This window comes from Schistocerca nitens, chromosome 1 (assembly GCF_023898315.1).
Source record: "Schistocerca nitens isolate TAMUIC-IGC-003100 chromosome 1, iqSchNite1.1, whole genome shotgun sequence".
Taxonomy (NCBI): domain Eukaryota; kingdom Metazoa; phylum Arthropoda; class Insecta; order Orthoptera; family Acrididae; genus Schistocerca; species Schistocerca nitens.
Genome location: NC_064614.1, coordinates 960,468,023 through 960,540,111, shown reverse-complemented (window position 1 = coordinate 960,540,111; position 72,089 = coordinate 960,468,023). Strand labels below are relative to the sequence as shown.

The window sequence follows — 72,089 nt, the reverse complement described above, 5'->3', positions numbered from 1 at the left end:
GGCAGGGTGTGGGCATGGCGAATGCCTGGTGAACGTCATCTGCCAGCGTGTGTAGTACCAACAGTAAAATTCGGAGGCGGTGGTGTTATGGTGTGGTCGTGTTTTTCATGGAGAGGACTTGCACCCCTTGTCGTTTTGCGTGGCACTATCACAGCACAGGCCTACATTGATGTTTTAAGCTCCTTCTAGCTTCCCACTGTTGAAGAGCAATTCGGGGATGGCGATTGCATCTTTCAACACGATCGAGCACCTGTTCATAATGCACGGCCTGCGGCAGAGTGATTACACGACAATAATATAGCCATAATGGACTGGCCTGCACAGAGTCAAGACCTGGATCCTATAGAACACATTCAAGATGTTTTGGAACGCCGACTCCGCGCCATTCCCCAAGAAACCTTCCAGCAACTGATTGAGTGGAAGCTGTCATCAAGGCTAAGGGTGGGCCAACACCATATTGAATTCCAGCATTACCGTTAGAAGACGCCACGAACTTGTAAGTCATTTTCAGCCAGATGTCCGGATACTTTTGATCACATAGTGTACCTGGTTATTGCAGGATAGATCTCTTGCGTAATCTTCAGTGACTGAAAAATATTTAGAAGAAATAATTTCATTAGTTATTTTGGGTCACTGACTATCGGCTGCTCCCTCCCTCCCCTCTCCTCCCCCCCCCCCCTCATAAGATGTATTAATCTTCACAAGTTGCTGGTGACAACTATGAAGTAAATCCTTGTGTGGATTATCAAACCTTGCTATATGGTCAGCCAAAAAACAATAATACTCTGCAATTAGTTCTAAACACATCAGAAAATTTCCATATTTTACATAGCCAAACACCTATCAGAAATAACTCTTTTTAGCACATTACTTCAATGAGCACATTTCTGCGATGTGTAACTTCATGTTCATCCTGAATGGGCAACAATTCTTTAGTTCTAATCATCTCCTTTCCTCTGTTATTCAATTCTGAGAAGCATTCTCTATTGGAGATAGAATTTTCATGTCCAGCTATTCGTATTCCATCATGGCTACAATCGTTGAAACCAAATGTTACAAACTGTGATGCACCACCGAATACTTTACAACATGCAAAGAGCAACGATCTTTGGGTAGGGGAAGATACAAGATTTGACGGTGTACCATTTTCCCATTCACCAAAGCCCTCTGAAACAGCTTTCTGCTGCAAAATCACTGATATCCGTCAGCGTATCTCCACGAGGGCATAGAAAAATCGACTTTTTTTTACCCGTTGATGTGGATCATTACTGAGAACAGGAAAATCCTCTGGTTTGGAGCATGTAGATTCTCTATAACCTTCTGGAACTCCTGAAGTCAGAACTTTTGCATGACGTTTACCGTTTATAGCTCTAATTTCGCTTCCACTTCCAGACATTTACTGTTCATTGTTACTGTTTTGATCCGTAACTTCACCTGAATGTTCAGAGCAACAGAGTTCACTTTTGCTTTTACCATGAAACTTTGATTCCATTTGCAGTACTTAAGTTAACTATGCCTCTAGCTTTTTTCTTCACCTTTATTTTGATATGCAGCACCACTTAACCTATATCATCCAATCATACCACCACAGCGATGTCGAGTCTTGGAAACTGAACGTACTTTGATCATATAAAATACAACGAACCAACTTCACTGAGACCAGTTATTATTCGAATAACATACCTTAATTTTAAGTTGAGAACCACATGGAACGATATTATGTTGTGTGCCCGCATCTCGTGGTCGTGCGGTAGCGTTCTCGCTTCCCACGCCCGGGTTCCCGGGTTCGATTCCCGGCGGGGTCAGGGATTTTCTCTGCCTCGTGATGGCTGGGTGTTGTGTGCTGTCCTTCGGTTAGTTAGGTTTAAGTAGTTCTAAGTTCTAGGTGACTTATGACCACAGCAGTTGAGTCCCATAGTGCTCAGAGCCATTTGAACCATTGTGTTGTGTATGACATCACCATAACCATAGATATATGAACTGAACAACATGCTATACGTGAGGTCTCGTAGGCTACAGGATTACGTGGAGAGCTATCTCGTAGCGTAGCCTACGAGATTAATGCACTCTTTCAAGGAAGTTTTACAGATGGACTAGCAATAAAATACGAGTTTAATGACGGGTAAAAATATTTGTCAACACGTTTCCAAAAAATTATTGAATGACTTAACGCTAATGCTATCCACATTAAAATATACATAAAAAATAATTTTTCGATGGCAACATTTTCCCGCCCCCAAACTTTTGCCACCGGGTGCAGTTGCACATGTTGCAGATGCCTAAATACGGCCCTGCTTATATCAATGGAGACACAGAAGTAAGTATGCTATGTTTGATGGAAGATCATTCGAAAGATATCGAAAAGACGAATACAGTGATATAGCAGTGATTAATGTTGGCACTGAAATTTTTCGCCAGAGTATTCGGGAAATGTGCTATAATTGGCAGGCAAGGCGGCGGGACCTGTCAGAGACAGAAAAGGGCTTGGAAGAGCAATTGGACGGAATGGACAGTGTCTTGAAAAGATGTTATAAGAAGAGCATCGACAAAAGTAAAAATAAGAGTAATGGGAAGAAGCAGAATTAAATCAGACGATGATGAGGAAATTAGACTACGAAACGTGGCACTGAAAGTAGTAGATAATTTTTTCCATTTGAGCAGCAAAATAACTGACGATGGTCGGAGTAGAGAGGATATAAATTGCAAACTGGCTATAGCAAGAAAAGATATCTGAAAACGAGGAATTTGTTGACAACGAATACAAATTTAAATGCTAGGAATTATTTCCTGATTGAATATAAATTTAAATGTTACGAATTCATTTCTGAAGGTGTTTGTCTGGAGTGGAGCCTTGTGCGGAACTGGAACGTGTACGGTAAGTATTTCAGAGAAACAGATTAAAGAAGCTTCCGAAATGTGATGCTATAGAAAGTTGCTGAAGATTAGATGAGTCGAGAGCGTAAATAATAAGGGGATACTGATTCGAATTGCGGATAAAATAAATATGTGACACAATTTGATTATAAGAAGGGATAGATTGATAGGAAACAGTCTAAAGCATGAAGGACTTGTCAGTTTGATACTGGATGGAAGTGTGGAGAGTAAAAATTGTACAGGGAAGCCAAGGTATGAACTCAGTAAGGAGGTTCAAGTGAATTTAGGTTGCAGTAGTTATTCGGAAATTTAAAAGCCTGTGCAGGGTAGACTAGCGCGGAAAGCTGAAGCAGACCAGTCTTCAGACTGAAGACCACAACTACATGCTACGTTGCCAGCTATGAATGTTATAAATGAAAGTGTATGCTAACTACTAGCTCGTCAGAAATGGTTGAGGAAAACTATTTCACAAAAATTGTTCAAATGGCTCTGATCACTATGGGACTTAACATCTGAGGTCATCAGTCCCCTAGAACTTAGAACTACTTAAACCTAACTAACCTAAGGACATCACACACAGCCATGCCCGAGGCAGGATTCGAACCTGCGACCGTAGCAGTCGCGCGGTTCCGGACTGAAGCGCCTAGAACCGCCCGGCCACCGCGACTGGCGAAAACTATTTCAACTGTGTGCACTCTGTCAGGTTTAAATGAACAGCTTTTTGCGGTAACAAGTAAGCAATCGGAAGGCCGGCATGCCTTTCAATTTTAGCACTTTATTCAGAATTTTTTAACAAAATGTTTCAACCGCATCATTTACATCATGTTATATCATTGTACTAGTCTTCTTAACAAGCCTCGAACATCGTTAAAAAAGCTCATTATTCCGTTTAAAAAGGTATACTTTTTCAATATCTGAGTTGAAACAAGAATTGCTAATGTGTCAAATTGATATTCCCCACTGCCTACTATCGTTTGCCAAAAACCTCGTTTGCATATCTCCAAGGTTGTAATTTTTAGATATAGTCCAGCCTATAATGCGCTGCCCAGTATATTAAAAGTCTGCATTCAGAATTCGGGACGTATTTCTTGTACGTACAGTTTGATTGACAAGGTTGTGTTAAAATTTTATAATTGTTCAGCGAACAATGGAGATACACATGTTGGGATTTACTGGGCAAGACAGGAAAATTTGTAGATGTATATATCGATTATCCAACAAAAAGCGTCTGAAGATGAAGTTTTAGAGATTAGAAATCGACCGCAAAAAAGCGATGAAATAATTTTTATTTTCCGTGATAAAACGTTTAGCAATTGTCGTCCCCAATTCTCCCAACACTATGGAATGAATAAGAAAACAGCCTGTCGATTTATGAAGTAAAAATTAATTATAGAGCCGAAATAAGTATGGTAATCTCCGTCGTTGTCTTGTAATAAATTGTTGGCTGTAGTGGTGTGTATACCAAAGCCAATTTAAAAAAAAAATCTGTCTACACATTGCGCCCGCGCCATAATTTTTCGTGAAAACGTCGGGACAGAATCATAACCAGTGTTTCGTGTTAATTATCCATTTCTTTAAAACAGTGGTTACACATAGTAGTATAATGGTTACAGAATAGACGTATCAGAAGTTTGGGACTGTCACAGGCCGCTGTAAGCCAGTTGGGCCAGCTAAGTCATCGCTTCGCGCCATTTCTTCATTTTCTTTGCGACGCTGCCGTTGCACTCGCCGTCGCTCTGCTCTGTACTTTTTGGCCTTTTTATATACCTTTCGACGATATCTTTCCTCTGACTTGCGTAGTCTATAATTCCGAGCATATTAACGTGTCATATGAGATGACAGCTTTAATTATTTTGTTCAAATGGTTCAAATGGCCTCGCCCCCTCTGACGCAGGTGTGTATTCTAGCATGAAAACGATCATAAAGCTGCCGAATGGCTTCCTGCGATAGAGTCCCCAGGCATCTAGATCTAACACCTTTCGTTGCAATTCCGCAATGGTTCTTTCAGGCGCTGGACAACGAGTTAAGTTCTCACCTCATCGTGTCCCATACGTGCTGAGTTACCGAAAGATATGGTGATCTTGGTGCCCAGGACAGTTGTTAGTTACATGTTCCATTGATCATTTGAACGATTATTATTTTTGGTCCTAATCACCTAACTACATTTTTTAGTGGCTACCAGTGTTTTAAGTATAAATTCGTCAACGGAATAGGAATGAGCTGCCCAGGAGAAATGATTTTATATTAGATTTGAAACTTTCCTCCCTACTTGTCAGACAGCTTATTTTGCTGCCTATTGAACTTCTCTCTGAGCCACTGACAGCTTTAACAAAGGGTAATAAGGGTCATTTTTCACTCTAGTGTTGAAGGTAAGCTCTTCTCAAATTGTGATGGATTATTTATGACGATTCGCAAATATACGTATTGTGAAGACGCAAATAAAACACCTGGCTCCTTCAATAGGTACATACATGACGTCCGTGAGTGAACCACAACATATTATTCTCAATACTCGGTTTTGTGCAATCAATATTTTCTTTCTAAATGATAATTAATCCCAGAAAATTATTCCATACGATATAACAAAGTGAAAATATGCAAAATATGCCAGGAGGTTGATACATTTGTTTCCAAGATCATCACTTGTACAAAGAGCAAAAGCAGCTGAACTTAATTGTTCGAACACTTGCTAATTGTTGAACCCTGTGCGACTCCCTTTCTGGTTTTTTCCCCAGTCACTAAAATTTTCTACATTTATGTCCCTGTATGAATTATTCAGCACAACATTTTGCATTCTGTTCGTACGATATAACAAAGTGAAAATATGCAAAATATGCCAGGAGGTTGATACATTTGTTTCCAAGATCAGCAATTATACAAAGAGCACAAGCAGCTGAACTTAATTGTTCGAAAAGCTCAGTCATATGCTTCTTCCAGTTCAAGTTTTCATCAATATGTACTCTCAAAAATTTGGATCATTCTACCCTGCTTACAAACTCCTGCTCATGTGCTACATCTGTTGTTGGTATGCCTCTGTTTGTTGTACGGAGCTGAAAGTAGTGTGTTTTGCTGGTTTGTTTTTGTTTTTTAAATTTAGGGAGAGACCATTTTCAGAGAACCACTTGATAATTCTCTGGAAAATATCATTTACCGACCCTTCTGTTACTTTCTCTCTAATGCATTTCATTATAGCATTAGTATCGTCAGCAAAAAGTACCAACTTTGCTCGTTGAATGTTAAATGGAAGGTCATTTACATATACAAGGGCCGGCCGGAGTAGCCGAGCGGTTCTAGGCGCTACAGTCCGGAGCCGCGCGACCGCTACGGTCGCAGGTTCGAATCCTGCTTCGGCCATGGATGTGTGTGATGTCCTTAGGTTAGTTAGGTTTAAATAGTTGTAGGGGACTGATGACCTCAGAAGTTAAGTCCCATGGTGCTCAGAGCCATTTGAACATATACAAGGAATAGGTGTGGACCCAAAGTTGAACCCTGTGCGACTCCCTTTCTGGTTTTTTTCCCCAGTCACTAAAATTTTCTACATTTATGTCCTTGTATGAATTATTAAGCACGACATTTTGCATTCTGTTCGTTAAGTATGATTCAGACCGGCTGTGTGTAAAGCCACCAGTTCCATAAAACTTTAGTTTTTTAAGAGAGTGTCATGCTCTGTGGAATCAAACGCCTTGAAAAGATGACAGAAATTACCTTCTGGCGATGTGTTACTGTTTGATGAGTGAATGTATAAATAGCATTCTGAGTCGAGCAAGCTTTCTGAAATCCATTGTTTCCCCTTAAATGTGCGACTACCCTTGAATACATTACTTTTTCGAATATTTGGAAAAAGATGTCAGTAAGGAAACTGGACAATAACTACTTAAGTTTGCCTTATCACCTTCCTTACGAAGTGGTTTAATAATTGAGAATTTTAACCAGCCCAGAAAAATTCCATGTGCCAGTGACGCATTGTATATATCACTAAGGAGATTCCTTAGTAAGCTGGAAAAACTGTTCACAATTCTTTCAGATGATAGAGCATAGTAATCAGTCGTCCTTTTCTTGCTGGTTTTATTCGGCTAGTGTATAGCCATTATCAATGCTAAAAAATACAAGAAGCACAAAGTCAGGCGATAGCATAAAAAATTACAACTCGTGGCATAACCTATATGCTTATACATTAGATTACATACCAACATTACATCGTATCAATGCATATACTAGTACGTCAGTAGCCTGTTGTTCGGGCTTCTGTCACTTTTCTTTCAAGACTACAGTATAATGAGGGTAGGCTTTGCGGAGAACACATCGACTGGCTGTATGGCGCCCTCTGTATGAACTACGCAATATATAACACTCAAAGGAAAGAAGCTATGGCCTCTAATGAAAAGCTTCAAATTTGTAAAGGAAGAACGCAAAATAAAATAAAGTAAAATTATTTAGATTGCTGTCCGATTTATTTCCACATTTAACAGTAAACTTAAACAATATAAAAAATTCCAGGTTCACTGCTTGTGAGTCAGTTGTTTCGTTATTCTTTAAAACACATATGTAAAGTCAAATTGGTAAAACTTTTTTTAAAAAAGTTTTCAAAACACAAGGAGGCATATGCTATATGCTTCAACTATTAGAAATAATTTGATTTGATTTTTATTTAATTTTTTCTCAATTCTGTCTGAAATTTCATCAATCCCACAAGAGCTTTTCTTTTTCAGAATTTTTAGAAGTCTATTAATTTCAGTGAACGATGTTTGTGCGACTTCTAGTTACTTAAAGTTTTGAAATGACGTTTTTAATATATTCTCTTATTTTTGCATTTGAACCATTTAATCCTATATTTGCAGCCACACTTAGAAAGTTATTGTTAAAGTTACTACAACTTGTGGATTATCAGTAGATTGCTGAATTTTAGGTCGAAAAAATGCATTTTAGGCGCCTAAAATAGACGCTTTCAGTACCTCATTTAGACTATATAAAACCTAAAATAAGTTCTAAAAAGTATTGTGCAGAGAAACAAAACATAATGTAAACTACACGGAAAATGAAAATATTTACAACTGCACAACAAAGAAAACATTATACCACTGTACCACTGTAATATTCAAACTGATCGCAAATGTTCATAGTTTTTCCAATAAAAAATACGGTATTAAGCAATACGTGTAGTATGCAATATAATGAGTGCCTGGCATACCAGTGGTTTCAAACATTCCGACCATAGTTAGCTTTACAGTAAATAACTAAGATCTGTGTTAGGTTTTCCAGAGAAAAACTATGGCACTCATCAGTCAGTATTAATTTAAATGCTGAAAACGAACGTTCTGCATCAACGGACGTGCCAGAGGCGTTCTTCACTTTCGGGACATGTTGGACAGAAATACTGCAACGAGGAGAGCTGCGTCCAAGTTCTTTAGCCCGGTGATTTTCTCCAAAACCTTTTGCATTTTTGCCCACACATTCTCTCCCATTACACCAGGCGCTTCATTGATTTCCTCTTAAACTTCCTTCACTAAAGAAATGTTCTCGTAGATAGGGCTCCCTTGGCCTTCTAGTTCGGAAACAATTCTTGCCGAGATGTCGAAGTCCCACTGGATTGAAGGATGCTGGGAGATGCTTACTGTAGTATTCAGCTGTTACTGACCATGTACCCCAGCATGTAACAACAGGTTCAGGTGGCAAAGGGACATCTGGGAGATGTTATTTGAATACCTGTCTCCTTGATGGTGCGTTAACAAAAACTTTCTTTACCGTCGAGATTGATTTATTTGCCTTAGGGAATTCTAACCTTACTTGCTCTTTTGTATGGTTGATACCAGGTGCTACGCAAATTACATGCATCATCAAAGGATAGAATACTCAATGTAACTGAAACACTGCAGCCATTTATGCAGCGGCTTGTGTGAAGTCCAGAAGCACCGTTTTGATGTAGCATCCTCGGCATGTTGTTGACAAAGTATGCAATTGTTTGCTGATTAGTCTTTGGAAATTATTTGAACAAATCAAATAAGCCCTGGATGGCGCATCGGGGTCCAACTTGCCAACAATCAGATTTGCCGTGTGCCGGCCAAGACACGTGAGTCGTTTCATCAAGACAAGACCATGTATAAGACTTCCTAGTATCTCCTCGGATTCTGGGCAATGCGTCAGGGTAAGTTGAATCCAAATAATTTTGATGCAGTTTTGACTGTGCAGGAACAGACTAATGGAGGCAATTCTCACGATAAACTTTGAAAACAAGAATTTTCTGTTTTTCGGAAATGGATGTTTGCTGCCGTAATAGGACGACGCAAGTCACTGCGGAACTGGCTCTATTCGGTGGGTTCATCAGATGCCTTAGTTAAAAGCGTTTGCTTCGATTTTGATTTGCGTTCAACATTTGCTATATGTGTTACATGATGTCCAGAGGGGCACAGAACATCTATCACTTCAGGATTTTCCCCATCTTCTAGGCGTACTGTAAGCTCACCTACATTGCATTTCAACCCCTTAATATTCTGATGAAACAAATTAATTTTATTTTGCTGGAAGCTGTTACATGTATTATGGTCTTGCACTGCACTAATTTCTTTCAGTACTCTCTGTCGTAATCTGACTCTAACCTAAAAAATGTGCCCCTTCGACTCCAGTAATCACAGGGATTTTTTCATGTGTGCTTGTGGCCCCTCTTGCACTTTCTGCAAGGTGCTCAGCTAATGCTTCCTTCCGCCTCCCCTTCAGGTGCAGGCAATGATTACTGTTGTACCCCACGATGAGAATGTCGCAGCCTTATAAGGACGTATATTGCCCTGCTGAAAAGCTCGCTACCTTCCTGTCGAATAAGGGGAGGTAGCAGAGGGGTAACAAGCTTTGGAATGTAGCAGGCATTGATTAGCTTGTCCGCTCACGAGGTCCACGGTACATGCACGTCCATCACCCGCGTACGGATACAACCTACACTTATCACTGAAGACAACAGAGCACCTTTCCACTCCCGGCTGACTCTTTCACGACACCAGAATAGCCGGAGCCGCGGCTTCGTAGTGTCTGTGGTAGCCTAGCCAGAGGCACACGTGATCTTCGCCCTGCTGTAGGCAGGTGGCCTAATGGACTCTGATGAAATAGCAGGTGTCACATGAGCCAGGATTTCGTCCGTGCATTATGTCCGGTCAGTCACCGCCACTCGCACAGAGTGTCGATCTCGTTGAGCTTCTGTACTATGCAGACGTCCAGATCCTGATCTTCAGATGCAGAAATGTTCCACAATATACATAAATGACCTTGTGGATGACGTCGGAAGTTCACTGAGGCTTTTTGCGGAAGATGCTGTTGTATATCGAGAGGTTGTAACAATAGAAAATTGTACTGAAATGCAGGAGGATCTGCAGCGAATAGACGCATGATGCAGGGAATGTCAATTGAATCTCAATGTAGACAAGTGTAATGTGCTGCGAATACATAGAAAGAAATATCCCTTATCATTTAGCTACCATATAGCAGATGAGCAACTGGAAGCAGTTAATTCCATAAATTATCTGGGAGTACGCATTAGGAGTGATTTAAAATGAAATGATCATATAAAGTTGATCGTCGGTAAAGCAGATGCCAGACTGAGATTCATTGGAAGAATCCTAAGGAAATGCAATCCGAAAACAAAGGAAGTAGGATACAGTACACTTGTTCACCCACTGCTTGAATACTGCTCAGCAGTGTGGGATCCATACCAGATAGGGTTGATAGAAGAGATAGAGAATATCCAACGGAGAGCAGCGCGCTTCGTTACAGGATCATTTAGTAATCGCGAAAGCGTTAGGGATATGATAGATAGGCTCCAGTGGAAGACTCTGCAGGAGAGACGCTCAGTAGCTCGGTACGGTCTTTTGTTCAAATTTCGAGAACATACCTTCACCGAGGAGTCAAGCAGTATATTGCTCCCTCCTACGTATATCTCGCGAAGAGACCATGAGGATAAAATCAGAGAGATTAGAGCCCACACAGAGGCATACCGACAATCCTTCTTTCCACGAACAATACGAGACTGGAATAGAAGGGAGAACCGATAGAGGTACTCAAGGTTCCCTCCGCCACACACCGTCAGGTGGCTTGCGGAGTATAGATGTAGATGTAGATGTAGACCACTGCTGAAAGCAGCGGCACACCATCGATACAATGTTTCTAACATGTTCAATAATCCATTATGTCCACCAGGCTTCTGTCCGCCCCTGGTAGCTGAGTGGTGAGTGGGACGGAATGTCATACATAACGGCACGGTTTCGATTCCTGGCTGGGTCGGAGATTTTCTCCGCCCCGGTACTAGGTGTTGTGTTGCCATTAACATCATCATTTCATCCCCATCGACACGCAAGTAGCCAAAGTGGCGTCAACTCGAAAGACTTGCACCAGGCGAACGGTCTACCCGACGGGCGGCTCTAGCCACACGGCATTTACATTTTACCAGGCTTTTCGCAGGCCCAGAATGAGAATCACACTGTTGTTCACCTCTAAACTCAGTACAGTTCCTACCTGCAGAGTCAACACAGTGGGTGCTCGGACAGGCTACCTGAGCGTCATCTGATCGTCGATGGCTGTAAAAAATGAATCACTAATGCTATAACCCCTCAGTATGCACATATTATCTCTAGGTGCCACTGAACACAGCCCTTCAAGGCGTTGCTTTTTTCCGATAGTGTATAATTTTACACGTGGCTGACTGTTAACTATCACGCACATGAACCTACACTGGTACAATGACGCCACAGGCAAAACAAATATTGGGCGACAAACACATACAGACACGTACGAATGCAGTGTTCCACGGCGAAATGTGCTGAGCCAGCCGGAGTGGCCGAGCGGTTCTAGGCGCTTCAGTCCGGAACCGCGCAACCACTACGGTTGCAGGTTCGAATCCTGCCTCGGGCATGGATGTGTGTGATGTCCTTAGGTTAGTTAGGTTTAAGTAGTTCTAAGTTCTAGGGGACTGATGACTTCAGCTGTTAAGTCCCATGGTGCTCAGAGCCAATTGAACCTTTTGGTATGTGCTGATAAAATGCTCCCGAGTTTACAGCAGCATCAAGTGGTTTAAAATCCACGAGCTTTGGTCCTAGTACTCCTCGGCCATTGTCAAGTCGTTTGGTTGCTGCTACCGTCCTTATATAGCCGCGCTGCCTTCTGTGACGTCACTTGTGCTCGCTCCAACTCCATTTAAGGTAATTACGTTGCGCGTTCTCCGCCCCGCTTCAGCCTTCCGATAGCCGGGTCCCAAGCCGTGGCCTAGCTAAAGACCGCTGTCTTTATTGAGAGTGTTGTCACAACTTTTTTTTCTCGGTCTCTTCTTTTAAGAATCTACTCCAGAAACTATTAGTCCACGTAATAACATATGCCTCTTCGAATGCCTGCGAGGCTCCTCCAAAGTCTAGTTGCTTTTGCCCGTTACGTGGACGACACTTTCGTCGTCTGGTGTCATAGACATGAAAAGTGGAGAGAATTCTTGGACCACATCAGCCGTATCCATGACAACATCAAGTTTGAGATGGAAGCAGAGACAGATGCTGCTTTGCCCTCCCTTGACGTCTTCGTCTGCTATAAAGAATACGAGTATCAACCACAGTGTTTACCGAAAACCCACCCACACACACCGGTATCTGCTCCCTAACATCTATCACCATTCGTCGCAGAAACGTTCTGTTCTGAGGACCTTGGTGCATCGAGCGGAAACCGTCTCAGACGCTGAAAACCTGCCGAAGGGACTGAGCCACTTACGGAAAGTATTGAACGAAACGAGCTACAACAACCGCCAGATTTCACAATCCATCTTTCCCAAAACAAGGAAGGAGAAGGACCCCGAGGAGAAGTCGCAGAAGCTTGCGTTTTTGCGTTCTGTGGCTCAGTAACAGAAAAGTTAGCCGGCTTCTAAAGAGGCATAAAATCGATTCTGTCTTCAGGGCTCCAACAAAAATTCGGCATCTCATCAGGACTGTGAAAGACGAAGTAAGCCTCAGAACGTCAGAGTATGTAAAATGCCGTGTGGGTGTGGACAGTTCTGTGACGGCCAGACTGTGCGTACTAGGAAACAGCGCTGTGTTTAACACGAGAGACGATTTCGCCTTCGGTACCCTGAGAAATCATCTGTAGCAGGGCATTCTCCTGAAAACGGACATCGTATTGCATTTGACGAGACGTCTTTTACTACAAAAACTAATAGTTTCTGGGATAGCGCCATAAAAGAAGCTATGGAGGAAAAAATTTGTGACAATACCCTGAACTAAGACGGCAGCCTGCAGCTAAATCTAGTCAACGAAGGAAAATTAAGGGGAAAATTTGTCTAGTCACAAATTTTTGTACAATGGTAGGGAGAATGTTATGAACAACATAATAAAAATCCCCGCCTGTGGGTGTGAGCATTGGAGGAGAGGGACTTTTAAAGGTCACTTTCTTATGTTTTTCCTGAATAACCGCGGCTTCCAGCAAAAACGTTTCCCAGTAAAAAATTAAGCTACATTAAATTTACCACAAAAGGTCCTATTCATTTTTTCTCAAGAACTCATAGTTTCCGCGTCGCAGAGATGAAAATTCGCAAGTTATTAAAAATAGTGTTTTAATGGCGTGAAATTCATGTTTAATACCCGTTGAACCCAGAAATAACAGAAAATGTACATTAGTTATTATAAATAACATCTTGTCTTGAATGGGCACATTTTAAAATCAGTAGTTGTATCATCATCGTCATTGCCTTGCGGATCGTGTAATGCTACACGATTCGTACATATACGACTGCATAGAAATGGAGCCACTTACCACACACCCACATCATACCTGGCATGATTGGTGTTAATATGTCAGATGGAACCCAGCTAATCATGTAAGTCAGGGACAACAATACGCCGTAATGCACTGTGTGTCTGATGTTCAAATACCTGAAATTCCGTAACACCTAGGTGGCCTACTTCTGTGGCAGAGGGAGCCGATTTAAGCTGCTGTATTTCTTCAGATGGTGGAAGAGCTGACGCTGGGGTGCTGCGTTGGATGCCCTCTTTGCTGTGAAAAGTATTCCAGCCGTCCACAGTGCAACATCGAAATCGACATTGTCGAATATATGTTGACAAAATGTTCCACTTGGGGCAGGCTCTTCAGTGTGGTAGACAGCAGGTAACTCCAGCTATTGTGCTTCGTATTATGTTCCACTGAAACCTAAACCAGCAAGCAGACGAGTCAGATTTTTTCGTCCAAGGTTCTTGTGAATGAAGAGAGCGACAGCATGTAGTCTAGATGATATGAATAATCGTGGGCGAATGGCAGCAATGAAGGCGTGGGATATAGATGTAAGCTTCCTTTCAATTTTCTGTTTTGCCCTTTTCTTCACTGAAATGCAGTCAATAAAGGCACGGAGTGTATGAGGTATCGTTTCCTCAGCCCCACCACAGAATTTGTCACAAATTGAAAAAACGGAACTACCATACGCCATTGACTCAATATCTTCAATGATTATAGTGGCAGCTGCTTTTACAATTCTTTCCCTTTCTGCTCGCTTGTCTTTGCACTTCGAAGAATATCATTTTTTTTTCACCTGAACTGCGAAAGTACACAAAAGTTTTTCTGGTGCGGATTGTGCTGAAAACAACAGGGTACTCCTATTTTCCACTCATTCTGTCCTTGACTGTCTTTATAGGAGGTAACACTCCCGAAACTTCCTCCAGCAACTCTTCTGAGGTGAACTGGCAGTCGTCATTTCCCTTTATGCAGTGGAATATTTCCTCCATTGACACAGTAATTTCTTCAGTCTCAGGGCGTCCACTTCTTCTAGGTTTAGGTGCTGAGCCCATAAAGAATTTTTTTTCAGTAATCCTCGTGATATCTTGCATCTGCAGCGTGTTGATCCTCAAAAGATCATATAGTCTTCAGATAGTGTCTCTCCACCCATCCTTCCTCTCCTCTGCACGAACCCTGCTTGTGTTATCGCCACTGAAGGATCGAATACTGTAATCCTTTCGCCGCCATTTTTGGGTTGTTGACTTCTGTTCATCAAAAAATCCATCATCAGTATCTTCTGCACAAAACAGATAGCTAGCGTTAAAATCAAATTTCGCTTCAACTGAAAGCAAACGTTGAAAGCTGTTCATCTGAAACAGCCTCTCCTAGAAACCTTTTAATTGATTTATTGTGGTATACTCTTTTCTTCAAGATACAAGAATGACACCGTATTTTTTTATTCCTGATACTCTCAGCTTTCCAGTCTTTTCTCAAATAACTGGCATTTACCAATCCACGAATTCCTTTCTCACCGATATTGCATCGGCCATTGACAACATCATTCTCACAGATTAGAGTTCTCGTCCACTATTTTAAGTAACATATTTTGCATGAAAATATCACAGAAACCACAGAAATAAATTCTTGCTTAATAATAACTACTCACTTAATAAACTAAAAATCACTCTACTATTTAAAAGCGAGCACAGAGAAGTTGTTTTGTTTACTGACATATGAAACTGGACAGGAAATGCTAGAGAGGGTAGAGTTGATTATTCTGTGTGTAACTTAATAAACTAAAAATCACTCTACTATTTAAAAGCGAGCACAGAGAAGTTGTTTTGTTTACTGACATATGAAACTGGACAGGAAATGCTAGAGAGGGTAGAGTTGATTATTCTGTGTGTAAACCTAAGTGTGAGCAGTTATGTAGAATGACTAAGAATCAATTTCCCTACAAAGTGATGTGCAGAGATTTACGTAGATTCTCTTCGTGTGTATAGTTTTATTAGTAACTAATATCTGTATTCCATTTAGTTTAACGCATTTTGTGGAAAATGAACACTCTCCTGGTGCATCTGTGAGCAGCGTCATCAGTGGTTTACAACGCGTTCTGCGAAAGGGTCAGTATTATTGTGAAACAGCGTGTAGTTGTCTCCTGCGACGTAGTGGTGTAGAGAATGGGGGCTCACTTGCTCGCTCTTCATTTTACAGACGCACAAATGAGGGAAGTAAGTGATGTCATTCTGGCGACCTGGCCTCCCTCACAGTTCTGCCCTCCACCCCCGCTTCCTCCCACTGCCGCCAGTCACATCGCCAGAACACAATGTGTCTCTCAATACTGCTCTACTGTACTTAGATATGGCACAGTCATTTATATTTAGTCTTAACCCACTTCATTTAACAATAACATTAATTTTATACCATTAAAACAGTATTTTAATACATCTACATCTACATCTACATGGATACTCTGCAAATCACATTTAAGTGCCTGGCAGACGGTTCATCGAACCACCTTCACAATTCTCTATTATTCCAATCTCGTATAGCGCGCGGAAAGAATGAACACCTATATCTTTCCGTACGAACTCTGATTTTCCTTATTTTATCTTGGTGATCGTTCCTTCCTATGTAAGTCGGTGACAACAAAATATTTTCGCATTCGGAGGAGAAAGCTGGTGATTGGAATTTCGTGAGAAGATTCAGTCGCAAAGAAAAACGCCTTTCTTTTAATAATGTCCATCCCAAATCCTGTATCATTTCTGTGACACTCTCCCACATTTCGCGATAGTACAAAACGTGCTGCCTTTCTTTGAACTTTTTCGTTATACTCAGTCAGTCCTATCTGGTAAGGATCCCACACCGGGCAGCAGTATTCTAAAAGAGGACGGACAAACGTAGTGTAGGCAGTCTCCTTAGTAGGTCTGTTACATTTTCTAAGTGTCCTGCCAATAAAACGCAGTCTTTGGTTAGCTTTCCACAAAACATTTTCTGTCTTTTCCTTCCAATTTAAATTGTTCGTAAATTGTAATACCTAGGTATTTGGTTGAATTTACGTCTTTTAGATTAGACTGATTTATCGTGTAACCGAAGTTTAACGCGTTCCTTTTAGCACTCATGTGGATGACCTCATACTTTTCGTTATTTAAGGTCAACTGACACTTTTCGCACCATTTCTATATTTCTTCTAAATCGTTTTGCACTTTGTTTTGATCTTCTGATGACTTTATTAGTCGATAAAAGACAGCGTCAACTGCAAACAACCGAAGACGGCTGCTCAGATTGTCTCCCAAATCGTTTATATAGATAATGAACAGCAAAGGGCCTATAACACTACCTTTTTGCTCTTTTTCGGTACCCTGCAACGCAGGAAATTTTAATTCTAGAGAAAAAAATGAATAGGAACCTTTTTGTAGCAAATTTAATGTAGTTTAATTTTGTACTGGGAAGCGTTTTCGCTGAATGCTGCGGTTGCGAGTTATTCAATAAAAACGTAAAAATGTGACCTTTAAACGCCTCCCCTCCCAAAGCTCACACCCCAAAGGTGAGGATTTTTAGTGTTTTGTTCATGACACTCCCCATAACATTGTACAAAAATTTGCGATTACATGAATTTTTCTTTTACTCGTCATTTTCTGGTCTTCGTCGAATGGGCTACTAAGCACGGCTTGGGACCCGGCCATTGGAAGGTTGAAGCAGTTGCGGTGGGCGCGCAACGAAAACGTTACCTTATATGGCGCCGGAGCGAGCACCAGTGACGTCACAGTAGGCAGCGCGGCTGTAGAAAGTCGACAGCAGCAACCAAAAGACAGTCACCACTTGACAGTGGCAGAGGAGTACTCGGCCGAAAGCTCGTGGATTCCAAATTGACGTGGCTGGAAGCTAGGTAGAATTGTATAGGTATGTACAGATTTGATCTGTCCGTTGTAGACTCAACCACTGCTTAAGCATTGTTAGTGCCACAGTTATTAGCGGTTCAAACCTGACGGTAGTTTGTCACACAAGGAAGTTAGAGCGACGAGTAATTAGACGTTTTCGCGTCGAAAGGTAAACGAGAAGGAGGAAACGGAGCGAGAAGCAGGTGTAGCGGGCTGGCTGCCCCCCAGGCGCAGGCCGCGCCAGTATCGACGCGCGGTGCCCGTCGGCCGGCGCCCGCCGCATCTGGGCCGGCAGAGGAGCGCGCAGTCGGCCGCCGCGCCGCGGCCAACCGCCACTTTTTCCGCCTTTTGTTTCCGCTGTTTTCCCGACGGAATAGGCCGGAGATGAGCTGGCTTGGCGGCTGGATCGATAGCCGCTGGAGGCTGGCGCGGCCGCGAGCAGTGCTCCAGCACAGTCCGGCGCCAGGGTCTCCGGTAGCAGCACGCCGCGCCGCCCCCACCGCCAGCCCCAGAGCCGTGGACGCCACGGCCCGCCTGCCATGAGGTTACCGCCTGTTCCTTGTCGTAGCGTAGTGGCCACCTGCACTCCTTTGCACTACAGCAGTTGACGCCGACACTTGTCTGTCGCCGTGCACTCCATTCTCAATGCCCAATTTAATGCTCCTTTTACAAGATCGACTTTCTTGTCCCAACTTACTACTCGAGACAAGTGAGTCTAATGCAGCGCCCCTGGCGATTTATTCGTGTACTGAGTGTCGCCTCTCTCTCGAGTGTCGTTTTCGTTTACACGTCGGCACCATAACTCCGTGTGTTGTGAGAGCTATCTATCGTGTAGTTTGGCGCTTGAACGGTGAAAGTGAGGTTATGAGGGACTACCCTTTTTAAGAAAATGTCGAAATATAGTAACAGAATGCAGGAAGAAGTAATGATAATTAACGACCAAAGCAAAATTCACAGTCGATGTTCTTATCACACGTCGTTTGGTAAATTCTCTATACTACTGAGAACTAAAAAAATAGGAAAAGTGTCGTCTAAACTTTTCAAAACATAAATATCTATTTACTCGAGAAAATATATACTTGCAGACACATCAAACAATATCTAGAACGCAGTAAATAGCGCCCTTTTACTTTATCAAAAAAATGGTTCAAATGGGGACTTAACATCGGAGGTCATCAGTCCCCTAGAACTTAGAACTGCTTAAACCTAACTAACCTAAGGCCATCACACACATCCATGCCCGAGGCAGGATTCGAACCTGCAACCGTAGCAGTCGAGCGGTTCCGGACTGCAGCGCCAAGGACCGCTCGGCCACCGCGGCCGGCTACATTTTTTTAGTCAATCTTTCACCATTTTTTTGCATTTTGTTCGTTGTTGATCGTTGTGTTTGGTCGTTGCGGACGTCACATGACATCCGTTCAAGTTCGTTTGTTGATCCCTCCACTCGGTTTTATTATTACAGAGACCAATCTGACCGAACACGCTGACCTATCGTGCCAGAAGAACCGCTCGGCCACCGCGGCCGGCCTTTACTTTATCCTTTGTATCTTTTTTCATTGCTAAATACCAAATAACATCCAAAATTATTTTTCACGTTAGGCAGTTCTGACTTCTTCACTGTTACAGTAACTTTGATAAAAACGTGTTTATCTGCTTATGTTAGTATTTAAGCTTAGAGTAGGTTTCTCTCTGTAAAACTTACACTCAAGAGATGGTGAAAGGAAAACGAGACGGATAGGAAACAAGTAAGTTAACTGTTTATTATTTCAAAAGTGTTCGGCATAACCCTTGACACATTTGTCCCACTGGGAAAAGAGGCGGTCAGCGCCTTCATGGAAAAATGTTTGCGGTTGGCTACAAAACTACGATTGTACCAAGGCAGTATGTACCTCTTCGTCCGGGGCCAATCGATGGCCACGAATGTTTTCCTTCAAAAATGTGGAAATCGCAGGGGGAGAGATCTGAACTGTATGGAGGATGTGTTGGGACTTCTGCATCGTAGTCGAAATAACGTGCCAACTAAATGCCAGCTCACATGTTACAAGGTCGTTTAGACTACGCTGCAGAAGTTCCGCTGGGAAGTCGTTACACATCCTCCATACAGTACCGATCTCTCCCCGTGCGATTGCCACATTTTTGGAGCTATGAAGAAAGACATTCGTGGCCGTCGATTTTCTTTGAACGAAGAGATGCACACCTGCCCCATAGGCAACCGCAATCCCTTTTCCATGAAGGCATCGACCGTCTTGTCTCACAGTGGGATAAATGTATTAACAGCTATTGCGATTACTTTGATATAATAGTTTCCTTGTTTTTTCTATTAGTCTCGTTTCCATTTGTCTACCCATTCCACCTTTTCGCTTTTAGATATTTCGTCTTTTATGTGGCGGAACACTAGTAACAAAAATACCAGCACCTCGTGCAACATTTCCAGTGTGTCACAAAAACAAATGAAGTCACACAATAAAGATTAATAAGACACGAAAGTACAACATCCATTTCTATAATAGACTGAACTGGACAAGAATATGTTAAATTCTGATGTTAGCAATGCCGTCACGGCCTCTTGTTTCTGTACATGCGCAATGTACAGCACATTGGAAAACTTAGAACTCCAAACTCGGCACAATCCATAGGTCACTGACGTCACAGACACACTCGCGACATGATTGGCTGCTGCTTTACGTGTAGACACGTAAGGTGCACGCACTTCGACTACTCGATTTTGACCAGGAAGTCGGTCGTGAAAAATGGGCGTAAGATGACACTGCCATTCACTTATCAGTTTGCACCGACAGCATGCGACGAAGTGTCGCTACCTCGCTTTCTATTATGTATGTCTGGCGGGCCGCGACCTAATAGGTCATTTTCATCCGAGAGCGCCAGTACATCGGTCACTTCATGCTATCCCGAATCTCTTCCCTATTTCTCATTGGCGCCTCTCCTCTTTCGTAGCATCAGAACCAGCTGACAAGCATGCTCCTAGTTGACATGTCATTTTCAATGCAGACTCCACCGATCAAACCACCACCAACTCAACCACCCCCTGTTTTCTGTTCCTGTCTTCTTCTCTCTCGGCATGATAATCAAGTGGTTCAAATGGCTCTGAGCACTATGGGACTTAACTACTGAGGTCATCAGTCCCCTAGAACTTAGAACTACTTAAACCTAACTATTACGTCTTACTTGCATAGACCCACTCGTCTGTTTTACTTTAGAAACAGCAAAATTTATTTACCACTTCAAAGGTCTCTTATCCAAGTTTAACATTAATCGTCCTGCAGCCTCTGCGTTCACCATTACCTTTATTTCTTTTTTGTTTGTGTGTATATTATATCCATCAGTTATCACACGTTCCATTTATTCAGCACCCGACACAATTCCTGATTACTGTCGACGACCGCTGCTATGTCATCAACGAACCGCATCATACTGATTTTCTGTCGGTGACAAACAATTCCCACAATGAAATATACCTTCATTTCCTTCACTGCCTCTTCAGTTCATACACCTTATTTCAGTGGTGACAATACGCCACCCGTCCTCACCCCAATCCTGATTGTGGCCTCTTGTTCCATTACGTTAATGGTGACTACTCCAGGCTGTTCCTTATAAAGGTACCGAGGTGCCTTGTATCCCTGTAGGGAATGCGACAAAGTCTAAAGCCGGTAGCATCTTATTCTATTTTACACTATCAAAAACCTTCTCCAAATTTACAATGTATGTTTCCTTACTTTTCCTAAATATGATCTCTCTCTTGACAATTGCAATGTTAAAATTCTTCTCGAGTGCCGTTACTGTTCCTCTCTCAGTCCGCTTTCAGTTTTCTCTTCCATTCCTCGATAAAGAACCATTTGTGAGTATTTTTGATGCCTGTGATGATGGTATGATTATGTGGTAATTTTCACCTGTATCCGCTCTTGTGTTCTTCAAAAGCGTAATAAATATATTCCGTCAAAATCTTATGGTACATACTACTATATTCAATGTACTCGATAATTTGTTTTACCTATTACAGGACTTGCTCTTTCAGTTTTATTAATCTAACTTCATGAGTGGCCAAAACTGACGAGGTATAGTTTGCAGTAGATCCGACTGGATTTTTGCATTTATCTCCTTCGTGAATGATTCACACTTGTCTAGAATTCTTCCAATTAATCTCAGCCTAGCGTTTGCCTTCCATACAATTTATATGACCGTTCCAACTCTTGTCGCTCTGGACGGATGTGACTCTTTTCAGTGATTGCTCTACGAAGGTGTGAATAAACAATATCGAATAATTGTTTTATGCGGGTTATATTTGGTTACGTTGAGAATCATCTGCCAGTCTGTGCACCAAACGCTAAGCACTTACAGGTCTTGTTGCATTTCTAATGGCCGGCCGTGGTGGTCTAGCGGTTCTAGGCGCTCAGTCAGGAACCGCGCGACTGCTACGGTCGCAGGTTCGTATCCTGCCTCGAGCATGGATGTGTGTGATGTCCTTAGGTTAGTTAGGTTTAAGTAGTTCTAAGTTCTAGGGGACTTATGACCACAGATGTTGAATCCCATAGTGCTCAGAACCATTTGAACCATTTTTGCATTTCTAATTTTTTAATGGCATGATCACCCTCAAAACAAATGCGTCATTCTGAAACAGCTTTAAACAGCTTTACACAGCTTTCGACGTTAAATAACATATCTTGCCTACTGTGCGTTCAACTATCTCTTTAATTATTGTCGGTTGCTTCACTAACATGAAGCTTCTTATGGTAACACTTATTTTTTATCCTTTTCGTTTACACTTTGCGTTCTTATTCTTCCTTAGTTCTTGTTCTAGTGTGACCAGATACTATTCTTGTCACCTCACGGACAGTTTACTTGAAGATGATAGAGCATCTCGTGTACTGCACTTAATACGAAGGCATCGCGTGTTCATTATCTGACTGTGAAATGTGTAAATTTTTTCATTTGTGCGTTCGTGTTTTAAATGTTTATGTGCAACACTTTTCAGGTGACGGTGGACATGAGTTCCGTATTTGTCTAAACAGGTGCTTGGAAAAACCACCCAGAAATCACTATCATTTATATCATGAACCAATGATTGTTAAACCTGTGAGATCATTCAATTATTTAGCTCCTTTTTCAACAAGATAGAGCGCTACATGTAATGTTTACTAGCAGGTGCTTCCGACTTGACTCGCCCACTAAATTTATTGTTAACATTCCACTGTAGCTCCGTTTGAAATGCTACCAATTTATTATTTTCTTGTTTGCAGATGGTCGACGAAAACCATACCAGTGTGGAACAATCCTAACAGTTTACATGTCTCCGTACAGAGGCCCTTCCTCGTTTATGTGCTGGATTTGACTGTAATTTCTTCCAGAGCAAAGCATGGTAAACACTGCATCAGTGGCATTTCGACGACAATTTTTTACCCGAGTACATGCATATAAGTAGTCACAAGGTTTTACTAAGAACATGACATGTTACTTATATGATTGTGTTGTGGATTGGTGTGATCTGTGCTTGTTATTATGTTACCTTGGTCACCTCGTGACTGATTAGTTACACGCTGTTGAGCTATGACATGGTACGTCACTTTCAACACAAAACGTTTGATGTCTGTAAACTAATGCGACCTTCTTTCCCTTGCTAACCCAAGTGGGTAGGTCAGGTCGTTGTAGAACTGTCGATAATTTTCAGCCAAATCCCAGGGAGCACGAAGAGTGGGAGGGGGGATTTCGAATTACGAATATCTGAAACGAAAACTCTAGCCTCACAGAAATAAAAAGAAAAAAAAAGAGACTGAAAACGTTTGCCGGCCGAAGGGGCGCAATAGTTAAGACACTGATTCGCATTCAGGAACGTTGGGTTTAAAGCCCATCCAGTCATACAGAATTACGTTTTCTGTGAATGAGGCGAATCGCAGGACTGTCACTTTGAAAAGACTGCAGCCAAATTCTTTTCTCATCCTCCCTTAAGTCTTCCTCCTATTTTTAATAACGTCATTGTCGACGGGACGTTAAGCCCCAACCTTTCTGTGTTTCCCTCCGAGAACCTTGTTCGTAGACGGGGGATTACGCCCGATTTTCCTTATATTTCGTACAGTACGGTCACATTCAAAACTGCGTGAGTCTCCTTATTTGATAGCGCATGTGTGGTGACAGTGAAGACGTGACATGCTCGACGTATAGCACGGCATGGAAGGGGGGTGCGAAGGCATGCGACGCGCACACGAACCCATTCGCCCAGAGCAGGAAGATCCACGGTATCGGCTGATGGTGAATCCACCACAAACTCTGCAATACGGAGGAGGGGTTCACTATATAGAATCTCGGCGATCGATGTGTTCAAGTCTTTTTTATGGGCCGAGCAAACGCCGAGCAGGACACCGGGAGGGCTTCGGACCATAAGGCACCATGGCACATAAGCGCGGCCTTGAGAGCGCGTTGCCGCCGTTCGACGAGGCCAATCGCCTGCGGGTGGTAAGCCGTGGTGTGGAATTTGGCAACACCGCAGAGTCGTGCAAAGAGGACGGACTAGGACTGTCATCGCTGATCAGTCATGAGAGACAGGGTGCAGCCAAAACAAGCAACCCACGCTGAGACGAAAGGACGAGTGATGGTCTAGGCCATTATGTCAATAAGAGGGACCGCCCGACCCAGCGGGTCATGAAGTCGATGATCGATAAGACGTCTCTGTAACACTCGGAAGGGGGGACGGGGCCAACGACATCGATGTGGACATGCTGAAGGCGGCCCTTTGGGATGCCAAAGTTGCCCAATGGTGGTTGAGCTTGCCTGCCGACTTAGCTTCGTTGACACGGGATGCATGCATGGGTCCAAGTATGGCAGTCGTGCTTCACACTAGGTCAGACAAAGTGCTCAGTAACCAGGCGCGTCATTTCTTGCATTCCAGAGTGGGCCAAGCCATATGAAGCAGTAAAGACCCCATGACGAAGTGCGATAGAGACCAGGGGACGGAGAGTTCCCATAGAGGTGTCACGAAGGACAGGGATCGTCGACCTGTGTAGGGTTTGGGGTTGGACAGAGAGCAATGACTTGCTGTCTGATATATGATATTATTTGCTGTATATCATTGTCTTCCACCTGAAGTCGGACGAACCCTTCAAAATTTAGCGATGCAGTTAGCACACGGATGTGGGAAATGTAGTCTGCCACAACATGCTCCACACCACGGATATAGCACGTGTCAGAAGAGTGCTGACAGATGTAGTCCATATGGCGGAAACGGCTCGGCGGAAGGTCCTTAGCTGGGTTACGAATAGCGTCCACGAGTGGCTTGTGATCTATGTAGATCGTGAAAGGTCGCCCCTCGAGGTCACTACAGAAATGTTTAATTACCTCGTTCACAGCGAGGAGATCATGATCGAAAGCCAACCACTTACACTGGCTCTTAGTCAGTTTCTTGGAAAAGAATAAGAGGGGTGGAGTCGGCGGTGTGCTGTTGTAAAACAGCGCCCACAACTGAGTCACTGGCATCAGCCGTGATCGAAACACGGGCCTCATGGTCAGGGTGGGCGAGTGTGACGGCTTTGGTGACGGCAGTTTTAAGGTTACCAAAGGTTGGTCCACTCCAACTTCCGTTTCCCGTGGCGTTTTCGCAGGAGAGAGCGTCAGTGAGGGCCATTTGGACAGAGGCAGCTTGAGGAATATGGCAGCAGTAAAAGTTTGCCATACCGAGAAAATGACGAAGCTGAGCATAATCCTCAGGGAGAGGAAGATGAAGTATGGTTTCGACAAGAGAACTCATCAGTCGGAGGCCGTAGGCAGAAACAGTATGGCCAAGGAGGGTAACTGATGTGGAACACAGTTGAGACTTATCATAGTTGAGAACCACACCGTTAGCAGCGACGGCCGAATGGGCTGCATCGAGGTGAGCTCGATGCTCCTCAGTGGAGGACGAAAAGATTAGTATATCATCTAAGTAAGCATAAGCAAATGGCAGAGGGAGCAAAATGGTATCAATGAACCGCTGCGATGTCTGTGCAGCATTTTTCAATCCATAAGGCACATAACAGTATTGAAGGTACATAACAGTATTGAAGTAGGCTGAAGGGTGTGATGATGGGCACCTTCAGAATATCCGTTGGATGCACAGGGATTTGATGGTACGCCTTGGAAGAATCTAAAACAGAGATAAAACTTAGAACCATGTAATAATTGCATGAAATGCTGGATATGAGGAAGGGGTAGTTATCAATAATGGTGCGAGCGTTAAGGGACCTGTAGTCCCTGCACATAAGGTGCCATCCTTTTTAGGAACAAGGTGAACAGGTGAAGACCAGTTGCTATCGGAGGGGCTGAGGATGCCCAAAGGCAACAGATCCTGAACGACCTCCTTCGCACGGAGAAGTTTGGAAGCGTTAAGGCACCTGGCCTTATAACGAACAGTTGGGCCATTGGTGGTGCAAATCCTATGAAAAGTGCCACTAGTGATGGCTGATATTCGTATAGGAGGCTCGGCAATAGGGGTCAAGAAGCTATCTGCAGGCAACATCGGTTCAATGACCTTGGTGAACTGCGGCAGCATAGACAGGGCATCGGCTTAAGTTGGTGATGGGAGATGCAGTGTAGGAGCGGAGCATGCAGATGCATCTTGCAGATTAGTCTGCGGTGGTGAGAAAACAACAGCAGGCAGTGGAATACTCGGCACAGGAGTAGGTTGGTGGGAAGACACTGTAGAGGTGTGTGATGGACCACCTCGTTGCGGGTCTACAGATAGACGGAGGCTGAGGTGATGCAGATGCGTAAGGCATTGTTCTGGGTGCAGAGTTCGTCAATTGTGAGTGTATGTGCAACAGGTCAGAGAGCCGTGTAGTGACGTGCTCAACCAGGGACACACATGTGGAAAGTGTAGCCAAGGAGGTAGAGAGCGGAGTCATGTCGAAGTGTGAGCATAGAACGATTGAGTCAGACATGTGGTGGAGTGTGGCGGCCTGCAGGTGTGGTGAAAGTTCATAATGGTGTGGAAAATCCAACCCAGTCACAGGTTCATCCACGTTGGAAATGTGGAAGGTCCAAGGGTAGGTGTGAACTGGAGATAAGTGAAGCGACATCTTGATGGAGCCATGGATCACAATAGGAGAAAGATTGGCAGTGATCAAGGTGAGGGTAGAAGGTGATAGTGCGTCAGCAGTATGCTTGGCTGGGATTACGCTAATGTCGGCGCCGGTTTTCACAAGAAAGTGGGTGCCCGTTGATATGTCTGTGGCATAGAGGCATTGCGGTGCTCAAGCGAGTGGTACAGCATCGGACGATAGGTGCTATGAAGGAATGTGGTGGAACACGGCACCTAAACATGGCTTGTCAGTCAAAATGCACAGCAGTTGCAGGTGCATCCCCGTAGGTAGAATGGAACCAGCACAGCAGGTAGGCTGTTTGGCGGATTGGTGCGGTGTGGAAGGGGGCCGGGCAGCAAAACAAATGCTGTCTTCGGAAATGCCGTGAATGTCAAGGAGCTGATCCGCTAAGGGGAACCAAGTCTTTGGGTTATCTTTTTGCAAAGCAGGTAGCCTAGAAAACCTGCCGGGTAACACAAGTTGAGGCAGCACAAGCAGACGGAGATTGGTACGACCAGAGCAGAACGCTTCTGACACCGGAAGTGTGGTAGCGGTGGACAGTGCGTCACCCAAGGTCTGTGTGAGGGGGCGGGGGGGGGGGGGGGGGCGCATGCAGCACATGGTGTGGAGTGTGCGAGTGCAGATGTTGGTACTGTGTGTCCAAACTGCGTGCCCGCCAAAGAACACGTTGGCCCAGTGACTGGCGCGGGCAGAATGGCCAGTGCCATTAGGAAAGCAGGCACAAGGCGGTCATGGTGCAACCACAATATGACAGTTGCAGTTCTGGAACTGTCCTGAAGGTAATAATTTACATGAAGGATAAACCACATAGTCCTTAAGTGGAAGGTCAATGACGTTGTCATCAGACGGCATGCACTGTCCATGTGTGGCTGTCGTGCTGCGATGCTAGGCGGTGACCTTGTTGTGCCGGGTAAGATTAGGTGGCCATCGACGTGGCCGGGCATAAATACTTGTTTACTTTTAACCAAATTCGGAGTAGGTATAGTTGTCCACTCTTGATCTCAAGCAAAGTTAATGAGGTCCGTTACACTTGCACTGAAAGACACTGTTAGATCCATTGTGACGGAAACAATGTGGGCTGGCATACGAAGTTTGTAAATGATGAAAATAAGCACAAAATAACTCGCGATCACACGACGACAATGTCGGGGTTTTCACTGTGGTTATCATGTATGGTTGGTTGGTAACAACACACACTAAGTATCGTATATACATTTATTGAACATTGAGACAGAATGGACAAACATGGCAAAACACATGTTGCATACTGAGAGAAGACATAGAACAAAAGCAGTTCAAAGAAATAAGAATCAAAGATAGGGTGCTGTGCACCAGAGATGTCACAGTTACATTCTCTGATATTTCAAGATCTACAGATCATGTTCCCATGGTTAAGTATTCTGTCTTCTTGAAGTTCAACTTCAGTCCCCAATTGCTGTATTCTTCTATTAATTTTCTCACCATATGGGAGATATTTTCTTCATTAGTCATGATCACCATATGGTCACCTGTGAATAAAAGGATATATGCGCAGTAGTCTTCTAACAGAAATCCCATTTTACTGCATTTATTTTTCCAGTTCTATGAAGCGATTTGTAGATATATTTTGTACAATGTTGGAGACAAACAACAGCCTTGTTCCAATCTTTTAATTATTTTAAGCAATTTAGAGATGATAGATCCTACCCTTATTCTTCAATGCACATCTTTATATACTTCTTATGAATAATGGAGCCAGTGCTTGGCTAGTGGGATATTTTCATAAGCTTTTTGGAGATCAATGATCACTAAATGTGTTTCCTAATTTCTTTCAGGTCTTTTCTGCAACAACTGGCATAGGGAGTGTATATTATCAATACATGATATGGTTATAATAGAGGGAAACATTCCACGTAGGAAAAATATATCTAAAACCAAAGATGATGTGACTTACCAAATGAAAGTGCTGGCAGGTCGACAGACACACAAACAAACACAAACAGCCACATAAAATTCAAGCTTTCGCAACAAACTGTTGCCTCATCAGGAAAGAGGGAAGGAGAGGGAAAGACGAAAGGATGTGGGTTTTAAGGGAGAGGGTAAGGAGTCATTCCAATCCCGGGAGCGGAAAGACTTACCTTAGGGGGAAAAAAGAACGGGTATACACTCGCACACACACACATATCCATCCACACATATACAACACAAGCAGACGTCTGCTTGTGTCTGTATATGTGTGGATGGATATGTGTGTGTGTGCGAGTGTATACCCGTCCTTTTTTCCCCCTAAGGTAAGTCTTTCCGCTCCCGGGATTGGAATGACTCCTTACCCTCTCCCTTAAAACCCACATCCTTTCGTCTTTCCCTCTCCTTCCCTCTTTCCTGATGAGGCAACAGTTTGTTGCGAAAGCTTGAATTTTGTGTGTATGTTTGTGTTTGTTTGTGTGTCTGTCGACCTGCCAGCACTTTCATTTGGTAAGTCACATCATCTTTGTTTTTAGATATATTTATTAATACATGACCTGCATATTCCAAATGCTCTCTTTTTATTTGATGTCTGCAATAATACTTTGATATGTTTGCTCAGATTTAACCATACAACCTTCCTATTAGCCTGTTGGGCTGTTTATACTGATGCTTCTATAACTGTCATAATCTTGTCTGTTTTCTTTTTTGTAAATGAAACTTATTACAGAAATATTAAAATCCTCTGGTAGCTCTTCACCATTCATCATCAGTTTATTGAAGAAGCATGCCAGTATTTCCCATAAAATTGGTCCATATTTAACTTAATTAATAGGTATGTATCTGAATCTTAAGTATTTGTTTCATCCATCTGGCAGTATTTGTGTACTTCATTCTGCATCACTGTTCCCCCATCCAAATTACCTGCATCTTCCAGTTGATAGACTACCTGTTTGTACTCATTTCTGCTCTTGCTCAATAACTTTTTGTAATGCTCCTCTGACTCTTGAAAACGAATTATTGTGACATTAGCTTTTCCTATTTTATCTGCAGTAAGGCATGTTATTGTTTCCTACACATTTCTTACTTTGGTACCTCCCATATATGTATTGATCTCCTTGTAATTTTTATCTGGCATTAGCTGTTTTGCTCTTGCAGTTCCTTTTTTAATGTCTGCTGCATCTTACATAGAATGTACTGTTAAATGTAGCAGAAAAAAAATTATGTTATTAATGACATTAAATCAGAGCTGTCTGTGACTGTAACTTTAGGTCAGGGATTATTAATTGACAACATTTCATCACCAGTCACAAATTTTATTCCTAATTGCTGTCGAATGTATTTTGGAGCTAGAACTCCATTTTCAAGGACTGTATGGATGTATATATGGTGTGTTATATTCTCATTTACTGTGTTACAATACTACTGTAATAAACATGTTAAATAGTTTCAAAATGTAAGTGCAAATATGGAAGTTTTTCATCAGTGCAGAAGATGTTAAAGTCTTGTGGTCAAATGGAGGTGAAAAACTGAAGTGCCTATAAAAGATGTATAGTGAAAGAAAACACCATGCAGACATTAGATTTAAAGACGATCTGTTCATCAGACAGATTTTAATCCTCACACTATATTGGACAAACTACATTTTGCAGCATTGGGCTTTGAAAATGAACTGTTCACCTGGTCATTAAAACAATAAATCTAGTGCTCATATGGTGTGTTTCATTGCCTCAACAATGGTCTTTGTTTTCACAAGATTGCTCCAGCTACATTATCTGGTTGTTTGCTTAGCCACAGATCACTTTACAAACAATAAAACATAATTTAAAATTCATATAGTTATTGATAGGTCTATTTCCAAATCCAGTATTACACTATTTATTCACAGTTACTGCACACATTACAGTCACTTCACACACATCCTTTCATTTGATGTCATTTTCCATTGATATGTATTGTGTTCAGTAAATTTGTTTATTTATTTATTTGTCTATGAGACCTTTTTGGTACATAGAATGTACATTAGATGTTGGATATCATTTAACACAATGTTGTTTTATCATTTTAACATCATTAATATCTTAAAGTTACACTACTTATGATCGGTACGTTATTTGTATTTGTTCAATGGTTACAATGATACTATGGTTTTAGTGGATAAGCCTGGTATATTATTTGGTTAAGACTGGTACATTATTAGTCATACTGGCACATTATTATTTATTAAAATATTCTTTCAGACTGTGGAAGCAGTGATCAATTAGATAAGCCTTTGCTGCAGCTTTGAACCCTGTTGTGTTGTTTACTGATTATAAATTACTTGGTAGTTTCCTGAGTATCTTTTGCAAGATGCAGAACTCTATTTTGGCAGAGTTTAGTTTTTGTATGGTGCGTATGGAGATACATTTTCTGCCTTGTGTTATGAGTGTGTATACATCTTCAGTTTTGAGAAATGTATGAATACTATGGTTTCATATATGTGAAGGCATGGAAGAGGAAGGATTTGCAGTTTTCTGAAAAGTGGCTTGCAAGATTTTCTGTGTTTGGCACCTTCTATGATTCTTATGATTCTTTTTTGGATTCTAAATGGCTTGATGTTGTTGGTGAAGCTATCTGGAAAATGACACCATACTTTAGGATTGATTGGACACTTTCGTAGCACACCCTTTTTAGGCAGTCTGTGCTACAGCAGTTTTAAGGATCCTCATCAAATAACAGGATGTGTTCAACTTTTAGCTGAGATTGTCAATATGAATTCCCCACCTGACATTACCCTGGATCCAGAGCTCAAGAAACTTTGTCAGGTCAACTCTATTTACAGCTTTGTTTGACAACTGCATAATTAATAGTGTGTGAAACGTCTTCCTTGACATTATGGAAGCTGATTACTGCAGTTTTTCCTTCATTAATGATTACCATACTGTATGTGAACCATTCTACTATGCTATCCATTGTATTTGTTGTGTTTTCTTGTAGTAGGTTTTCTGATTTTGCAATAATGACTAAGTCTGCCCCTGGTAGCTGGATGGTCAGTGTGACGAATTGTCAGTCCTCTGGGCCCGGGTTCAATTCCCGGCTGGGTCAGGGAATTTTCTCTGCCCAGGGACTGGGTGTTGTGCTGTCCTCATCATCATCCTATCATCCTCATTGACTGCAAGTCACCGAAGTGGTGTCAAACTGAAATACCAGCACCTGGCGAACAGCCTTCCCAATGGGGGGGGGGGGGGGGGGGGCCTAGCCATACAATTAAATAAATAAAGTAATGTCTAAGCTTGTATCATCAGTAAACTGGTAAGAATTTTGATGGTGTATGTTTGTTTGTAGGTAATTTATATATAGGAGGAACAGCACTGCCCCAGTACAGACCCTTGGTGAATACCGTATTTCAGGCCTTGGTATCTGAGTAATGATTTGTGATTTTGTTGCGGTCAGTGTGTTGTATTTCCACTGTTTGTTTCTGTCTGCAAAGGTATGAGCTGACCCAGCCATTAGTTGTGCCTCTGATACCTAGTTGAATTAATTTCTATAGGAGTGCTTCATGATCTATAATATCAAATGCTTTTGACAAGTCAAGACATACTCCAGTGAATATTTAACACTGTCCTTTTTCTGGTAAATTTCACTTAGGAGTTCATAGATAGCACTGTTGATTGAGTGGTTCTTCCTAAACCTCTGTTGTGCTGTGGGTAGGATTTGATATTTTTCCATAAAGACTGTAAGTCTCTTGTGGAAGACCTTCTCTAGAATTTTTGAGAAACCAAACAATAGGGCAATTGGTCTGTAATTGCCAATGTCTTGTGTGTTTCCTTTTTTGTAGATTGGTATCAATCTTGTGGAATCACAGACAGTTTAATTGTTTTACAACCTTGAATTTTTCTCCAATTCCTAGTCCATGTTATTTAAGCATTTGTTTACTGTATAGTATATTTTATTCGAGAGGTATGCTTTAACTGCCTTTTTAAACATGGTTGGTTTAACTACCCCTTTCATTTCCAGTATATTCTTTTTATTTGATTTGAGCCTTCTGTGACCATGTAAATAGCTACCTCTGATTTAACTTCCAGTTTTTCCAATATTTTTTTGTTCAACCAGTGTTCCGTTATTTCTGAACTTGTGAACAGTTTGCGCCAGTGTTCATTTTTGGTTTCTCTGAGGACTGGAATTTAAAACCTCCTTGCAAACATGTCTTTTTTCAGAAAACTGTGTTCTTCAGTCCTCATTTCTTTTAGATCACGCCTCATTTCGTGGAGCCACTTGCATGAAGGAGATTTTTTTTCTGATTGACATAAAAATTGTTTTGCGTATCCCATTTTCATTCATCTGAACCAGATAGCCATAATACAAAGTCTACATTTTCTCACCATTAAATTTAGTTTCTCATTTTTCTTGCACAGAAAAAGCCTATGCATCATTGCATTGCAAAATGACAGTTGCCAAAGCTGTTACATAGGGAAGTTGTTCCACAGACATAAGCAAGAGAAAAACCATAATTCAGTAAGGTCATTAATCTGCTCTTAGTTTCATGATTATAATGGATCATTTCCAGTCATAATCATTCCCAAGTCATTAACTTACTTACAAGCTGCAATAGGTATGGAGAAAGTGCTTCCATGCTCTTTCACTTGTATCCAGACTTGAATGTGAGTTTTATTTCTGGCATTATTGTAATGAAAACATTAATCTGACGTTGATCTTGCTCAAGTTGATGCCTGCTTGAAATGTGAAAATCTTGTTACCAATGTATAGATCTTTCATTATCATTCTGTGTGAGGAATGTAGCCGAACAAGAATTACACATTCACAAAGGCAGAGCAAAAACGTTTTGTGGGAAATGGATACACATTGCTGAATTGCAATTATAATGTGATGACACTATTGTTATCATATTTAACTTCATGCAGAAACTTCCACTTCCAAAAATTCCCATTCTAGACAGATTCTAGTTTTATTAATTATGGGCCATTTGCCGTGGTATCAAAAACTTAGACAGACAGATTTGATCTCCTAATATATTATGAAGCACAATCACAGAAAAAGAATCAGTGAGGTTTGTTTCATGTTGTTCAAATACATAAATAAGTCTCTACCTCCTAAAGTGAAAAATATTTACCTTTTATCTGACAGTTGTCCTGGGAAAAACTGCAACCACACAGTGACTTGATTTGGTTGATCCTGTGACACTTCAACAATATAATGCATTATTTTCCCATTAGAGGTCATTCTTTCCCTTGCAGTGATTGAGATTTTGGAACTACAAAGAAAAAACTCAATAAATATTACTGTGTGTTCAGTGGTATGCTTCTGAGTGCTCAACCAAGTTGTATTTCTATTTTATGCACAATAGTTCAGCAACTGACCCATTAATCTTCTTCAGGTGCTACCCACTGCCCAGACTCCAACCAGTCCAGTTAGAGACCAGGCAGTGAGTACGCATAACAGCACAACTCGCAGCATCTGAAGAAGATGACTAGGTCAATCATCGAAATAGTGTGCATAAAATGGAAACATCTCAACTGAACTCCCAGAAGCACATCATTAATCAGTCATATTGAGAAAATGTGAAAGATCATATTACTGTGTGTATGTTCTGGAACTATATGAAGCCTTATTCAAACAGTACTGATAAGTTTCAAGTGATGAAATTCAGATCCCTATACATTCTATAGTTTTGATAATTTGTGGAAGATTACTACAAGGATTTGCTGGCAAAGATGATTTTTATCCAACATAAAGTTAAATTTACTCCTGGAAAATGGAATTTCAGTATATTCACAACACCAGGGACTTGTAACTGCCAACAAGATATTTAGTACTTAGTGTCTAACTCTTTCAGCTACAAAAAGCCACAGCAAACTCAAAACATAATGCTTCCCTAATCTTAATGTTACTTTTCTGTGGCTGTTTCTCTGAGTAAAAAAAGTTGGAGAATGTGAATTTACATACCTATACTAAAGGATTTTCATACATCTTTTCCATTGTCACTACTTGAGGATGCACAATGACACTGCAGATGGAGATGTCTTTTTTAAATCTATCTCTCTGACATAATCTTTTTGTATTATTTGTCTCTTAGTGTAGCAAAGTTTGAGTATATAACTTTGTATGATGTATTATCAGTGTCAACTTTTCCATAAAAAGTTAAAAAAAGTCAGGCATTTTGTACTATTTCCAAGTTTATTTTTCATCTGGAAAATACAGTCCATCCATGCATTCAAGCCCTGTATTCTGTCATTGTGGGGTCAGAACTGGTAGGGTACTTCAAATTTGCATGGAATTATAGGCTACTATTATGATGAGGTAGGTCACCATTCCCAAAGGCATTTTAAAGCTATCACATGTTCAGATGAGTTTAGTATATATTGCATGGTCAAATGTAACATCTTTTTCAAAACTGAGACAGACCCTGAGAACCAGCCCAGTATTCACCTAAGTGGTAAATACCACTCAGGGATTAGGCCTTAGGCCTGTTCCAACTGGCCAACTCCTGCCTACAAGGCAGTATGAGAACTGTTCTAAGATCATAGGATGTGATCAGCATCACACCAGTCCCTCAAGCCATTCCTGTTAGTTGATGAATCCTTATGTTGCTGTGGCTACTTTATTCAAACAGATCCTCATTTGGTCTCACAAGGCTGAGTGGACCCTGTTCCAGAGGACTGGTACCCAGGTCCTCATCATTTTCAATCCAAAGTCAGTGTGCATCTCCTTATCCAAGAAGCAGGCACTTTAAATTGTTCAACTACCTGGACAGTTCTGCAAAATATGAATAAAATTAAATTTTGGCTTACATATGCTTTAGCAGCAGAATACTGTCCTCTAATTATAACTGTTTTGTTTCATCTAAATGTTATTTATTTAGCACAGAATCAACATTAGTTTATTTGAAATTTTTGTTTTCAGGAACTGGAGTTGAAACCAAATTTAGAGCTAGATCAAACCAATGCATTTTTATGTATAAGATGTGTTTTATGTATAATATGTGTATATAAAACAAAGATGTAACTTGCATCTAGAATGAATTACCACTCTGTAGCAGAGTGGGCACTCATTTGAAACTTCCTGGCAGGTTAAAACTGTCTCTCTGTCTACAGCTCAAACCTGGAGCCATTGCCTTTCACAGTTTTGATTTGCCACTAAGTTTCAGTGCGTGCACAGTGTGCTACAGAGTGAAAATTCATCCTGGAAATAATCTCCTCCATATGGCTTTTTTCCATGGAGTGATAGACCCACAAGGTATGCAGGAGAACTTCCGTGAAGCATGGAAAGTAGGATGGGGAAGTGCTGGTAGAAGTGAACTGTAAGGGTGGATTGTGAGTCATGCCTGGATAGCTCAGTCAGTAGAGCACTTGTCCAAGGCAAAGGTTCAAGTACGATTTTGGCACATAAGTTCAACCTGCCAGGAACTTCCAAAGATGTAACTTATTCTCAGTTTTTATATATATACAGTTTTTCTGCTGTCTGTAAAATTTAGAAAATGGACTTACGAGGTGCGGCTAGAAAAAAACTGGACTGATGCTGGAAAAAACATTTATTTACAATTATTTACAATTTCATGTTATCTCCTTCAATGTACTCTCCTCCTCGGTCTCTACACCGCTCCATACGAATTTTCCACTGTTCATAGCAATGCTGCAGATCATTTTCGGTAAGTCCATACATTACTTCCGTCGCTTTTTCTTTTACTGCTTCAACAGTCTCAAATCTAGTTCCTTTCAAAGCTGACATGACTTTAGGGAAAAGAAAAAAGTCACAGGGGGCCAAATCAGGTGAGTAGGGTGGATGATCTAAGATGGGAATGTTGTGTTTTGCCAAAAACGTCTTCACTGACAACGCACTGTGAGCTGGGGCACTGTCTTGGTGAAGGATCCATGACTTTTTTCTCCACAAATCGTTCCGTTTTCTCCGTACTCGCTCACGTAGGGTAGCCAGGACGCTAATGTAGCAATGCTGATTCACTGTTTGTCCCTCTGGTACCCAATCAATGTGCACAATCCCTTTGATGTCAAAAAAAAAACAATCATCATTGCCTTGAATTTCGATTTTGACATTCGTGCTTTTTTTTGTCGTGGAGAACCAGGAGTTTTCCAATGCATCGATTGGCAAGTAGTAACATTTTGTAAGAAGGTGGGATCACTTTCAATGTTTTCCAGGATGTCAGAACAAATCATTCTTCGGCGTTCCTTCTGTTCAATTGTGAGACACTTTGGAACCATTTTTGAACACACTTTGTTCATGTTGAAACTTTCTTGAAGAATCTGCCTAACACTTTCCTTGTCAACTCCTGTTAACTCAGACACTGCTCTGATTGTTAAACGACGATCTTGTTGAACAAGTTTACCGATTTTTTCAATGTTTGCATCAGTTTTTGCTGACAATGGTCTGCCAGTGCGAGTGTCATCACTAGTGTCTTCGCGGCCATCTTTAAATCGTTTAAACCACTCAAACACTTGTGTTCGCGATAAACAATCATCGACGTACACTTGTTGTAACATTACAAATGTTTCACTTGCAGATTTTCCTAGTTTGAAACAAAATTTGATGTTAACACGCTGTTCTTTCTGTACACTCGACATTTTCCGACACACAGACAAAACGTCAACTACTTAAAACAGACGCCACGGGCAGACTGAGTGCAGGAGGCAGATGAAACTCGAGCAGTAGGCGGAGCGAGAGTCACATGACAGGCCACGCGACTTTCAGCCTTATTGCATTCGTTTTATTGTTTCACCAGTACTAGTCCGGTTTTTTTCTAGCCACACCTCGTATATCACTTATGGAATAACAGATTCACTTCATATTATCACATATAATTTGCTATCAAGTACCAATTATGGGAGCAGGGTCATCAGTAAGAAGTAACAATTCACACTGAAAGTACATTTATTAAGCACACATGAAAGTACAGATGGAGCTCAGCAGAGTTAGTTACTATATAACAACACATTTTTTAATAAATTACAATAATGCATAAATAATGATGTCACAGAAACTTATAGCAATCACAAATGTCAGATGATAAATAATTTCAAGAGGTAGGAATGGGACACACATCACCAGCCAGCATCTATAATCACTACACCATGACACACAACATACAGCATTGTTCCCCATCCTCACAAAACAGCGACCTGCTATTTCGAAGTTGACTATAGCTTCCTGGATCTGGATCCAGTCAGCAGTCCTATGTATGGTGTTGGTGAATCCTCACATTCTGGCCATGTTGTTATATCTTCATGGTCATCTGTGATATTTAACTTTGAGGTAACACAATCATTGGGCAGGTCTTCATATTCTTTGTACTGGAAGCACCTATTATCAATTTATGCCTCAGGATAATGATAAGGCTTCATGGTAAGAACATAGACTATTTTTCTTTGCTTTTGCCTCCTCATGGAATTATCACACTCAACTTCACAGGAGATCTCTCAAAGCTACTTCTTATCTGGTCTAAGCTGAAGTGACATTTCAATTTTTCTGAGCACCCAAGAGCCCGCTCCTGTTTAAAAGTATGTTCAAAGCCTGGTCTTCTGTACAGGTGTAAAAACCCATCCATATAATTATAATATACAATTATCCTCCCAACCTTGTACAAAAACAAATTTCCCGTGCCTTATCTTTCCAGTCTCCCACCACCTCGCAAAGTCCCACCATCTGGTCACACTGGAGCATTCCCCTCGTAACTCAGTACCGTCCAGGACTGGAGTAACTGAATTACATTCTCCAACAGGGTTTTGATTACCTCTCATTATGCCCTGAAATGAGAAATGTCCTGCCCATTATCCTTCCCACCCCCCCACAGCGGTATACTGCTGTCCACCGAACCTACACAATATACTCGTCCATCCTTACACAACCCCTGCTCCCAATCCCTTACCTCATGGCTCATACCCTGTAATAGACCTAGATGCAAGACCTGTCCCACACATCCTTCCACCACCACCTACTCCAGTCCAATCACTAACATCGCCTATCCCTTCAAAGGCAAGGCTACCTGTGAAACCAGTCATGTGGTCTACAAGCTAAGCTGCAGCCACTGTGTTGCATTCTATGCAGGCATGACAACCAACTGTGGCCAAGAAACAAGTGGACCACCCTGTTGCTGAGTACACTGACAAACATGATATTCTTCATTTCAGTGACAACTTCACAGCCTGTGCCATACGGATCCTTCCCACCAACACCAGCTTTTCTGAATTGCACAGGTGGGAAATTTCCCTGCAATACATCCTGTGGTCCTGTAACCTTCCTGGACTCAACCTTCATTAGTCGCTGTTCTCACCCATCCAGCCTCTTCCCTGTTCCCATGCCAACACTACACAGCCATCATTCCACCACCACATCCAGTCTTTTTATTTCTCTCCTTTTCCGCGATTTCCCCTCCCCCCCTCCACACTTCTCCTTTACCCTCAGTATAACCTGAAGCACTTCACTGTCCGCCACCCCCAACATACTATCCCTCCCCCTCCTCGCTCCAGCCTCCTCCCTACCCCCATCCAGTTGCCACTCCTATCACACACTGGTGCTGCTGCGCGCAGTATGGTTTCAGCTGTCTGAGACTGCAGTCGTTTCTGATTTGCATGTGTGTGTGTGTGTGTGTGTGTGTGTGTGTGTGTGTGTGTGTGTGTGTGTGTGTGTGTGTGCATGTCTGTCTATTCTTGACAAAGGCCTTAATGGCCGAAAGCAATAAGTGTGAGAGTCTTTTTGTTGCGCCTATCTGCGACTCAGCATCTCTGCTATATGGTGAGCTGCAATTTTCCTTATCATAATATTGTTACATTCCATCCTGAATTTTCCATTGTTTGATTATGCCCATTTGTCAGCTAGGCAAACCTGCTCAAGAGGTCAATTCCAAACCAGTGAAATGGAGCAACGGCAGGAGAAATTTTTAATAAATATCCTGGGAGTAACTGAGGTAAATACTTCTGTAACTGAAAATGGAAAAGGCAGATACAAGTACAATAACACACAAATCAAAGATGGGGGTAGAGTGACATAAAATCTTGAGGAATTGGCAAATTTTGTGAGTAGCAAGAAAATCTTGCTAAGACACATGTAACAGCACAAACACTTTCCCAGTTATGTTTCTCACAAAAGAGCTTGCTGGCAGGAATACAATACAGAAATTAAAGAACAAGAATTCAGCAGTCATAGATGAAGTTGCAGTCTCTGTTCTGAAGGCATGCATGGTTACCATAGAAGCCTCATTAACAAATGTAATATATGACTCATTTAGTTCATGTATTTTTCCAGAGGACCTAAGAACACATTATTTGTGACCATATTAAGAAAGGTAATGTGAAGAGTATTGAAACCTTCACACTAGTTTCACTGCTGTCTGCATTCTCAAAACTAACTGATAATGAAAGATACACTAATGAGACACTTGAAAACATAAAACCTTTTTAACTGAGTGCTATCTGGATTCTGAAGTGGGAGAAGTACAATGTCAGCCATTACAGGGTTCACAGAAATGGTATGTGAAGCTCTTGCCAAGTGTGACTGTGTTGAGGCATATTCTTAGATCTGACTAAGGCTTTTGGGACTGTTTACCATAAAATACTACTGAACAAGCTAGAATCATTGTGTGTACGAGGAATAGCTAACAAGAAGTTCCAATCTTACCTGGGAAAAAAGGTGTGAAAGGCAGAAATAGATCCCAAGTCTTCTGATGATAAAATCTTAGTAAAACAATTGTCAGACAAGAAACATGTAAGCACAGATGTTTTTCAGGCTAGTGTATTGCGTCCAGTTCTGTTCATTATGTATGTCAATGACCTCCCAGGCAGTATAAGAGAACAGGCAAAAATCATCTTTCCTGATGACGGCGACATCATAGTCACCCATAAAACATCACAATTTCCATTGGAAAAAGCAAAATAAAATCCCCAAGGATGTTTACAGTTGAAAAATCTGTAATAAATTAGTAAACAAGCTCCTCGTCCAGGCCTTGATGGTCCAAGGGATGTCGACTGTCTGCCACAGTGTCCTCTGCTTTACAGCATCATGGCTGCAGTATGGAGACACATGTGCTCAGAACTTGGCTTTCCAGCTGTTTTCCTGACTTTCCAGACTGTGGAGCCTCTAATTCTCATTTAAGTAGTTCCCCAATTGGTATCATGAGGCTAAGTGCACCTCATACTAGTTCTTCCACTGACAAAAAATCCTTGTCAGTAGCAGGAATCAAACCCAAATCTACATGTACATCCACACTTACATCTATATTCTGCAAACCACCATGAGGTGCATGGCAGAGGGTACATCCCGTTGTACCTGCTATTATGGTTCCTTCCTGTTCCAGTCATGTATGGAGCATGGGAAGAATGATTGTTTGAACATTTCTGTGAGTACAGTAATTATTCTAATCTTATCCTCATGATCCCTATGTGAGCAGTATATAGGGGTACTAGTTATTCCTACAGTAATAATTGAAAGCCAGTTCTTGAAGCTTTGTTAGTAGGCTTTCTTGGAATAGTTTATCTCCATTTTCAAAAGTCTTCCAGCTCAGTTCCATCAGTATCTCTGTGACACACTCCCACGGATTAAACAAACCTGTGACCATTCATGCTGCCCTTCTCTGTATACATTCAATATCACCTGTTAGTGCTGCCTGGTATGGGTCCCATACATTTGAGTGATATTCTAGAAACAGTTGCATGAGTGGTATGTAAGCAATCTCCTTTGTAGACTGATTGCACTTTCCCAGTACTCTACCAATAAACCAAGGTCTACCACGACTGAACTTCTGTGATCATTTCATTTCATATCCTTACAAAGTGTTACACCCAGGTATTTGTATGAGTTAGCCAGTTCCAACAGTGACTCACTGATATAGTCATAGGATACTACATTTTTTTCATTTTGTGAAGTGCAAAATTTTACATTTCTGAACATTTAGAGCAAGTTGCCAATCTCTGCACCATGTTGATATCTTATCAAGATCTGACTCAATATTAATACAGATTCTTTCAGGTAGTACTTCATTATAGATAACTGCATCATCTGCAAAAAGCCTAATTTTACTATTAAAATTGTCTGCAAGATCATTAATATAGAACATTAACAGTAAGGGTCCTGACACAGTTTCCTGTGGCATACTCGAAGTTACCTCTACATCTAATGATGATTCTCTAACAAAGATAACATAATGTGTCCTCCCTACCAAAAAATCCTCAATCCGGTCACAAATTTCACTAGATACCCCATATGACCAAATTTTTGACAGCAAGCGTAGGTGTGGGACCGGGTCAAATGATTTTCAGAAATAAAGAAATACTGCATCCACCTGGTTGCCTTGACACAAAGCTTTCAGTATGTCATATGAGAAAAGTGTGAGTTAGGTTTCACATGCTCAATGTTTTTAAAATCCATGCTGGTTGGCATTGAGGAGGTTATTCTGTTCAAGATGCCTCATTACATTTGAGGTCAGAATATGTTCTAAGATTCTACAACAAATTGATGTCAAGGTTATTGGCTGATAATTTTGTGGATTACTTCTACTGCCCTTCTTGTAGACAGGTGTGACCTGTGTCTTTTTCCAAAAACTGGGCAAGGGTTTTTGTTTGAGGAATCTACAATAGATTACAGTTGAAGAAGGACTAACTCAGTTGGAAATTCAGTACAGAATGTGACAGGCATTCCATCGGGCTGTGGAGCTTTGTTCAACTTAACGATTTCAGGTGTTTCTCAACACCACTGACACTAATACTTATTTCATTCATCTTTTCAGTGGTACGAGGATTAAATTGTGGCAACTGTTCTGGGTTTTCCTTTGTAAAGGGACATTTGAAAATGGAGTTAAGCATTTCAGCTTTTGCTGTGCTACCCTCAATTTCAGTTCCTATCTCATTTGCTAGGGGATGGACACAAACTTTGGTGCCTCTAACAGCCTTTACATATGAGTGAATTTCTTTGGATTCTGTGAAAGATCATTTGACATTTTTCTGCTATGGTAGTCATTGAAGGCATCACACATTGCTCTCTCGACAACCAAACGTGTTCCATTCAGCATCTTTGTGTATAGCCATACGCTTTGTTTTACACCTATTATGCAGTAATCTCCAGTTCTTTAGAAGATTCTTTACAGTGACTGTATGTGATGGAGGTTCCCTTCCATTACAAGCTGTTCTACTGGGTAAATATGGTGCAGTGCATGGTCAATTATTCTTTTAAACTTGAGCCAGAGTTGCTCTACATGCCCCTGCCTTGTGCTGAGAGTTTCAAATTCTTTATTGATATATTAGTTTAAATGTGAACATCCTCAAAGAGGTCAGGTCTATGTGTTGCCATTAGATTCAACATATTTCCATTACGAGTGGGGTTCCTAACTATCTTTTCTAGATAGTTTTCAGAGAAGGCATTTAGTCAAGTTTCACAGGATGTCTTATGACACCCACCACTAATAAAACTGTAATTTACCCATCCGAATGGCAGCCATTGATGCTGACCACTCAGCTATGGGGGTGGACTGTAATAAATTATTATTAAACATTAAGGAGACAATATGCATGCACTTCAGCATAAAGAGGGAAAACAACTTTGTTGCATTAAGCATAGAGGATAAATCTATAGATTGTGCAACAAACACGAAATTCTTAGGGATGAGTATTGATTATCGGTTAACATGGAATGAATAGGCAAAGATACTAGCAAAAAGGATTTCATCCGCATCTTATGCTCTTCAGGTTCTCCCATCAGTTAGGAATGGCCAATGTCTTGACACGTGCTACTCCTTGTGTACATTCAATTTTAGCTTTGAGATTTGAAGGCACAAATTGTATTTTAATTTTCAAACTGCAGAAAAGTGCCATAAGAATAAGACTAGAAAGTGTAGCTGGACTCATTGTAAGGAACTATTTAAAAACTGGGGATCTTAACTGTACCAGTCTGCTGTGCATATCAGGAAAAACAATAATAATTATTTCACTAGTATTTCTATACATAATAATGAAATAAGAGCCAGTTTGGGCATAATTTTAGTAGGGAAAAACAAATAAAAAATTCAAAGGAAAATTTTTGTCAGGAATAAATTTTTGTAATAAATTGCCCAAGGAGATGGAAAAGACTGGTAAAAAAAGAAGGAAGTTTAGGCATCTTTTGTAAGTAATGCCTACTACACAATTAAATATTACTTAGAGGACTCAGAGTAGGGGTTAATCGTGAAAGAGAAAACTATAACACTGACACATTACAATACATGATCACAATGTGATGTTTTTACCAGCAAAACATGTCCCAAGATAAGTGATATGTTGTCATTCTCCTGAGTTCAGTATTTCAATCATTTGGGAGATGCTGGCTTAATTTTTCATGCAGACTGAGGGGAGGACATGAAGACATGCATGAGGCATAGTTGTATGTTTACAGGCCTGGAGTCATTTTTTCAAACAAACTGGAGTTAGTGCAACTGCATTGCAGAATGTCTGTACTCAGGGAGACACCAGGAGGTGACCTCAGTGTGTAAAGCAATGAAATGCAGAACTGTGTTTTATAAATTGTGTGTAAATCAAATAACATTGTACTCTAGGGACCAGCCAAATGAGGCAGTGCAGTTGTTAAGACAATGTCACAATATTTGGGTGGATTGAGTTTTCTCTGTCTGGCCATACTGACTGAGGTTTCTGTGGTCTTCCTAACTCATTTCAGGTAAATTCCAGGATGGTTCCTCTATCAATGCCACAACTGACCATCAGTCCTGTCCACATAAAAGCATACTTATTTCATGACAAATCCTATATTACTGTGAGACAATTCTTGATGAATAAATGTATAATTGACATTCCTTAAAATTGTTTGCATAAAAGTTTGACAGATCGGTAGAGACCTCCCCAATAATATCTACTTCCAATTTTGTTGAGGATCTATGAAAAACCCAGACCACCTGATGTCAGAGCATTGAGAAAATACTTCAGTGTGGATGGTAACAAATCAGCTGGGATGATGAGAAACCATTTCTGAACCGTTGGGTCACAATTCCTTTTATATAATGTTCTGTGCATTAATCTGAATTTACTTTTGATAGCTTCTTCCTTCTCTAAGGCCACTATGATCTTCAGTAATGCTGAAAATTCCCTTTGTTCAGCTGGAATGTTCGTTAGTGCGGTGATGACTGGGATATCACCAACACTGTAATATTCCCACAATGGATTCCATGAAAAGTAGTTGGCATCCTTGTCTGCTTTCATTTTTTTGTATTCTATGGTGACATAATATTCCTGGAACTTCAGTCTCCACCTTGTCAGGCATCCTCATGGTTCAAGCTTGTTAGCCAGAGTAAACAACGATGGTCAGTCACAACACTGAATGTTCTGCTTTCTAAATAGGGTTGGAATTTTGAAGCACTGTTTCTTATCTATACAGTAATTGTTCTTGCAATTGCTGAGCACTATGGAGAAGTAAGCAACCACTCTTTCAGCAGCTTCCTACAGTTGCATCCATCCCATAGTGCTAGCTTCAATGTGTAGTTCCACATCAACATTCTTGTGAAAATGTGGTTGTGAAAATCATTAAGGATACAGAAAGAGTTTACTTGCTCATTGTTCCAAGAGAATTTGACATCTCTGTGCTGTTCTTTGCAACTGAAATGCTTTTTGAAGTGTCTGTTGTAAGAACACACTATGGGCAAAACTCTTACTTCACCAATGCACTGAGAAGTTGGAAAATATATTATCACTGTTACATTTTCAGCAGCAGGACAGATTTCATTTCTGTTAGTTTCTCCAAGATTTATATTTCTTGCATGATGTGACGTACCTTTTCTGGTTCAGATGAATATCTGCATCATTGACACACTCCAGCACAGATTTTTAGTGGCTTAGATGCTCTACAATTGTCTTTGAGAAAACAACAACGTTGTTTAGGTAGCAAAGACACATCACACATCATGAATCCAAAAGTGTGCAATGCCCAATTGCACACTCCATCTGCAAGTTGCCAGTCTGCTTATACATAGTGCAGAAATCCTTTACTCTCTTCCAACACTTCAAGGTGTTCATCCTTCATGGTGATTTAGTATAGCCACTGTTAATTGAAGCAGAAACATCATTTGCCATCTTTCTCATGAGGACTGTGGAGGAGGACCATGGACTTCCTGATGGCAAAATGATGTCATCTCACAGCATCTTCTCCACATCCTGAATTATTTATTACTCTACTAGAAACACCCTCTGTGAACACTGACTGATAGGTGATGAGCCCCCATGTGTAGTGTCTCACTTTGGGTGGACATAATTTATTCAATGAAGATTTGATATTGTTTCTTTTTTACCTTTTCATTGCTTGATCATTTCCTTGAATGTTTCTATGAGAGACTTCATCTCCTCCTTGCTTGATTGTTGCTGTAAGGAAATGTAATACTGTTACTTCTATTTTTATGAAATAATATTTGAACATCTTTCATATATTATAACCCATTTATTGTCAATTAACATATAAAACATCAACTGGATAGCATCAAACTTCTGTCAAAATAGAACATCCAATGTGAAATTTCTACACGCAAGTCTATCAAAAAAGCAAATTAATCTGAATGACAATGCATTAACATTTCATTTGTTTTAGTGAACATCATGACTTGTCAAGAATATATGCATTCTATGAGGACTTCATGCTTCACCGAAGTAGGCTGTTGATGCTAGGAGCCTCTATATTTATGTTTGCACAGATACTTTCTCTAGCAAAGTTGCTGTGATGAACCTCCCATCTTGAAGACAGGCATCATCCCTTCGCATGGTTCATCACATGTAAATAAAATAACTAATCCTTATAATAGTTATGCTCTCCTTGACAATAAATTGTTTCATGGTTTTTGTTTCTGAGTAAGAATGTGAAGAGAGTCATATGACTTCACTTGAGTAGTATGTAGCACCACATACCCACCCACTTAGACAAGTGATTTGGCAGTAAATATTGCTACTTTTCTTAACTCATAGTTAGGACTTCTGTCATTTTGCAATCAGTTTACATTGGTAACAAATTGTTTTGATGAATGTCTCTAATTACTGATGCATTATAAAGTTAATAACCACTAACTTGTAACAAAGTAATTCACCTCTCATTTTGCATGATTAACAATTCTACAGTAGCCATGGCTCTGCTTTTATTGAAGACCTTTACATTTGTATGCAACATTCTCTTAACGCCTTTTAATGGCACTGCTGTAAAGTTGTAGTAATGTCCTTTCATGACATTAGAAGACAGAATTTTTAAAACATGCAATTTTCATGAGAAAACAATAGATTCTGGCTGCCTTGTCCTTTTATAATAGTTTTACAATTTTGTCTTAGTAATTATGTTGGTGGAATTACATTCTGAGTACTTTGAAATCTTAAACTTTTATTTTGTAACACCCTTGTCTTTTAGACATCTATTATTTGTATTACAAAAATTCAGACACTCTTCATAAACTCTCTTTAATAGTTTCCCGCTCAATTATTTTTCTTCACTTTTCACAAGGAAAGTTTCCATCTGCACAACATTGGAGCAAGTCTCGAAACATTAAATATTGTATTTCTGTTGAAATTATCTTTTGCACCTATATCCTCAGACACATTTCACTCCTCCTTTACTCTACAGAGATGGTGTCCCTATGTGCCAAATCCCTCCCCTACCTTAGCACATGTGTAGACCCTACTTCCTTGGTACGTGTACCCTATTTCCTCCCATAAAACATGTATTATGACACAGCATCCTAAGTTCTATCAGCCTGTCTTCTTCAAAGAGCACAAGAGCAACTGGAAAACAAAATTAGTGAATACCATGGTGGGTTTTGCCCCAGTAGATCCTGCACAGAACAAATTTTCAATCTAAATATCGTGCTAAAATACAAAGCAGTCAGAAACAGCCCAATAATTTGCACATTTGTTGACTTTAAAAAGGCGTACAACTCAGTTGACCGACAAGCACTTTTAGATATCCTTGAAGACCAAGGGTTAGATCCAAAAACCCTTAACCTCATCAAAGAAACATTGACTGATACTACCTCCAAGGTGAAATTCATGGGTGAAATATCCAAGCCCTTCCTGATCAAAACTGGCATCTGACAAGGCAATGGTCTGTCTCCTCTTCTATTCAACCTTGTGCTGGACAAGGTCATCCGCAAATGGGAAAATGAATTTAAGAACAAAAACTGCTGGAAACCTATACAGATGAAGTGAGTCAAGAATGACATGAGAATTTCATGTGTAACTTTTGCTGATGACTTAGCATTACTAGCACATGATGAGATAACAGCAATCGAACAAGTTGAAACCCTTAAAGAACTTGCAGAGAAATTTGGTCTGTGAATATCTTTCCTAAAGTCTGAGTTCATTGCCACAAAAACTGACATCCAAAACTTGACTATAAAATACAGTCATATCAATGGAGCCCAATATTTTAAATTACTTATGTGAAGTCCTTGAACCTATAGGATGAGAGAAAACAGCATGGAACATTCGCCTCCGAAAACTAAAGAGAGCCTATAGAAGAAGCTACAAGATGTACAATAAAAAAATGCTTGTCCAAAAACACTAAAATTAGGCACTATAATATAGTATTAAAACCTGAAGTCCTGTGTTGTTGTTGTTGTTGTCTTCAGTCCTGAGACTGGTTTGATGCAGCTCTCCATGCTACTCTATCCTGTGCAAGCTTCTTCATCTCCCAGTACCTACTGCAACCTACATCCTTCTGAATCTGTTTAGTGTATTCATCTCTTGGTCTCCCTCTATGATTTTTACCCTCCAAGCTGTCGTCCAATACTAAATTGGTGATCCCTCGATGTCTCAGAACATGTCCTACCAACCGATCCCTTCTTCTAGTCAACTTGTGCCACAAGCTCCTCTTCTCCCCAAGTCCTGTATGCCAGTGAAACCCTGACAGTCCACATAAAAGGTTACCTAGAAAACTAATTAAAGGAAGAACGTAAAATCTTAAAAGATGCTACAGCCAAAGAAAACAGAAGAGGGCTATAGACTACAATCTCGTCAAACAACTGAAAAATTGTCCAACCTTGCAGCAGACATTAGAAAAAGGCACGTCTCTAGGCTTCCCAAAACAACACGTATGCACAAATTCTTAAATACACAGAAGGACTTAAAACATACCCTGGATACAAGAGGTTAAAAAGGACCTACAAAAAGCTCAGATAAATTATTCAGATATTTTGGATAGAAAGGTAGTTTAGCAGAAAGTTGACAGATGGTAAGTTACGTCAGAGAACAAAGCTCCGAAGAAAGTCAAAACAACATGGAGAGCCCATGCAGAAAAAATTAGAGCAGTGTGGAAAAAAAGGGAAAAGAATCAAAAAGTTTTGCCTGATCCAACATGGTCTAATAACACAAAAAAAGTGTACTGCACCCATTGTACTAAGAAGTGGATAACTGCAGAGTCAGCTGTTATGTACCACTTCCAGTGTGTGAGGAATATCATTGTAGCTACACTTACATTGTAGAAAATTTTTCTTTTGTAAATAGTTCTGATTCTATCAGCTGTCTCAATAATACAAATATTTTACTTTTGAATTATTGAGGTAGTTGGTACCACCAGGACTTTTTACAAAAGAAAAAGTTCCTACAAAGTAAGTGTGACTACAATGATATTTCTCACACAGGAAGTGTTACATAACAGCTAACTCTGCAGTTCTCCACTTCTTAATACAATGGGTGGAGTACACTTTTACAACCACTAAAAGTGCCATGTTACCTGCTTATCCAGCCTGATCACAAATACCTTTCTGGTAGTTAAAAATAGTTGAAGACAATGTGATTAAAGTATACAGGATAGTAGGAGAGGAGGATCCTTGTATGGAAAATGAAGCATGAAGAAATACACCTTATAGGTGTCAGTCTACAAAATTCACAAAGAATGTGATTCCCATGAGGGCTTTTTTTCCCTCCATGTCATACAATCCAACTTAAATAAACATATTACTCTTGCTCTTCCCCTTTCATCGGTAGTTTTCTCTTTTATTGCAGATGTTAAGCTGTGATTATATTAGAATTTTATGTTACAATAAAAAATAAAACTTTCCAGATAAATCAACATTAAGTACTACTTAACAACTGATCTCATTGCAATTAGTGCTAAATTATTTACACATTTTTCCACCTAGTTCACTCAGGGCCAAACATTTTTCCACTCAGGCAACTTTTGTTGAAACGATTGAGCCCCAGTCAACTTTATGAGCAATTGCCCCAAGTAAGGTAGGTGTGTACATGTCTATGGCTGCCTGTGGATTAATAATGATCTTGAAGTTGCCATAGAGCCAAAGTGACCAAACAGCTTCTTTACAATCACTAAGAGCGTAGCTCATTCACATGAGGAGATTGGTTTAATCACATCCAACGACAATAAATGATCCAGCTCCATCTTGACTTAGTCACATAAAGCTCCTGGTACTGGCCACACCCAAAAAAATGAGGGTGGATGGAGGGTTTGAGGGCCATGTGTGCTATGAAATTTTTGCACAACCTAACCCCACAACATACAGATCCAAAAACTCAGAACATGATGAATCCAACTTGTGTTAAGGCACTTGGTCTGACATCATATGCACCGCAACTGCAATAGAAAAACCAAAAATAGCAAAAGCCAGTAACCCAAACATATTTTCAGTACTTGCATCAGTAACCACCAATTATGTAATGGAACAAGTAATTAACTTGGAAACTGTGTTGACTGTGAACTAGTGAAATATAGGAATATGCTGTTTGTTATAGCTTACCAACTGACATTCAATGCACGCAAATGTTAGGGACCTAAGCCTGGCGTATGTCTGGGAGTTGAAAAGGGATGTGTCAACTTGTGGGCATAATGGCTGATCCATCAACCATACTTCAATTAAAAGTTTGTTTTGGCCTGCAGACAATGGCAAACACAACAAAAAACAGTATGAATATTGATGTCCATTGAGACCTGCAGTGATTCTTTAGAGAGTAAAGATATTGACATATCACCACTTTTTTTTACATTTATGGAAAGAGGCTGACTGCTTGGGGTGAGCTGTCCACTCATACTGTACAAAACAAGAGAGGCATGAAAGAAATGGTGTTTACTGGAGCTAATGCCAGCAATGTGTTTGTCTGCATTGGTGCGGTTGGCTTGTGTGTCCTGCAGCAGCCTCCTCCTCCCCCAGCACGCCAGTCTCCTTGTGCTGGAGCTACACATTGTAACAACAGTGACCTCACTCCAAGTCTCTAATTGACAGCCTGTGGTGTAAAAGATCTAACAACTGTGCAAAATTCAAAATTTGCTTTATTGATGGGTCCTCAAACTGGAGGGTATGTTGACACACCTCCTTATCAGGTGCCAAATGAATGACTGCATCTCAGACCATGGTATCCACATAAAACTCAGAGATTTAACCATGACAAATCAACACTTGTGACTGAGGCTGTGAAGCTTGGCCACACCAGCTGGATACAACTGCTGCAGCTGTTACAACATTGGTAGAATTCAATGCACAGCAACCATATTCATAGACTTGCAAGGTGTATAAATGGATAAGAAAAAAACTCCTGGATTTTCTGGTTAAAAATACACTTTTTTCCTGGTGAAAAGCCACTATAGCCCATGTGAAAGTACATTTTTTTCTCATGTTAAGAGACAATATACTTTCCCTTGGAGCTGTAAAACTTATCAATGGTAAGGGTTTTAGACACCTGTTTAGAACTTCCCAATATTTTAGGAAACAAAATCCAGCAAAAACAATGCATTTTAGAAAGATCTTTGATGCGCAGCAGCATATACACTGCATATTTTCGTATTATGAAAATATAAACTTGAATTCCACCAAATGCAGAACAGCAACTTCTGAAGCACAGTGCTACTCGCTTTTGACAGCCAATCATAGCTCACATCACATGATCTCACCAGCCAATACAGCAGATATTCACAGCATAGGACATTTGATGTAATCACTGATAACAACATCACTTTTAAGTAGCATAAGCACATAAATAGAAAAAGTTAATGGTTCAAATTACTATACATACAATATACCTACAAGAAAAGCTAATCATTCACATATAACACCGGTCATCAAAAATTTTTTGCTGTTTTTTCAAGGGTATGGTTACACAAGATCCTAAGAGCATGGCATAAATTGCAGAGCTGAATATTCCATTTCTGACAAGCACTGTTGTGCACTCAACACTTTGTGAGTTACATGTCTGAGAACATGTTCTGTCAATCACTTCAGCTATGTGCAAAAATACTCAAGAACTCCCTTTGCATTTTTTTTTTTTTTTAAAGTATAGTTATACGTTTCATTATTGCATAATTTGTAATTATGAAAGGTCTAATATCAATATGAAAAAACTAATGTTGGCTTGGTCTTTTTTACTGTGTGGGTGTTACTCTTTAAGATATATTAAACACAAATTACCAGTAAAATTTTAAACAGCAGCATAAATGGCTGTTCTTCTGGACCTGAAATTTTGCTAAGTGGCTGGTCCTCAAAATGTTAAGTTTTGATAAGAGTCAAGCAATCTGTGATTTAAGAAATTTCTCAACACTTAACATAAGAAAGGAAATTTACTTTGAAAGTAACACTTCTCAAACCACCATTCACAATATTTTCCTGTGACCTGTTAGAAATGTAAACAGTTGTTACATCACACCCATCAAAAGCAGTTTATTATTATGAAGTATTGCATAGTCTTCATCCTAAAGCCTTTGACAGATTTTGCAGCCAGCAGATGCTTGTGTGTGCAGTGTTTAGTTTTTGTAAATGGTGCTTTTTCTTTACAACTGAAGTTTTATTTTGGTGTTATTCTCGCATTGCTGCAGTATTATTCTGCATCAGTGGGCTAAAGTGAAATTCTTTGTTTGAGTATCAGTTCCTACCAGTCAAAATTACAAAAATTTGACTGAAAACTAAAACAATGAAAAATTCACATAGTTCAAAAAAATTCCAGGGTTTTTCCTGAATTTTTCTCTGATGAAGAAATTCCCATGTTGTTCCTTGATTTCCCAGCTGTCCCAAGGTATTTACACCCTGACTTGTGATGAGAGGAGGGCAGTATGCAAAACATGTCATTGATTGAAAATGGTGTTGGCTCTTGCAGAGGATCTAATTGGCACAATAAGTGATACATACAAGGGGTATCCATGATAAGAAAATTATCTCACAGACCTCCCTGTCAGCCATCTGGTATTCCATGAAATGTTGATAAAGCTGCTACTCATAAACATCCCAATCATCCACGGATTCATTATAGGGTTGGAATGGTGGAAGCTGAACAACCGACAGCAGAGCCTGGGTCGACATAGCCAATGACTGTTCCAACATGGCTGTATTCATCTGCTGTTTTTGCAGGAGTGACTGGAGCAGAGCCTCCATGAAAAAGCCAAATGGCAGGAAAATCACAGGAGACAGAACACATGAAAATCCTACCCTCACTTGTTTCCACTTGTATTTTAACAAGGAATACAATGAAATACACGATTACAAAACAATTATGACTTACTAGGTCATGGAGTGACAACAATGAGATTACTCTGGATGTAGTTACAAGTAACAAATACATTTGACAACTTAGACCCCAGAGGCCCACTAATGGCCTTATAAAGATGCTGCATCCATCTGATGCCACTGGAGCCATGCTTTGCACACATGGCAGAATGTGCTGTGCTGCTGCATCTTGATGGCACCATGAAGTTGTAGAGCAACCACCACTTGTTCTGATAGCTGCTGCATAGTCATAAGTCACAGATCAAAAACAATTGTCTCCTGTTACAGCTACCAGCCACCAATCTTCCAACTTGCAGTCTTAATAATCTGCCTTGTCATAAGTGGTGCCATCAGTTTTAACCATCTTTCATCAGTAATAGATTTCTTATTAATATCTGGTTTTTAGTGTGTGTATTGATATGTGCATTAATTCTTGTCAGTCAATTACTTATCTGGTTGTCAAGGGCAACAACATAATTTCACAATAATTCTTCTCTTAAAAATTGTTTGTTGTTCTCAAATAATTATGTTTAGTAAGCATTCTTATCACTGTTGTTTCTGCCTCTCCTTCAGAAATAATTAGAACTGCATATAGCACTAAGGCACAGCAAATGTAATGTCTTCATTTGATTGGAGTGAATTGTTCAATGAAGTCTTAATATTGTTTCTTCTTTAAGTTTTTGCTGTCAGTCCTTGCCTTGAATGCAGGATGAAAGACTTCACCTCCTCCATGCTTGATTATTTCTGTAAGGAAATGTAACATTACTACTCCTACTTTTCTGGAACAATATACGAAAATCTTTCATATATGTAATCCATATATTGTGCATTAACATTTACAACATCAAATGGATGTCATCAGGCTTCTGTGAAACCAGAAAATCCAACACAAAACCTCTGCATATAAGTCTAAAGAACAATAAAATCTGAATGACATTCCATTGACATTCAATTTGTCTGAATAAATTCATGACTATTATCAGGAATATATGTGATCTCCAAGGGCTTTGATCTTTTCCAAAGTAGGCTGGAAATGCTAGGATCATCTATATTTGCATCTGTGCAGATACTTCCTCATGTAAAGATACTGTGATCAACGTCCCATTTCGAATAAATGTAGTAACTTGTTCTGTGGTTTTAATTTGTAAGGCTCATTCATCAGTAAGAATGTGTAAGGTTACACGTCACTCCTATGGAGAGACATGTGACATCACAAGTGTTGATACAGTGTTTCACACAGTCATGTGGTCTTCCTTCATTTGTAAGGCTCATTCATCAGTAAGAATATGTAAGGTTACACATCACTCCTATGGAGAGACACATGACTCAACACTCCTATGGAGAGACACATGACACCACAAGTGTTGATACAGTGTTTCACGCAAAGTCATGTGGTCTTCCTAGCAGAGCTGTGCGTCGTGTCACATTTACCCACCTGAGCCCAGCTGTGGCCAACCACTCCACACCGTGAGTAGTCGAGCTCAGCTGTACTACCAACATAGTGTATGGACTGCAATGCGCCACTGAAGCCCACAGCTCGTCGGGTACCCAGCCGAGCCTGGGTGTCAACAAGTCTTGGTGCAACCAGGACACAGACAGGGTTGGGAAGGCGGGACTCACTGGCCACACACATGCTGAATGTGGAATTGTGCTTTCTGAATTGTCTGTACTACTCTTAGAATCATGAAGGTTTGATGTGGTAAGGAACAGGGCATTCTTAACCATTTACAAAGAAAATTAATGCATAATATAAGATTACATTGGATCCTCACCACAGTATCCCAAAAACACTGATGGATGCCTGACATGCAGCTGCATCACCAATTCTTTTGTATTCATTGGTGCCTTGAAAATGTGGCCTGTTTGTATATGGGTTCCCATGCTTCAAGGAGATGACTGTTGCAAAGCCTTATTGGTGCTGTTGCAATGTCCAGTGTCTGGGATATACAGCATCCCCAATAAACTATCACATAAAATTCAGAACAATGTACCAGTTATAGTAGCACGTTTGCCAAGAATAACAAACACTTCACACTTAAAGCAATTTGTTAAGGACACATGGAAGTACATATGGAGCTCAACAGTAGGCCTTGGTAGAGAGTGTTCCTGTTCATACATTGAATGTCCTGATTACAATACCATGTGAAATATTAGTCAATTTGTGATTGCATTATAAGATTATTCTCGATTAACTACATTAACTTACGTACCCATTTCTCACCATTTGCGGAAAGTTTTAATTTTATGCTTTAACATGAAGAAATCTGTGGCTTTGGCTCTTAAAATGCTGGGTAAGGCCAATGGTGAGGGAACTATTAGTGGAAGAACATGCAGAGCATAGTTTTCAATGCCTTAAGAATGGTGATTTTGATGTCAAAGGCGGTGGAAGACAGAACATTTTCGTAGCTACTGAAACAGATGAAGACAGTCACAGGACATCATTACTGAAAGCAATTGATGCATTTGAGCCCAGCACTGAAACACAAATGGCCACAATACAGCGATAGACATGTAAAGGTAATTTTGCAGCAGGTCAGTGCTCGGCCCCATGTTGCAAAACCTGCCAAAATATACATGGAAACGTTGAAATGAGAGGTCCCATCCCTCGTGCCGTATTCTCCATGCATTGCTCTCTCTGACTACCACCTTTTTTGATCAGCAGCATACAGTCTGGCTAACCAGCACTTCCAGTCATGTGAACAAGTCCAAAATTGAATCAATTCATGGATCCCCACAAAAGACGCCCAGTTCTTCCGCCTCGTGATTTGTATGCTATCCGAAAGATGGGAGAATGTAGTGGCCAGCAATGGGCAATACCATGAATCATAATTTTTTGTAAGTTTTTCACAATAAAGTCTCGAACAACAACAAAAAAAAAATGGTGGAAGCAAAGTTGTAGACCTAGTACATAAATAAAAAACAATAATGAGTAGTTTCCTACTTTAAGTTTTTTTTAAATTTCAACTGCATATATAAAAAGTAATGCACTCAGAAGAGGAGAGGGAAATTAAATCAAACTTTACAGGTTGAGAGAGTAGGTGATGTTATTTCAGTGATTTGCAATATCAAGTCAAACTTACAGAGAACTCGGCAGTATGAGCTCACTTGTAAGTGTGACGTTTCATCCCCTCAGCTTGGCTGCAAGTACTGATTCTGTCTGGAACAGTATCATAAAGCTGTTGCATCCTCTTCTGAGGCAAGCTGGCCCACAAATGCGTAATTGGTTCTTGATATCCTGGATAGTGCACTGGGACATAGTTGACACTTTAGCTGGTTCTACATGTGTTCTACAGGGGACAGATCTGGGGATTGACTACAGGAATACCTCAACATCATGCAGACAGTTCACAGACACACATTCCATATGAAGACATGCATTGCCCTGTTGAAACAGCAATTCTGCCACATGAGAGGTAACTCATGAGGATGTAGGATGTCCATGATGTACCACTGTGCCATCAGAGTTCCCTCAATAAGTCATAGCCGATGGTTCACCACACCATGACCAGTAGTAACACCACAGTGCCTCTCCAAAACATTGGAAGAATGAGACCTAACCCACGTCTCCACCATACTTTCCTATGATCCTCATTTAGGGTAGTGCAGAACCACAATTCATCACTGAACACAATGTGATGCCATTCATTAGCAGTCCATGCTTCCTAATCACGGCACCACTCCGAGTGCAAGTGTTTGTGTTGTGGTGGTATTGGCAGCCTACACATTGGGCAGTAATTCCTTAGTCCAGCTGCTTCTAGTCTCCAAGCAATGATGCAAGATGACACAGAATGTTCGAGGGTGTTCATAATTTGTTCTCAGATGGCAGGCAAAGCTGTGAATGGGTTACAATGTGCCTGGTGCACAATATGGTGATCTTCCCTTATGGTAGTTAGACATGATTAACCAGAAACTTGACAAGTATGCCTGCCCTTGCATTTCCCTACATTTACACGTGGGGCCATTATCACATTCAAATGCCCTGAAATTCTGAATACTGCACAATTCAACTATCTGTCCAAAGGAGACCCACAATGAGGTCCCTTTCAAACTCTTTCAGGTGCTGATAAATTTGTCTGACATGAGCAGGCAGCAACTCTGTGTCTTTCACAGCACTCACTAAACATCAGATACTTTTCATGCCCCTTATATACTCTGTCCAGGCCTAGTAGCAACACTAAACACCAACAACACTAAATACTCTGTTGGTCTTACTACACATTACAGAGAATTGCCACTCTAATATTTACCTGCCAATGGTATGTATTTGTATGAAGTTACATTGACATCTGACCATTTCTTCTAACAAGGGAACCTCCCCATCGCCCCCCCCCCCCTCAGATTTAGTTATAAGTTGGCACAGTGGATAGGCCTTGAAAAACTGAACACAGATCAATCAAGAAAACAAGAAGAAGTTGTGTGGAACTATGAAAAAAGTAAGTAAAATATACAAACTTAGTAGTCCATGTGCAAGATAGGCAACATCAAGAACTGTGGTAGCCTACGGGCGCCATGGTCCCGTGGTCAGCGTGACTCGCTGTGGAACTAGAGGTCCTTGGTTCAAGTCTTCCCTCAAGTGAAAATTTTACTTTCTTTATTTTCACAGTTATGATCTGTCCGTTCGTTCACTGACGTCTCTGTTCACTGTAATAAGTTTAGTGCTGGTGTTTTGTGACCGCACCGCAAAACCGTGGGATTGTTATTGAAGGCCCGAGCTATATTTGCTGGATTCATATTGCCCACGGAATACATCTCACGTATTTAATGCACTCTCATCCAAAGTAGTGAACAGTCAACTGCCAGCCATGGAGCCTTGTTAGCAGGAACACTCTCTCTTCCGTGCGCTGTAGTCAACTGACTTCGTGTGTTTCGATGTTTGTTTAGGTGTGGTGTCCCCATACTACGGCGCAGTTACCTTGCATCGGACGGACGGACTAACAGATAATAATTGTCTGAAAATAAAAAAATTAAACTTTCCAGTCAATGGACGACTTGAACCAAGGACTTCTCGTTCCGCAGCCGCTCACGGTAACCACGGGACCACGGCGCTCATGAGCTCTTATTCTCCTTGATGTTGCCCATTGACTACTCAGTTTGTATATTTTGCTTATTTTTTCATAGTTCCACACAACTTCTTCCTGTTTTCTCGACTGATCTGGATAGAGTTTTTCAAGGCCTATCCACTGTGCCAACTTATAACTAAATCTGAGGGGGGTGCGATGGGGAGGTTCCCTTGTAAGCACTTCAATTTCATGTCTGGTAGTGTATTTTCAGGGTCTTATATGAATTGTCGAATACTATATGGACACAAGAGCCTAAATTATATTTTGGTTTGTATCTGAATAGTGAGTTCCTCCAGTAGAAATCCCTGGGTAACAAATGAGATATTGAATTTAATTAGCAAAAGGAGAAAATATAGAACTGCAAAAGAAGCAGGCTGAAAAGAATAGGGATGTCTAAAAATTGAGAGTGGTAGAAACTGAAAACTTTTTAAGGAAGAGTGGGTACAGGAGAAAAGTAAAATTGCAGAAGCTTCTGGAAAGATAGGATAATTAAAGAAACCTTTGGAGAAGAGAGAAGTATTTGTATGAATATTAGTATCTCAGTAGATAACCCAGTACTAATCAAAGAAGGGAAAGCTGAAAGGTGGAAGCAATATATAGAAGGGTAAACAAAAAAAAATTAACTTGAAGACAGTATTACGGAATAGGAAGATGAAGTAAATGAAGATGAGATGGGAGATATGAAGTGGTGAGAAAAATGAGACAAAAAATTGTAAGACAAAAGTGGAAACAAGACCTTAAATCCACGACACTTCCTCAAAACAGTGAGAAAATCATTTCTTAAAACTTAGAAATTTGTTAGGATTGAACATTAATTTAAATAAATCTGTTCTTGGAAGGAGTCTGCTTTGAGCAAAACACATTTTTTTTTCTTTTCTTCTGTTACCCTGGACATGCCAAGTGAGGTTTCAGCATTATCGGAGGGCGTTTAGCTTCTTTCTATTAAACAAAAGGAAAAATGCTCTTTACTACTTGAACACGTAGTAACTCAATTTTTTAAGAAATTATTTACATATTTGGAAAACACAAAATTTTGTGTGTATAACTAGTTACCACATGCTGTGGTTTTCCTTTTTTTTATGTTTTGCATTGCAGTTGTTTTCCTTTCACAGTTCGTCATCTGCAACCATATAAAACTTAGTGTAAAAATGTTATTTATCTTGCATTTTATAACTGGGAATGCTGTGGCAGCAGACACCTTCCAGAAACAAATTTATTTGAAACCAAACATGGACAGAAGAACTTGTCTCAATATGATTATTAACTGAAATGTTAGCGAGCCTTTTATGAAGGTATTTGTCTGGAATAAAGCCATGTACAGAAGACTATAAAGCATTGTCAGTTTGGTAATGGAGGAAAATTTAGGGGTAAAAACTGTAGAGGATGCCGAAACCTTGACCATAGGAAGCTACAGAGATGAAGAAGCTTACACAGAATAGATTAGTGTGAAGAGTTGCATCAAACCAGTCTTTGGACCGAAGACTGCAACAAAACTAGTGATGGCATCAAGTTTACGCATCTGGTATGTGTGAAAATCTTGTCAGATGAAGCCATCTCGTGATAATCATTCCTACATTTTGTATTCAATTATCTAAATCATGTCTCTGATTAATTTCTTGTCTGAATAGTTTCTTATTTGCAGATAAGCATTTAAAAACAGTCAAGCTTCTGTTGGTGGGAAACGTCAGCTGAATAGTTCTTCCCAATTTATAAAATCGCCAATCCATCCATCTATTATATTGTTGTACAGCTTCAAAAAACTAAGAACTCTGTTAGTTGTAAGACATATAGCAACATTCAGTGTAAACAGGGCTCTATTCTTATGGCATGTTAATGATTGTTCTTTGATAAATTTCAGTGCAGAAGGCAAACAGCATCCAGTTATATAACTGCAGGAGCAGCAGCTGGCTGGTTTTATGTAATGAATCCTGATTTAATGAGTGGTAGTTCAAATACAAAAATAAACCTTTTTCATTGGTAACAAAAAAAATAGAAAAATTCAAAATAAAAAATTTTATGTTTTGTCTCTAAGCTCTATTCGCGATTTTGACTTTTATTTGCCCAAAAGAAAAGTGGTGAGGCATTGAAGCAAGATATATATTTATTTATGTATTTACGCAGGATGTGGGCTATATGGCAGCTATGCTTTTGGATGTCACTCTTGCTTCTGGCTGAAGCAAGAGGCAGTGGCCGTGGTGGCAGGGGTGCCAGTGCTGCAGGGCGCGGCTTCAGTAAGACCGTGTGGCGTGGAGCAGGCCACCAGTATGGCCACCATCGCGCCTACTACCGGTCTGAGGCTATTGGACAACCAATATGTATTACTGTCACCTTCTGTCTGACATTCATTTCTGGTTTCACAGTTTAGAATTTTATAGCTCCTGTGAAAGAACATTTGTCATCTTCATTCTCATTATGAAAAACTATATTTAATTTAAGCATACAAAATTAACTTCATACTAAAACTTCAAAAGATTTGTGGAAAGCAACCTTTCCATGTATTATGAGATGTCAAATGATGGCAAGATGAATTTTAGTATCAACAAAGGCATGAATATTTTGCAGGTTATGGCTTCTCTGTACATTATACTGACAATAGACAATCTTATTATTAACTATAGGTATATAAGACAAGACAATTAACATAAAGGAAAAACACTTCTTTCACTGAAGAGCTCAATTTATAATAGCTTTATACTTAAGATTGACATTTGTATAAACAAAACATCAGATTGACATTTGTATAAACAAAGCATTGTTCTCATGAACAACATCATGAATACACAAATATTACAGTACAAATCCACAAAGAATTGGGTTTCAAAATGTATGTGCTTCCATTTTTGTTGTAACATGTTATGACTGAATATACAATTTAAGATACAGATTAGTGATTGAGAGATTGATAACACTTATTTCAGTAATTACTATATGTATAAGTATATGCATGTTCTTGAACATGATTAAGATCTCAATATCAAATGTAGTTTAGTTTCTTTCATAGTATTGTCTTTCTGTCAATCACTGAAGTGACCATTTGAGATATATCTTTACCTGAAACACCTTACAGTTGGGGAATTTGCTATCTTCTTTTTGCATATATATATACTTCAAACCTAGGAATAGTTATGAAATCTAATTTGTATCAGTGGTATTGTAAATAAAATCTGTAAAATTCTTGTTTACAACTGCATTTCCATTGTATTTTTGTCACTATATAAACAGTCATTTCAATGAAAGTCTATTTATAAAGTTATATCAGATGATTGCATTATTAATTCATACACTATAAACAACAAGTTCCCTCTCCCCATCCATGATATCTTGCAAGTATTTAATGATTTTGCTGTGTGGAGTAAACTGACTTCCATTCCTCACAGTTTATAGTCTCCATAGAAATGGTGTGATAATGACACATACAAGGTGACAATTATTAAACTATATGAAATAAAATCATCATAACTTCTGAACAGTTTGCTTGAGGATGTTCAAACTCCACAGTTGACTACAGGGCATGATGGGAATCAGTATGTGCATGATGGTTTGGATTAGTGATGAAGTCCACTGTCATTTGGATGGGTTCATCAATAAGCAAAATTGATGCATTTGAGGGACTGAAAATCTGCATTTCATTATTGAGAAGTCTCTTCACCCTGAATGGGGGACTGCACGGAGTAATCAGTGCGATATTCCTTGATAGCACAGTGACTACTGAAGGTTTTGGAAAATGATTTCATCCCCATTATCCAAAGTGGTCCTGATTTCGACAGGATGCGGTTCATGCAAGACGGAGCTCAAACCCATCAAAGCAGGAGAGTGTTTGATGTCTGGCATAGACCTCAATTGGCCACTGTATTCTTTGGATCGGAACACATGTGATTCCTTTTTGTGCCACTATAATAAAGACAAGGTGCACAGCAATAACCCTAAAACCATTGGAGAGCTGAAAACAGCCATTCAGGAGGTCGTCGACAGCAGTGATGTTCCGACACTTCAGGGCATCATGCAGAATTTTGCTATTTGTCTGCACCACATCGTCGCCAATGGTGGCAGGTATATTGAACATGTCATAACCTAATTCTGAATATCTTTAGTGACATTTACATGTTGAATAAGGTGTGTGCATGTTGAGATTGTACCTAATTTATGTTTTTTCCCATATAGTTCGGTAATTGTAACCCTGATATAACCAACGCAAGTCCAAAAAAGACATTGCATTTTGCCAGAATTTTTATATAATTGGTACCCTAAATCTGATTATGTTATCTTTCTCTGTAATAAATATTTCTTAGTAATAAATGATGGCAGCAAAGTGGGAGTGCAGTGACTGGTTCCTTAACTGCAACTTTGTTAGATGCAACATTTACAGAGTACAAGCTGAGTACATGTAGCCAGTTTTCATAGAACACAGTCTTTATTGATTCCAACATGAACAGCAGTCAACTGAAGTCAGAAAATATGTATGCCATTTTGACAGTGATAATGGCCCACTATGTCACTATGGACAGGGCCGGTTCAAGACCTTTTTCCACATAAATGACTAATAATTTGATGCCACTCCTCCATTTTTTCCACCTCATTTGACATCCCTCCATTCTTCCTTACATTCAAACATACCATTTGCCTCCCCCCCCCCCTTCTTCTGACCCCCCTTATGCTTTAGTTGATATTCCTTGTGTGCTCAGCAAGTCCTTTAAAAATAAATCTACATCTCGTGAGTGTGTAAATGGGTTGTTTTCACTACTAATTTGTACACCTTGTGTCATGTTGGCAGACACTACACTGACTTACAGAGTTCTCACAATCTTTTTTCTGTATGAACATTTGAATGCCTTGTTGACTAATTGCATTGTCACATTACCATTTGTGGCAAATTATATAGCAATAAAATAGTATGCGGCAAGAAACAAACTATTATGAATGAGTGTGTTGTTTGTGTTAAGATTATAACAGTTCAGGTGCCATAAGAAATTAAATTTTTCAAAAATCTTCCTTGCATAATACTGGAAAACACTGCTAAGGAATAGCAAGACGCAAATGTTCAAGTCTTCTTAATAGCACATGTAGAAATAACGATGCAAGCTTCACTAAAACCAACAAGAAATATGCCAGTGGCAGGAACTCTGGGAGACAAGTTGAAACTGTGAACCTGTACTTACTGTACTAAACCTTTACACTGTTGGTAATGATAACTATTTATTTTAGCAAGGTGTCAAATACTAAATTTCTGTAAGAACATGAGACAAGCAAGGATTAATGTTTTAAAGGTAAGAAATGGGTCAAAAAGTGACCAATCAGAATATTTCTTGATGGAAACAAAGAGTTGGAACTGATACTGCAGAAGGTGTTTTTGGTACGAAGGTAGAAGGTAGCCAGGGTAGGTGGAATGAGTAGAGCAGCCAGTGGGGCACCAACTTTTGCTGAGGGAGACTGCACACAACACCTGATGATGCCACATACAGATTGACTCACTAGGCTGTCTTTTCTGAAACTCTGAGAAAAATTAAAGTTATTCCATCTCATATCACCTTCTATACAGTAATTAGATGGACCTTGGAGGCAAATATGGCTACTATTTTCTACATTGTGTATATGAGGCTCTTGACAGTCATCTTGAAAAATAGATCATAGCTTTGTAGTGATGGCTCATTGTTCTACTTCAGTACTTCACGGTGAAAGTTAAACATAAATATTCGTGCACAAAGTGGGACTTTTTAATTGAGAAATTGCTCCCACAGACATTATTAAATCATAGATACCACTGTTACAAATTTTTGCTAAAAGCTTTGTTGGCTACAATCACAGACCAGCAAGAAAGCTGTAAGAGTCAACACACTGAACTCAGCAGCAAGAAGTTGAAAAGTAAGTGAATGAAATGTCTCTTTAGAATTGTGACCACCTAGAATAGTGAAATCCTGAAACCGTACTCCCTTACTGGCTGCCTTATGTTCTTTTCTATTAATGAATATTGCAACTTTTACTTTATGATGAGCAGTGTTACACACTATAGCTAAACATAAGGACTGAAGTGGTCACCTATCCAAATGGAATGAGAAGGCAGAGGGTAGCAGGACATCCATCGCCAGGGTAGGAGAGATTTGGATGGACATCTATGATACCAGGCAGTGGCAGGAACTCTAAAGTGTTAGCTGCTTAGAGAGAATGTGCATTTCTATCACCAATAAGTTTTTGCTTACAACCATGAAATCATTATGTTATCAAATCTGGCACAATACCATAATGAAAATGAAGTCTGGTTGCCTAACTGTTGTCATGACCATAACAAGAAGACAGTTTTGTGACATTTTATCACTTTGTAAATCCAGAAAATTTAAAGTAGGAGTAATTGGGTCAGACTTTGTTTGTTCAGTAGATTCACAATATTAAAATAACCAAGCTGTAAGTGTAGCAAGATGTCAAAACAAGAGTCAGTATTCAAATATGGCACATGGAGATGCTGAAACAGCAAGCCTGATAGATCAATAAGAAATGCCTTCAGCTCATTGTCTCATTCAGGGTGTACAGCTAAGGCTTCAAAATAAATTTCATTCATGACTGTGAATACATTATGTGTCAATGAATTTTGTTTGCTATCTACTTGATAACTCACATGAACTGTACATTATAGTCCAGGCGTGGTTCGTGACTTCCATACTGGGGAAGGCTGCATCATTTAAAGATTGGCACTAACCTAGACATTGGGCTATGCTACACATAAGTTTGTCACCACAACCAAGATTTCAGCAGGGATAGAGGTTAGAAAAGGAAGGGGAGGGGGAGGGGGGGGGGACAATATCACACTTCAGCCAAAAGAGTTTATATGATGTATTTTCCTTTTGTTTTATAATCAGCTACAGTCAAATGCCATAACTTGGGACAATTTTCAACTCTGAGATAAAAATTACTTTATTAATAATTTGAAAACAATTATTCACAAAATTATTTAATCGGCCTGATAAAACAACTACTCACCAATGGCGGTAGAACACACACATAAAAGATGGTTGTAATTGGCAAGCTTTTGGAGCCAGTGGCTCCTTCTTAAGACAGATGGATTGAAGGGGAAGGAGGAGGGGTGAAAGGAAAGGACTGGAGAGGTCTAGGAAAAGAGGTGGATTTCGGGAGTCACCCAGAATCACGGGTCAGGGGAGACTTACCGTATGGAATGTCTCAAGGTTTTAGGGTGTCATAGCCTTGCTGAAACAGTTGATTAATACATTCAAGACCAGGATAATACTGACTAGAGGTGCGCTCCTAAATTGTGTTTTGGAGGATCAGCAATACCAGGATTGAATATGATGGCCTACAAAATCTGCTTTTGAACTAGGCTGGTGGAATAATTATGTCCAGTGAAGGCAGAGGTGAGAATGGTGGTGTATTGCTGCAAAAAGGCTGCATGAACAAATATATTTCCCTTGAATGCCAGGGCTATATGGGAGGGAACATTTAACATTCACAGGAAGGCAACTGTCAAAATGTAAGTACTGTTGTTTGTTAGTAGGTTTAATGTGAACAGAAGCATGTAGCTGACCCATGGTGAAGATGAAGTCAAACATCAAGGAAAGCTGCATGGGACTTGGAACAGGATCACTTCACAGCCTCTTGTTTGGTTTAAAAACATTGATGATATCTTTGCCATATGAACTCATAATGAAGCTGATGTGTTAAATTTTTTTCAAATCTTTAAGTACATTCTCCCAATTACATTTGACATGGCCATATTCTGAATCCCATTCCATTTTCGTTATGTTGACCTCATCTTCTCTGAGGATCAGCTACACACTTCTATTCACAATGAACGTGCTACCAAACAACACTACTTACATTGTGACAGTTACCTCCCTTCCCATGTTAAATTTCCTCTCCATACAGCCTTGGCATTCGAGTCAAACATATTTTTTTCAGATGCAGACTCTTTGTAGTGATGCACCACCATTCTTATTTCAGCCTTAGCTGGACATAATTACCCCACCAGCGTAGTTCAAAAGCAAATTTCCCAGTACATCTCTTGTCACTCAGTATTATCCTAGTCTTGAATATATTGATCACCCACTTTGTAAACTTATGCCCTGAAATAAGGTCACCAAACCTAGAATAGCCTTTCGTCACCCTCCCAATTTATGCAGTATCCTTGTCAGACCCTGTTCTCCTTCTGCAGCCATATCCCTATCCTATGGCCCCTAACCCTGTGACCCACCCCACTGCAAGAGCTACTCCGTCCCACCACCACTATACCAATCCTGTTAATTGGTGAAACATATACTATCAAAAGGAGAGGCACCTTTGAAACGACTCTGTGTATCAGCTCTTATGTAAATACTGTTCAGCTTTTTTACCTTGGCATGACTAGCATCAACTTATCATTTAGAATGAATGGGCATAGGCAGAGGATGTGCACTGACCACACATAATATCCTGCTGCAGAGCATGCTCTACAACAAGACAGTCATGACCTCGGCAATCATTTCACCACACATGCCACTTAGATTCTTCCTCCAGACGCGAGTTTCTCAGAACTCTGCAGGTGGGAACTGGCATTAAAACATGTCATTGGTTTCTGATATTCACATAGCCTTGATTTACATTAATTTCTTTGACCTCAGTATTCCTTTCTTCACTTTCTTTTACTTTTCCATATCTCTTGTTTTCTGACCTGTCTATTTCTCCCCTCCCTCACCTTTAATACATACAACACACTGAGCTTTCCACTCATTTTACCTCATGCACAATGTTTTGTCACTAATCTTTGTATTGCATATTGCCCTATCTTGCACCTTTGAACTCTCAGGTTTTCAAATCTCATCCGGTGCAGTCCCCAACAATTAGTCTTGCCTTCTCATCCCATCTTGTAAGTGTCCCCTGACCTGAGATGACTTTTGCAAGCCCTCCCCATTTCCTAAACCTCATCAGACCTCTTCCTTCACACTCTTCCTTTCCCTTCAACCCTTCTGCCACTGATTCTGAAAGTTTGCAGATTTCTGTATGTTTACATGTCTGTTCTCCTGCCACTGCTTGGTGAGTATGTTTATATCTACCCAATTGCATTATATTTTCAAGAGTTGATCGTATTCATTGATATACAAGTTAATTGTTGGGTGTTTTTATTGGTCACCGTATTCTGCCATGACAGTTTTAGAGCCATGCAAGTAAAGTTTACACTCAGTAGTGTGGAAGTACACAGATCATGCAGTATTATTTCAAGGTGAATTTAATGTACCGAATGTAGATTGGGACATATATGGGTTCACTGCAGGGGGGCATGGACAGGCAGGCTTGTGAATTACATTCAAGTTGTTGTTGTTGTGGTCTTCAGTCCTGAGACTGGTTTGATGCAGCTCTCCATGCTACTCTATCCTGTGCAAGCTTCTTCATCTCCCAGTACCTACTGCAACCTACATCCTTTTGAATCTGTTTAGTGTATTCATCTCTTGGTCTCACTCTATGATTTTTACCCTCCACGCTGCCCTCCAATACTAAATTGGTGATCCCTTGATGCCTCAGAACTTGTCCTGCCAAACGATCCCTTCTTCTAGTCAAAGTTGTGCCACAAGCTTCTCTTCTCCCCAATCCTATCCAATACCTCCTCATTAGTTATATCATCTACCCATCTAATCTTCAGCATTCTTCTGTAGCACCACATTTCGAAAGCTTCTATTCTCTTCTTGTCAAAACTATTTATCGTCCATGTTTCACTTCCATACATGGTCACACTCCAGACAAATACTTTCAGAAATGTCTTCCTGACACTTAAATCCATATTCGATGTTAACAAATTTCTCTTCTTCAGAAACGCTTTACTTTCCATTGCCAGTCTACATTTTATATCCTCTCTACTTCGACCATCATCAGTTATTTTGCTCCCCAAATAGCAAAACTCCTTTACTACTTTAAGTGTCTCATTTCTTAATCTAATTCCCTCAGCATCACCTAACTTAATTCGACTACAGTCCGTTATCCTTGTTTCGCTTCTGTTGATGTTCATCTTATATCCTCCTTTCAAGACACTATTCATTCCGTTCAACTGCTCTTCCAAGTCCTTTGCTGTCTCTGACAGAATTACAATGTCATCGACAAACCTCAAAGTTTTTATTACTTCTCCATGGATTTTAAAACCTACTCCGAATTTTGCTTTTGTTTCTTTCACTGCTTGCTCAATATAAAGATTGAATAAGATCGGGGATAGGCTACAACCCTGTCTCACTCCCTTCCCAACCACTGCTTCCCTTTCATGCCCCTCGATTCTTATAACTGCCATCTGGTTTCTGTACAAATTGTAAATAGCCTTTTGCTCCCTGTATTTTACCCCTGCCACCATCAGAATTTGAAAGAGAGTATTCCAGTCAACATTGTCAAATGCTTTCTCTAAGTCTACAAATGCTAGAAATGTAGGTTTGCCTTTCCTTAATCTAGCTTCTAAGATAAGTTGTAGGGTCAGTATTGCCCTCATGTGTTCGTATATTTCTACGGAATCCAAACTGATCTTCCCCAAGGTCGGCTTCTACTAGTTTTTCCATTTGTCTGTAAAGAATTCGCGTGAGTATTTTGCAGCTGTGGCTTATTAAACTGATTGTTCAGTAATTTTCACATCTTTCAACACCTGCTTTCTTTCGGATTGTAATTATTATATTCTTCTTGAAGTCTGAGGGTATTTCACCTATCTCATACATCTTGCTCACCAGATGGTAGAGTTTCGTCAGGACTGGCTCTCCCAAGGCCGTCAGTAGTTATAATGGAATGTTGTCCACTCCCAGGGCCTTGTTTTGACTCAGATCTTTCAGTGCTCTGTCAGACTCTTCACGCAGTATCATATCTCCCATTTCATCTTCATCTACACCCTCTTCCATTTCCATAATATTGTCCTCAAGTACATCGCCCTTGTATAGACCCTCTATATACTCCTTTCACCTTTCTGCTTTCCCTTCTTTGCTTAGAACTGGGTTTCCATCTGAGCTCTTGATATTCATACAAGTGATTCTCTTTTCTCCAAAGGTCTCTTTAATTTTCTTGTAGGCAGTATCTATCTTACCCCTAGTGAGATAAGCCTCTAAATCCTTACATTTGTCCTCTAGCCATCCCTGCTTAGCCATTTTGCACTTCCTGTCAATCTCATTTTTGAGGCGTTTGTATTCCTTTTTGCCTGATTCATTTACTGCATTTTTGTATTTTCTCCTTTCATTAATTAAATTCAATATTTCTTCTGTTACCCAAGGAGTTCTACTAGCCCTTGTCTTTTTACCTACTTGATCCTCTGCTGCCTTCACTACTTCATCCCTCAACACTACCCATTCTTCTTCTACTGTATTTCTTTCCCCCATTCCTGTCAATTGTTCCATTATGCTCTCCCTGAAACTCTGTATAACCTCTGGTTTAGTCAGTTTATCCAGATCCCATCTCCTTAAATTCCCACCATTCAAGTATGTTTTCTGAAAACTATCTTGAGCAGCTAATTCAAGAGCCCACACACAATGGAAATATTTTAGACCTTGTAGCCACAAACAGACCTGACCTTATTGACGGTGTTAGTATAGAGACATGGATTTGTAATCATGATACTACCATAGTGACGATGGTTAGTAAAGGTACTACATAAATCAAGATGGCTAGGAGAGTGTTTTTACTAGAAAGAGTAGATAAGCAGTTGTTAGAATACCACTAAGAGAATGAATGGACATCATTTTGTTCCAGTATGATTGACGTAGAGGAAACGGGTAAAGTTGAAACGGATTGTAAGTTACAGTCCAGAGAAGTATGTGCCGAGTAAGTGAATTGAGGATGGAAAAGACCCACCATGGTTTAATAATAAAATTTGGAGAATGGTGAGGAAGCAAAGGTTGTTTCACTCTTGGTTCAAAAGAGAATGCACAAATAACACCAGGCAAAAGTTATTAGAGATTCATGCATCTGTAAAAAGATCACTGCAGGAGGCGTACAGTAACTACCATTGTTGTACCTTAGCAAAAGATCTCACCAAGAACATAAGATAATTTTTTGGTCCAACATAAAATCACTAAGCAGGTCAACACTTTTATCCAGTCACTTGCTGATCAGCCTGGTGTAGCAACAGAACATAGCAAAAGGAAAGCTGAAATTTTGCCCTGCATTTGAGAAATCATACAAACATACAATTGTTTCACTGTCATACAAATTGTCATCTGCAGGACATAGTAACAGGAATCCCTGGCATAGAGAAGCAACTGAAAGAGTTGAAAACAAATAAATTACCAGGTCTGGATGGAATCCCAATTTGGTTTTACAGAAAGTACTCTGCGACATTGGCCTCTTACTTAGGTTGCATTTATCGTGAATCTCTCACCCAGTGTTAAGACCCAAGAGACGAAAAAAGTGCAGGTGGCTCTTGTATATACCAAAGGTAAAAGAGTGGACCCACAAAATTAAGGACCGATATCCTTAACATTGGTTTGCTGCAGAATTCTTGAACATATCCTCATTTCAGATATAATAAATTTCCTTGACACGGAAAAGCTTCTGTCCACAAATTAGCATGGTTTGAAAAACATTGCTCTTGCAGAATTCATTGTCAGCTTTGTCCTTCTCTCATGACATCCTGTATTCGAACATTACATCGCACCAACTAAAAATTTAATCTAAGTCATCTTGTATCCTCCTACAGTCACTTAATGATGACACTTTCCGATCAATACAGTATCATCAGTAAACTGCTGAAGGTTGCTGTTACTCTCCCTGTTCATCACATCATTTATATACTCAGCTTGTCCTGCAAACCATGGTTGAAGGGCAACAGGCAGATTACATGTTCCTAGGTTTCTGAAAAATGTTTGACACGGAGCCCCACAGCAGACTGACATTGAGGAATTATGGATTAAGTTTAAATGAATTGTAAATCACAGTAAGAGCATATGCAATAGGTTCCCAGATATGTGAGCAGCTTGAAGACATCTCAAGTAATAGAACCCAGTATGTTGTCCCTGACAGCAAGTGTTCATCAGAGGCAAGGGTATTATCAGGAGTGCCCCAGTGTGATAGGATCACTCTTATTTTCTACATAGATAAAGTATTTACACACTGGGTGAGCAGCAATCTGTGGCTGTTTGCTGATGATGGTGTAATGTATGCAGAAGTGTCAGCATTGAGTGACTGTAGGAGGATACAAGATGATTTAGACAAAATTTCTAGTTGGTGTGATGAATGGCAGTTAGCTCTAAATGAATAAAAATGTCAGATAATGTAGATGAGTAGGAAGAATAAATTTTGTAATGTTCAGATACTGAATTATTAGTGTACTGCTCCATGCAGTCATGTTGTGTAAGTATCAGGAGGTAACATTGCAAAGTGATATGAAGTGGAATAAGCACATAAGGACAATAGTAGGGAAGCTAGATGGTTGACTTTGATTTATTGGGAGAATTTCAAGGAAGTGTGGTTCATCTGTAAAAGAGATCTTGTATAGAATACTAGTGTGATCCATTCTTGAGTACTGCTCGAGTGTTTGGGATCCCCACCATGTCAGATTAAAGGAAGGTATCAAAGCAATTCAGAGGTGGACCACTAGATTTGTTGCTGGTTCAATCAGTACCAAGTATTATAAAGCTGCTTTGAAAACTCAGAAGGAATTCCTATAAGAAAGGTGACTTTCTTTTCAAGAAACACTATAGAGAAAACTTAGAGAATCAGTATTTGGAGCTTACTGCAGAAAAGTTCTACTGCTGACAGCATATATTTTGTGTAAGGGCCACAGAGATAAGATACAGAAATTAGGGCTTGTACAAGGCAAATACACAGTGATTTCTCCCTCACTTTCCTTGCAGGTGGAACAGAGAAGGAAATGACTAATAGTGGTACAAGGTACCCTCTGCCATGCACTGTACAGTGGCTTGTGGAATATATATGTAGAAGTAGTGTGTGGACCTGTTAACATTAGCAAGCTGATGGTGTTCTGTTGGTGCAGGCCATCCCTCATCAATGATGATCTAGTAGAGCATTTGCAGAAATGAGCTATGGGAAACCAACACACTATGACAGTAGAACTCAGTACACATTCACCACAGATATCTCAACTGGCATTGCATAACATCATCATGAATCACTTGATATTGTGTGCCAGAAAGAGCAAAGATCCTAATACATG

At 40.2% G+C, this 72,089-nt stretch overlaps 1 protein-coding gene across 1 annotated transcript; it reads left to right on the top strand.

The window, feature by feature from the left end:
• Positions 1–14,132: 14,132 nt before the first annotated feature.
• On the top strand, positions 14,133–60,731 carry LOC126214768 (uncharacterized). Its single transcript, XM_049941469.1, has 4 exons — positions 14,133–14,162; positions 17,885–18,015; positions 22,727–22,845; positions 60,107–60,731. The coding sequence occupies exons 1-4, from the start codon at positions 14,133–14,135 to the stop codon at positions 60,322–60,324; spliced, it is 498 nt and encodes a 165-aa protein (XP_049797426.1). The 3' UTR covers positions 60,325–60,731.
• The last annotated feature ends 11,358 nt before the right edge of the window (positions 60,732–72,089 follow it).

Bases quoted from the DNA above. Each gene is read 5' to 3' on its own strand.
- LOC126214768 (XM_049941469.1), top strand. From the start codon at position 14,133: ATGGCAGCAATGAAGGCGTGGGATATAGAT. The intron at 14,163-17,884 runs GTAAGCTTCCTT...CTGGATCGATAG, and splicing joins TGAAGGCGTGGGATATAGAT to CCGCTGGAGGCTGGCGCGGC. The intron at 18,016-22,726 runs GTTACCGCCTGT...TCTTGTTTGCAG, and splicing joins CACGGCCCGCCTGCCATGAG to ATGGTCGACGAAAACCATAC.